Below are 72,089 nucleotides of genomic sequence, written 5' to 3' on the forward strand. Positions count from 1 at the left end.
GCGACCCACTTATCCTAAATCACACCAAGCGCAGCTCAAACATCACCCTCTCCCCCACCCCTTGCCTGTTTATCTACAATTCTGACATGTTTTGATATTAAAATTCTCCTCCTGCTGTTCAAATCCCTTCATGACTTCACCAACACTCCTAACTCTGTAGTCTGAGCCAGGCCCGACAAACCTGCCAACTCTGTAATCTCTAAAGTGCCTTACCAATCCCCCAAACCTCTCTAACATCCTCTTGTGGGTTCAATCCTCCATTTTGCTGAAACATTCTCCAGCTCCACACATCCCCTAACTCTGAAGCATCCTCCAGACCATACAAACCTCTCTTCCCTGCAATCTCCTACAGCCCCTACACCACTTCCTATCTACAAAACCTCTTCCATCACTATCAGGCATTATCACAATGTTGTTTATGAGAACTTGCTGTGCGAAAATGTACTATCCCATATCTACATTACAACAGTGACTGCACTTCCAAAAGCAGTTCATTGTTTGAAAAGTGCTTTAGGATATCGGGTGTACTGTGAAATGCATTATAAAAATGCAGATATTTCTATATTTTATCTCACAATTACTGACTCAAGCTGAACACACATTATCAAGGAAAATAAACAAATTACAACAAAACGATTTATTTAAAACTAATTATTTAATTTAGTAGAGGCGATGGGTAGATTAATGTAATTATTTACCTGTAACACGAACCAGTCAGGTGTTGCATTAGTTTGGGTTGTTTTAGTCGTATGAGGTGCTGTATTAATTTGAAGCAAAGCATTAGTTTGTAGACTGTGTTAGTTTCAGTGAGTATTATTTTAAGTTGTATTTTGCAACACTGTTTCTTGCAGAGCGGTTGCATTAGTTTGAACATCTATATCGGCTGGAGGGACTGTATCAGTTGGCAGGATTGCATCAGTTGGAGTGGTGGTATCGTTTAGAGGGTCCATCTTACTTTGAGGTGTTCAACTTCATGAAATCATTGTATTTCTACGAGGTGCTACATGAGATTGCGATGTTCTATCAATTTCTGGAGGTGAATTAGTTTCAGCTGCTGCATCAGTTGAATTCTGCAGTGCACAATAAACCACTTGAATCACTTATCTGAATGCCACAGTTAAAAAGAGCAGCTGCGTTCCTTGGTGCAATATTACAGGATCACTCCAACCTATGGAGTTTAATTGCTAAATGATCACAGTCGAGTGTAGAAAATAACTGAAACATTAGGAGCACTACATTTTGGACTGATTGTGTTTGGAAGAACAATCTAATTTCTGGACTGATACAGCTTCTAATTTTCATTACTTAATTAATGTGATCAAAACTGTTCAGTTTCAGCAGTCTACCAATTGAATCTCACAATAAATATGTTCTATCACAACAAATACTAAATGCGATGTCCTTATCTGTCTTCATTTTTTTTAAAAGAGCAATGTATCAACCTCAATATCCACGTGGGGATTCCACGGGGTATAAATTAAAGACACTGGGACTGTATTGCCTCAGTGTTTGATACAGAAACATTGCCTGCAGCACGAAGGGTCAGGTCACAACATACAGAAAATGCTTGAAGCGTTTGACAGTCTCCAGAAAATATATTACACGATCCTTGCCATTATTGGTGTTCCAGGTGAGCGATTATAACCTTTGAAGCTGTGTAAATATGTGCGTCAACTTGCTCTGTTTTTTCTCAGTGACTGGGAATGTTAACTGAGATCTAGTGTGGACTGATATACAGACACGAATCAGCGATACAATTTCTTTTTATGAAATGTCTTGAAGTATCTCTGCAATTTTATTCTATTTCGTCAACTGGTAAACTCACAAGCTCTTTGAGTTATCAAGTTATCGTATTTAGTGGAATATCATGTAATATTCACTTAGTTCAATATACATTTAAGACAGCAGTCTGCGTGAATATGTTAGTTGGAGTATCAGTCAATGGAAAATCATACTGAGTGTGTGCCACTATACAGAGTGGAACACCTGACCTCAGTGTTTGTATATTACTGGATCGATCTGCCACCGTAGAACTGCACTGAACGGAGGTCACTAACAGGAGTGGAACACTTGATCCCAGTGATCAGGCATTACTGGGAGTATCTGCCTTTGTAGAACTGTAGCGATTGTGTGTCACTTGCAGTGGCCATGTACTCCTTGGAGGTTCTGCCACTGTGGAACTGCATTGATTATGCATAATCTACTAGAATGAACCAAGCTGGTTCTGTGTTGAATCATTGTTTCAGATGACTGATCTCTCCATTACATAGAGCAGCCACTGTGTTTTACGGATGGAATCGGATGGAATCAGATGTTTGTTAATAAGTGTATAATTTCAAATGAGTTGATATCGCTTTGTTTATATTTAACTGCTCCAAGTGAATCAGATATTTTCTATTTACTGGAAGTTAAACGGCAGGATTGCACGCAATTCTGTGCAATGACGTTTCTTACCGTGAGTATGGTTACTGCATAGACTTTACTTATTTTAGCATTAATTAAGCTACTTCCTCAATCACGGTGCTGAGAATCTGCGGGTCAGGAACGCTGTACTTTACTATCTTGCTATTGCACTGTATTAATATTGGGCTATAGTTATGGGAACCTTAAGCTCTGTAACTCATTAAGGTTTCACGGATCATTACCTTTCTGTGATTAACGGTCTTTACCCATGTAACCTGTAACTGTCTCTGGTCTTATCTCAGTGACGTGAGTCCCTGTGAAAAGAGACACCTATAACTGAGGAACATGCATATTGGATTTCACAATACAGTGATAAGAATGGTGCTGCATATAATAGTCTCTGTTCTGGTATCATCCTAGGTAAAATAATTGAAGCTTCTCCAGTGCATCACTTTTCTTTCTCTAATTTGGAGACCCAATCTGTACACAGTACGCAGACTGGTGTCTAACCAAGGTTCCATTCAATTGGCTTTCAATTCCATTGGATTCTGGTGCTTTATTTGCATTTTATGGCCCAGTTAACCTGTGTTGTTACTTTATTTCGTTTGTGAATCTGTACCCCGAAATCCTTAGTCTCTCCACCCAATTCAGATGCTTATTTTCCAAGGAGTATTGGGAATCATATTCGGAAAAATACAGCCCTCCATGTGAGCTATGTTGAAATTAATTTGCTATTTGATTGCTCATTGTTGTGGGACAAAGCAATCACCACGCGAGGAGACTTAGCTACAGATATCGATCGTATATTCAAAATAAACAAGGAGAGGATATCCCAGGCAACCAGAGGTAGCACTCTAATCTTACACTCAAAGCTGCAAGTTTACATATATTATTTGTCACGCACTGCGGTTATACCATGTGCAGTTAGTCACATGCACATGATCAGTCACGGGAGATGTAATCTGCGACTTTGATTAGGGCGATTTTGCTGTCGTGACGAGGCAGAAATTCAAACATGGAGATTTGGAAGAGATGGGCATAAACTTTGGATTACAGTGTTCTATTCTTGTTGGTACTTCGCAGATGTCTTCGGCCCTAGTTCCCGACATTCTCATTCTTCATTAAACAAACATTGTTGTGCGCCCTTTTCCAAAGCTGCTAGTCACCACAGTTTAGTCAGCGTCCCGGTTTAACCTTTCCCATTTGCCCTAGCAGCTTGCTTGCTTTTCCCCATCCCAACTCAATCACATTTTACTGGGTTGCCGTATTTTCTACTTCACATCTTATCTCTTACTAACCCTCTTACTCATTATGTAACTTTATTAATTATTAATATTTTCATGTACTTTGTTGCATCCTTCATCTGTATTAAGTGTAATCAAATTTGGATTTGCCTGAAAGTTTTGAAATTTTGCTTCTGCTTTCTGATTGAATAACCTTTATATAACTGGCGCCTGCCAGGATTCGTAGTAGAGATTTTACAAGCAGCAGCGTTCAGTTGCAGTACCAACGATTATTGTCGAATAGATAGAAGAATGGCAGGACTGCTCCAACCTCTGGAATGCACATCCTGTGCTTTGGGGAATCCGTGGTGCAGCTCGTGTCCGGCATAATAACAAGTGCAAGAAGTGTCAACAGTTTCAGCAGCTTGAGCTCTGGGTTTTGGCACTTGTGCAGCAGCTTGCGCCACAGTGTTGCATCCGTGAGGTTGAGAGCTTCGTGGATAGCACATTTATAATAAAAACAGAAAGTACTGGAAATACACATGTGGTCTGGCAGCACCTGTGGAGAAAGAAGCATTGTTACCTTTTCATATCTGCGACTTTTCATAAGAACTGGGAAAGGTTAGAAATGTGATTAGCTTTGAGGACTTGGAAAGCAGAAGTGGGAAGAAGATAAACTGGAACATGCGTGATAGAACAGAGGTAAGGAGAGATTAAATGATAAAAATGTAATGCAACAAAGGCAAAGGGAATGCTAATAGTTGTAGCCAAATGTAAAGCATTAATCCAGAGAGGGTAAAATTGACATAGTAAAATAAGCAGATCCTTCCAAAAGCACACACATGAAAAACAATTTCAAGACTGGCAAATGGTTATAATCTAAAGTAACATAAGATAGAATCAGTCAAGGTCTGAAGATTTTGAACTCAATGTTGAGTCCAGAAGGCTGTAGAGTGTCTAATGGGAAGATGAGATACTGTTCCTCGAGCTTGCGTTGAAGTTCACTGGAGCACTGCAGCAGGCCAAGGACAGAAATATGGGCAGGTGAGCAGGGTGGTAAAGGGCTGCAAAGGAAAACCGACCGAGCACGAATGCCTGGCCTGGAAGTGCGACCTGACCCGACCCCAAAAGCAATGCATGTCGTCGGATCCCGTCGGGGTCGGGTCAGGTAGCAGGCCTTTGCATCAGTACAAGGGTATGGGCCTGCTTCTCGACCCGACCCCGACGGGACCTGACGATATTTGTCGGGTTCGGGTCTGGAATTTCCCATATAAGGGTATCCGACAGGCCATTGCAGAGCTTTACAGTGTGGTGATTTGAAATAGCAAGCAAGCAGAACCCATGAGTCATGTTTATGGTCTGAGCAAAGGTGTTCTGAAAAGATGTAATACAATCTGCGTTGGTGTCCCCAATACATAGATGACCACATTGTGATCAGCGAATACAGTAAACTTAATTGAATGAAGTACAAGTAGATTGCAGCTTCACCTGGAATGAGAGTTTGCGCCCTTCGATGGTGTGGAGAGCGGAGTTTAATAGGTAGAATAACGCTTCCTGCGATACCGTCGAAAGGTGCCTTAACAAAGGGTCGCCAATGTGTCTGGTGTGATGAAGGAGTGGACCAGGGTGTTGCGGTGGGAGCAATCCTTTGGGAATGCTGACAGGGGAGGGGAAGATGTGTTTTCTAGTGGCACCACGCTGGAGGTGGCTTAAATGGTGCAGGATAAAATTTTGGCTATGAAGGCTGGTGGGGTGGAAGCTGAGGACAAAGAGAACTCTGGCTGGAGGGGAAAGGGTAAAGACAAAAGGGAAATGGGTAGGACACGGTCGAGGGCCCTGTGCTCGACTGTGTGGGGATTCTTCTGTTCTGGAAAAAGGATGGCATATCAGAAAAGTTATTGTGGAAGGTTGTATTATCAGAATAGAGAAACTGGGAGCATAAATGGAGTCCTTACAGGAGAAAGGGTGTGAGGAAGTGTAGTCGAGGTAGCTTTGGGATTCGGTGGGCTTATAATGAATATTAGAGGACAACCTATTACCAGAAATGGAGATAGAGAAGTCGCAGAAGACAAAGGCATGTCACAGATGGTCCATGTGAAGGCGAGGGAAGGGAGACAATTGAAAGCAAAGTTGATGAAGTTTTCCAGTTTGAGGTGACAGTAGGAGCCAACACCAAGACAGTCATCAATGTACCGGCGAATGTTTGGGGGAGAGAGCCTGAGTAGGACTCGAACAAGGAATGTTAGACAACAGAACCCACAAAAAGACAGGTATAACTTGGACCCAAGCAGGTACCTCTGGCAACACATTTTCTTTGGAGAAAGTGAGTGGAGTTGAAGAAACAGTTATTCAATGTGAGAACAATTTCAGCCAGGCGGAGGAGGGAGGTGGTGGATAGATACTGGTTGGGCATCTGTTGAAGGAAGAAGTGGAGAAATGGTGGGAGATGGGGGTATGTATAGATTTGAATTTTATAGTCGGGCTCACTCTGCAGCAGAAGAGCATGCAGGCAGAAAGAGTATGTGTCACCACCGGACAGTTGATAGGAAATAGGCAGGGAGTGCAGAAGACTCCTGAGGGAACTTCACTCTCCAACTCTGAATTCAACTCTGAATGCCACAGAAAGAGATGGCTCATTAGAGGAGTGCAGCCAACGCCAAGGACATGACACTTTCCATGGCTCAGCTGTACACGGTAGTACAAGCAACACTGGAAGACCGATAGTCAGGAGAACAGACAAGCTTTTCTGTGGCCGTAGAAGTGAATCCACGATGGTGTTTTGCCTCTCTGGTGCCAGGCTCAAGGATGTCACTGAACGGCTGAAGAACACTGAGTGAACAGACAGCAGTCATGCTTCACATTGGTATCAAAAACATAGGTAGGAAGAGGGGTGCTGTCCTGCAGAAAGATTTTAGTGATCAAAGTATTAAATTAGCAAGCATGACATCAGAAATGGTAATCTCCAGATTAATTACAGTACCACGTGCAACTGAGTATAGAAATAGTAGAACACTTCAGATGAATGTTTGCCGGGAAATATGGTGCAGGAGGGGGAGGTTTAGATTGCTGGGGCACTACGACCATTTCCGGAGCAGATAGTATCTATGAAGTCCGCACCGGTTGCACCTGACAGAGAGGAGACAAATTTCATTGCGGGGCGATTTTCTAGTGCTATTGGGGAGGGTTTAAACTAACTTGGCAAGGGTGAAAGAACCAAGAGATAACAAAAGAGAGAAACACCAAGGTGTACAGAGAATTAGAATAGACAGATAGCAGTAGAGTAGGGAATAGCAAAGTGGTGCGCCCAGAGTAAGAGCGCTCGACATTACTAGAGAAGGGAATAGTTTCATATTAGATGTGACGCGACTGAGCAGGATTGCAATGCATGCGTGGTGAATAAGGTTGGTGATCAACAAGCACAAATAGCAGTATGAGAATATGATGCAGTGGCAATAAGAGAAAGCTGGCGAGGACTGGGCGCTTAATGTACAAGGGTATAAAGTGTTCAAAAAAGATAGAGAAGGCAAATAATGTAGGTAGGGTGGCAGTGCTGATTAAGGTAGACATTGCTTGCAAGGGACGATGTCTCAGAGTGGGCAAGGACAGATTCTATGTGGTTAAAGTTCAGAAGCAAACAAAGTATGATCCCATCCTAGAGGAATTATATAGGCCTCCAAATACTGAGAAATAGCGAGAGGAAAAACATCTGCATGGAAATCATAAAGATGTGCAGGAAATATAGAATTGTGATGTTGCAGGCTTCAATTACCCCAATATCGATTGCGATCATTTTAGAAGTAAGTGTACGGCAGTGAAGGAATTTTTAAAATGCTATCAGGAGAACTTCCCTGATCAGTATATTCTCAGTCAAAGTACAAAATAAACATTACTGGATCTGGTGCTCGGAAATTAATGGGCCAACTTGAACAAGTGCCTGTGAGGAAGCATTTGGGTACGAATGATCAAAATGCAGTCAAGAACGGAACAGCATAAGGTGGACTGTCTAGATTGGAAGAGGGCTAATTTCAACGCGGTGACAACGGATCAATCCACGGTACAATGTAACCAAAGACTGGCAGAAAGAACTGTATCTCAACAATGGATTATCTTTAAGGGAGAGATACATCAGGTACAGTTCAGGAACATTCCAAAAAATGGTGAATGTTAGGGAACCCAAGAACAGGGCTCCTTGGTTGACGTGAAAGATAGAGATCATGATGAAACCAGAAAGAGGGTGTCTGATGCATGTCTGGTGAACTCATGAAGCGATAGCCAAGCCATATACAATCAGTTGAGGCGGGGAGTGGGGGGTGGTGTGTGGGTGAGGGGTGTGTGGGGGGTGGAACTAAGATTGGCAAAGAAGCAGTTTGAAATTACAAGGGCTGTCAACATAAAATGGAACCCAAAGATCTTCAACTGATATATAACTGGTAAGCGAGCAGTAAGCGGAGGATTGGTGTCTATAATGAAAGATTATTGTTTGCTTAGAGGCACAGGGCAAGGTTAATACATTCAATGAATACTTTGTATCAGTGTTAACTAAGGGAATAGAGGCTCTCAAAATATCAGTAGGGGCAGAGACAGTAGAGATAATGGATAGGAGATAAATTCGCTTCGCATGCATTGCAATCCTGCATTTCCATTCCTCGTAGTCATGTTCAGTCCAGTCACATCTGATATGAAACTATTCCATTCTCTAGTTGTGTCGACCGCTCTTACTCTGGCCCCACATAATATTTTGCTATTCCCAACCCCAGTGCTATCTGTCACTTCCAATTCTCTGTATACCTTAGTGCTTCTCTCTTCGATTATTTCTTGCTTCCATCACTCTTGGCAAGTTAGAAGGGCTTGTAATAATCTTCTATTCCTCCCTGGTTACGGAAGTAGTACCAGAAAATTGGAGATTAACAAATGTGACAGCCTTATTCAAGAAAGCGTGTAAGGGCAGTCCTAGCAACTACAAGCCAGTTAGATTAACATCACTGGTGGGTAAAGTTTTAGAAACAGCAGTCGGGGAAAGTATCAACAGATGCTTAGGGATTTTGGAGTTAATTAAGGGTAGTCAGCACGGATCTGTAAAAGCAGATCATGCTTGACTAATATAAGAGAAGTGTTTGGATGAAGTAACAGGGAAGCTGATGAAGGCAATGTGGTGGAGGCCATTTATGTGGATTTTAAGAAAGCATTTAATAAGGTACAAACTAAAGAGGCTGGTTAACATAATTGAGGCTCATAGAATAGAAGGGTCAGTGGCCAATTGGACAGTTTAAGGACAGAAATAGCGAGTTACAGTAAACGGTTGCTTTTCAGACTGGAAGATGGTAGACAGTGGTGTTCCCCAAGGGTCAGTGCTGGAACAATTGATTATTTGCTATTTATAAATTACATGGAAATTGGAATACACAGTAGAATCGCAAAATGTGCTGACCACACCAAAGTAGGAGGTACGGTAAGCAGTGAGGATGAAATCAACCGCCTGAAGCAGGACATATAAAGGCTAGTGAAATGGGCAGAGAGACGGCATATGGAATTTATTATTGACAAATAAGAGGTGATACATTCTGGCAGATGGAATAAGCAGAGGCAATACATACTTAATGGCATGGTTATAGAGAGGATACAGGAACAGAGGGGCCTTGGGGTGCGTGATCTATGAACACGAAGATAGATCTCGAAGCTATAAGGACAAACCGAGGGAGTGGCTCGTAAAGCAAACGGGATCATAGGCTTCCGAAATAGATGCATTTAGCAATAAAACAGGGAAGTTATGCCGAACCTTTATCAAGCTCTGTTTAAGCCCCAATGGAGGATTGTGTCCAGTTCTAGTCTAGAGTGACACACAGCTAATGTGATTCTTGTATTCAGAACGGAAATTTGAACAATTCCAAAGAACTGTAGATGAATTAGCATAACGTCCGTGGTATGAAAACCAATGGAATCCTGATCAAATGTTTAACAGAAAAAAAATCAGGAAACACATAATTTAATAAAGTTTAATTAAAACATATTCCAGTAGGACAGTCATAAATGATCAACTTTATTGCATTCTTTGATCAAATATCATAAACAATAGACAAGACTAATGCAGTAATGCAGTATTATACATTGGGTTTTTGAAGGTCTTTGTTGAAGTGTTGTAGTTCAAGTACTAGAGAGCAGGCGGACGCTAATGTCAGAGCAAGAAGGTGGGAAATAGTGTTCCACAAGGATCAACAGTGGTAACCGAGAATCATACAGTTATTTGCGGAACAAAAGGAGGCCATACTCTTATCCAGTCTATGTCGGCTCTCCCCAGATCTATGCAGTCAGTCCCATGCACGGACTTAATCCCAAAAGCCCTGCAAGTCGATATCTCTCAGGTGGCCATCCATCTTCCTCTTGATGTCGCTGATCGCCTCCACTTCCATAAACCGTGTGCGCAGCGAATTCAAGGTAATTTCTAACTGCATTGTGAAAAAAAACTTCCTGATGTTCCCTCTGCATCTTTTACCAAAATCGTGCAATTTGTGTCCCCTCATCTCTGTACCATTTGTTCATGGGAACAGTTTTTACTTATCAAACTTAGCTAAGCCAGTCATAATATTCTGCTTTTCTATTACACCTCCCCTCAATTTTCTTAATTCCAAGGAGAGAAAGAAAACAGCTTTTCCAAAATAACTTTGTGAATAAAATCCTCTATCCCTGAAACTGTTCAGGTAATCTCCTCTGCACCCGCTCAATGACCTCACATTCTTCCTGAATTGTGGTGACTAGAACTGGTCTGGAAATAAAAATAAAAATATACACGAGAGTTCATAACTCAGATCTCTGTGCAAGGACATTGCTGTAAAATTCCAGCGTGTGGAACACGGGTGTAAAGACCGCGATATTTCACATTGAAATGGTGTCGCTTCGGGATCCTGTATGGGTCCCAGCTATGCTGCCTTTTATGTGGACAATTCTTCGTTCCAATCCTGCTCAAGTCAGCTCCTTCACATTCTTTCAGATACGTTGATGGCTGTGCTGTTGCCATTTCCATTTTTTGCTATCAACTGTAACACTTCATCAACTCTCCCTTGCATTTGCCCGTTTCCCTCGTCTTCACATGGCCCATCTTCGACAGTTCCTCTGCCTTGTTCGATTTCCCTACCTCTATTTCTGGGGATTTATTGCCCACCAATATGTACGATATGCCGAATGACTGTCACAGCTACCTTGAGTATACTTCCTCCCAATCCACTTCCTGGAAAAACACTGTTCCATTCTTCTACTTTGTCCGCCTCCATTGCATCCGTTTTGACGATGCCACCTTCTACACCTGTGCTTCGAAGATGATGGCTTCATTATTCCTCTGCCGAGGAATCCCTTCCATTGTGGATGACAGTGTCCTGGACCATGGTCGCGCCATTTCCTGCATTACTGCCTTCGCCCCTGCCCCTCCCTGCCAGAACCATGATACGGTTCACCTTGTCCTCACCATCCACCCCGTCAGCCTTCACATTCAATACATCATCTTCCAACATTTCTGCCAGATGCAGCTATGTCCACGGCTAGCTACATTTTTTGTTCACCCCACATCATGCATCCCTTGGGGCAATGCAATAATGTGGATTGGGTGGAAGTATACTCAAGGTAGCTGTGAGAGTCATTCGGCAAATTATGCATCATTTGGGCCAACCTAGACCATCGCTCAAGTACCCAAAATATTATTTCCTCTTCCCCCAGCACCTGCCGATGCAAAGGAGGCAATGTAACACTTGCTCTTTTACGTTGCTCCATCCCAATTTCCAAAGCCCCAAATACTCCTTCCAGTTGGAACAGCAATTTGTTTGTACTGCGTACAATTTTGTCACAGTATTGAGGTTCACAAGGAGGAGGTGTTAGGAATTTTGGAAAGTGTGAAAATAGATAAGTCCCCTGGGCCAGATGGGATTTACCCCAGGATTTTCTGGGAAGCCAGGGAGGAGATTGCAGAGCCTTTGTCCTTGATTTGTATGTCGTCATTGTTGACAGGAATAGTGCCGGAAGACTGGAGGATAGCAAATGTTGTCCCCTTATTCAAGAAGGGGAGTAGAGACAGCCCTGGTAATTATAGACCTGTGATCCTTACTTCGGCTGTGGGTAAAATGTTGGAAAAGTTTATAAGAGATAGGATTTATAATCATCTTGAAAAGAATAAGTTCATTAGAGATAGTCAGCACGGTTATGTGAAGGGTAGGTCGTGCCTCACAAACCGCATTGAGTTTTTTGACAAGGTGACCAAACAGGTGGATGAGGGTAAAGCCGTGGATGTGGTCTATATGGATTTCAGTAAGGCGTTTGATAAAGTTCCCCACGGTAGGCTATTGCAGAAAATACAGAAGTATGGGATTGAAGGTGAATTAGTGCTTTGGATCAGAAATTGGCTAGCTGAAAGAAGACAGAGGGTGGTGGTTGATGTCAAATGTTCATCCTGGAGTATAGTTTCTAGTGGTGGACCGCAAGGATCTGTTTTGGGGCCACTGCTGTATGTCATTTTTCTAAATGACCTGGATGAGGGTGTAGAAGGGTGGGTTAGTAAATTTGCGGATGACACGAAGGTAGGTGGAGTTGTGGATAGTGCCGAAGGATGTTGTCGGTTACAGTGGGACATAGATAGGCTGCGGAGCTGGGCTGAGAGATGGCAAATGGAGTTTAATGCGGAAAGGTGTGAGGTGATTCACTTCGGAAGGAGTAACAGGATTGCAGAATACTGGGCTAATGGGAAGATTCTTGGTAGTGTAGATGAGCAGAGAGATCTTGGTGTCCAGGTACACAAATGCCTGAAAGTTGCCAGCCAGGTTAATAGAGCTGTTAAGAAGGCATATGGTGTGTTAGCTTTTATTAGTGGGGGGATCGAGTTCAGGAGCCACGAGGTCATGCTGCAGCTGTACAGAACTCTGGTGTGGCTGCACCTGGAGTATTTCGTGCAGTTCTGGTCACCGCATTATAGGAAGGATGTGGAAGCTTTGGAAAAGGTGCAGAGGAGATTTACTCGGATGTTGCCTGGTATGGAGGGAAGGTCTTACGAGGAAAGGCTGAGGGACTTGAGGTTGTTTTCGTTGGAGAGAAGGAGGAGGAGAGGTGACTTAATAGAGACATATAAGATAATCAGAGGGTTCGACAGGGTGGATAGTGAGAGCCTTTTTCCTCGGATGGTGATGGCAAACACGAGGGGACATAGCTTTAAGTTGAGGGGTGATAGATATAGGACAGATGTCAGAGGTAGTTTCTTTACACAGAGAGTAGTAGGGGCGTGGAACGCCGTGCCTGCAGCAGTAGTAGACTCGCCAACTTTAAGTGCATTTAAGTGGTCATTGGATAGACATATGGATGAAAATGGAATAGTGTAGGTCAGATGGTTTCACAGGTCGGCGCAACATCGAGGGCCGAAGGGCCTGTACTGCGCTATAATCATCTGTGTAATGTTCTATGTTCTATTGATTGCTCAATAGGGAGTCTCCTGCATATTGGGAAAATACCAAATGCAGATTAGAGTCAGAGAGTCAGAGAGTTATACAGACAGAACCAGGCCCTTTGGCCCATCGTTTCCGTGCCAGCACCTAAATATTCTGATCCCATTTTCCAGATCTTGGCCCATCGCCTTGTATGCTATGGCGTATCGAGTACTCATCTGAATACTTCATAAATGTTGTGAGGGTTCCTGCCTCTAACACCTCTTCAGGTTGTGCTTTCCAGATTCCAACCACCCTCTGGGTTACTTTTTCCTCTAATTCCCTCTAAACCTCTGCCCCTTACCTTAAATCTATACCCCCTGGTTATTGACCCCTCTGCTAACGGAAAACGTTTCTTCCTACCAACCTATCAATGCCACTCATAATTTGTATGCTGTATTCATGTCCCCCCCCCCCCCCCCTCAGACGTTGCTACTCTAAGGGAAACAGTCCTAGTCTTTTCACTCTCTGTTCATGGCTGAAATGCTTGAGCCCTCTCTAGTGCAATAACATCCTTCCTGTAGTGTGGTGCCCAGAACTGTACACAGTATTCCTTTGGCCGAAAAGCGACTTATACAGCTCCATCATAATCTCCCTTTATTTATATTCTATGCCTCGGGTGATAAAGGCCATTTTCCCATATGCCTTCCTAACCACCTTGTCTACTATTGTTACTGTCTTCAGTGATCTGTGGACAAATGCACCAAGGGCCCCCTGACCCTCTGTACTTCCTAGGGACCTACAATCCATTGCATATTCCCTTGCCTTGTTAGTTCTCCCAAAATGCATCACCTCACAATTCTTAGGATTATATTCTATTTTCCACTGCTCCGCCCATCTTACCAGCCCATCTATATCGTCTTGTAATCAAAGGATTTCCTCCTCACGATTTATGGCAAAACCGATTTTCGTTGCATCTGCGAATTTAGTTATCATACTTCCTATATTCACGTCTTAATCACTAATGTGCACCACAAACTGCAAGGGTCCAAACACCGGTCTCTGTGGTACACCACTGGTCACAGGCTTCCAACTCACTATAAAACAGCCCTCGACCATCACCCTTTACCTCCTGCCACGAAGCCAATTTTGTATCCAATCTGCCAAATTACCCTGGAGCCCATGGGCTTCTTCAGCAATCTCCCATGCGGGACCTCACCAAAAGAATCACTGAAGTCCATGTAGACGACATCAACTGCTTTACCCTCATCTACAGAACTAGTCACCTCGTCGACAAGTTCTATCAAATTTGTTAGAAACGACCACCCCCTTCCAAAGCCATGCTGACTATGCCCGATTAATCCCTGCCTCTCCAGGTGGAGATTTATCCTGTCCCTCAGAATTTTTTCCAATAGTTTCACAACCACTGATGTCTCTGCTGATAAAGCAAGTATATCATATATCATATAGACTCGCTGGCCTGTAATTACCTGGTTTATCTCTGCTACACTTCTTGAATATTGGCACCACATTCGCTGGACTCCAGGCCTCTGGTACCTCTCCTGTGGCCAGAAAGGATTTGAAAATTTGTGTCAGACTCCCTGTTATCGCCTCCCTTGCCTCACATAACAGCCATTATCCACTTTTAAACCCGCTAAAACAGCTAATGGTTCCTCTCTTTCACAGCTAATATGTTCATGTATATCACAGTCCTCCTCCCTGATCTCTCCATCTAAATCGTCCTTCGCCATAGTGAACACAGATGAAAAGTAATCATTTAAAACCTCAGCTAACTCCTCTGACTCCACACAGACAGCCACTTTGGTCCCAAATGGGACCCATGCTTTCCCTGGTTATCCTCAATCCCTTTATAGACTGATAAATCCCTTAGAATTTTCCTTTATCTTGCCCGCCAGTTTTTTTTTCATGTCCCTTCTTCGCTCTCATACTTACTCTTTCTAGTACGCCCCTACACTTTCTATGCTCCTCTAGCGCCTCTGCTGTTTTCAGCGCTATGGATCTGCCATAAGCCTCTTTATTTCCTTCCTGATCCAATCGTCTATAGCCCTTGACATCCAGTGTTCCCTGGAATTGTTGGTCCTATCCTTCACCTTAACAGGTACATGTTGGTTCTGAACTCTCACTATATCCTCTTTGAATGACTCCCACTGGTCTGATTGAGACTTTCCTTCAAGTAGCTGCTCCCAGTCCACTTTGGCCAGATCTTGTTTTATCGTATTGAAATCGGTCTTCCCCCAATTCAGTACCTTTATTTCCGGAACGTCTTTTTCCTTTTCCATAACTGCCTTAAGTCTTGCAGAGTTATGGTCACTATCCCCCAAATGCTCCTCCACTGACAGTTCTACCGCTTGTCCAGCTTCATTCCTAGGATCTGGTCCAGTCCTGCCCCTTCTCTTGTAGGAATTTCTACGTACTGGCTCACAAAGCTCTCCTGTGTGCATTTTAAGAATCCCATCCCCTTTAAGCCTTTTTCACAGAGACAATCCAGCCTTGCATTTTTCACGTGTGCCTCTATTTGCTCTGCCTTCCAGACTGACACAGATTCTGTTCTATATTTGACTGTGCATCACACCCTACTATACCTCCAATCTGTATCCCATTCCGCTGCGATATTAGTTTAACCCCAACCGCGCCATGCAACTTCCCCACCCACGCCCCCCCTCCCCGCACACCCCCATCCCCCACCAGCACAACAGCATTAGCAAACCTCCCAAAAAGGATGTTGGTCGTGTTCTGGTTCGTCAAATTTGTAGATCTCCCAACTTTGTCAGAAACAGATCCAATGATCCAGGAAACTAAACCCCTCCCTCTTGCATCATCTCCTCAACCACACATTAATCTGCTCTATCCTTTTATTCCTATACTCACTGGCACATGGCACTGGGAGTAATCCAGAGATTACAACATTTGAAGTCCTGCTTTTCAATCTGCTATCTAGCTCCCTAGATTCTTGTTTCTGGAATACATCCTTCGTTTTACCTATGTCTTTGGTACCAATGTGCTCACTCTCCCCCTTCAGAATGTCCTGCAGCTGCTCCATGACATCCTTGACCCTAGCACCAGGCAGGCAACATGCCATCCTGGAGTCACGTTTGCGGCCACAGAAACCCCTATCTGTGCCCCGTATGATAGAATCCCCTATCACGAGAGCTAGTCCCCTCCTTTTCCTCTGCTGCTGTTCACCAGAGGCTTCCATTTTGCCACGAACTTGGCTTTTGCTGCTTTCCTCTTGGAGGCCACCCCACCCCCCCAACAGTATCCAAAGCTGCATATCTGTTTGAGAGGGGGGATGGCCACAGGGGACTCCTGCAGACCTGCCTGTGCCTTCTACTCCGCCTGGTGGTCACACATCCCTTTTCTGAATGTGCAGCCATTACCTGCGGTGTGACCACCTCAGTAAACGTGCTATCTATGACATTCACAGCATCGCGGATGCTCCACAGTGAATCCATCCGTTGCTCCATCTCCGTTACGCCGGTAGCCAGTAGCTGCAGTTGAATACACTTCCAGCACACATGGTCGTCAGGGACACTGGAAGTGTTCCTGATTCCCCACAAAGCGCAGGAGGAGCATATCACGGGTGCGAGCTCTCAAAGAACAAAGAACAAAGAACAAAGATAATTACAGCAAAGGAACAGGCCCTTCGGCCCTCCAAGCCTGCGCCGATCCAGATCCTCTCTCTAAACATGTCGCCTATTTTCTAAGGTTCTGTATCTCTTTTCTTCCTGCCCATTCATGTATCTGTCTAGATACATCTTAAAAGACTCCATCGTGCCCGCATCTACCACCTCCGCTGGCAATGCGTTCCAGGTGCCCACCACCCTCTGCGTAAAGAACTTTCCACGCATATCCCCCCTAAACTTTTCCCCTTTCACTTTGAACTCGTGTCCTCTAGTAATTGAAACCCCCACTCTGGGAAAAAGCCTCTTGCTATCCACCCTGTCTATACCTCTCATGATTTTGTACACCTCAATCAGGTCCCCCCTCAACCTCCGTCTTTCTAATGAAAATAATCCTAATCTGCTCAACCTCTCTTCATAGCTAGCGCCCTCCATACCAGGCAACATCCTGGTGAACCTCCTCTGCACCCTCTCCAAAGCATCCACATCCTTTTGATAATGTGGCGACCAGAACTGTACGCAGTATTCCAAATGTGGCCGAACCAAAGTCCTATACAACTGTAACATGACCTGCCAACTCTTGTACTCAATGCCCCGTCAGATGAAGGAAAGCATGCCGTATGCCTTCTTGACCACTCTATTTACCTGCGTTGCCACCTTCAGGGAACAGTGGACCTGAACACCCAAATCTCTCTGGACATCAATTTTCCCCAGGACTTTTCCATTTACTGTATAGTTCACTCTTGAATTGGATCTTCCAAAATGCATCACCTCGCATTTGCCCTGATTGAACTCCATCTGCCATTTCTCTGCCCAACTCTCCAATCTATCTATATTCTGCTGTATTCTCTGACAGTCCCCTTCACTATCTGCTACTCCACCAATCTTAGTGTCGTCTGCAAATTTGCTAATCAGTCCACCTATACTTTCCTCCAAATCATTAATGTATATCACAAACAACAGTGGTCCCAGCACGGATCTCCTGCCATGACTCACCTTTAGATCAATTTGTTACTCCCTTCACCTTAAAAAAAATATTAATTACACTCGGGGCCTTGTTCTACTCCAAGCAGGACCCACTACAATCCAAATTACACTAATTAATAAAAACACGCTTTAGTAGTACTCAATTTATCACTTGAGTGAAAAAAAAAATTCCCCATGTTTTCTGAAGCTATTTACATTGGCTAGCATTTACCCAACCAATTACGTTGCAGATTTTCCGTGATGTCATTGTAAGTCTTTTATTTCGTCTTTGGAGTCTCAGCGTGTGCGGCATCAAGAGAGACAGGAAGCCTGCCACAGCTCCGGATAGGCTTCCTTCCAGGTCCGCCAGTCGCTGTTCCACTCCCGGGTAAGTAAGGGCCTCAAGCCCCGCTCTTTATTTATCGCTGCCACTCCTGATCAACGTCACTCCAGGTTCGTCACTTGTCGCTCCACTCCCAGGTAAGTAAGGGCCTGTAGCCCAACTCTTTATTTATAGCCACCGCTCCAGAGTGGCTTTCTTCCAGGTCCACCCACCGCTGCTCTGCTCCGAGGTAAGTGGGTGATTACTTTGCAGAACTCCTCTGCTCCATCTGCAAGCATGACTCTGAACTTCCAGTATCTGTCCTGTCTCTTCAATTCTGCATCCCACTCCTTCTCTGACCATTTTGTCTTTGAAGTCCAAGTCTCTTCGACCAAAGTTCAATGAGAAACAACACAATTTTTTGATTCGTTATTATATAGCCTGTCGGACTCAACACGGTGATGAAAAACTGCAGATTAAATACAGTTTTCGCATTCTGTAGGACGTTCTGTGCTTGTAATAGACGATGTCTACATCAGAGTCACCGGGCATAGAGGGAGTGTGGGTTGGGGCTTGGGGTGTCATTCCCCGATTGATAAACAGCTGGCAGGCTGGTCCACACATCTCAGGTCCTCTCGCCATTCTGCATTACATGTTATGGTCACTGGAGCCTTTTCCTCTTTCCCATGCTCCCCCTCTCTCTCTTATTCTGCAGTCACCATTTACACATCCTCTGGACCCATCCTCTGTTTCATTGATTCTCCATTCCCCTTGCAGCATCAACGCCTTTCCTCACAGAATCACGCCAGCCCTCTGCTCGATCGGAGACCTTCCCTTTGTTCTTTCCTCCCTCGCATGTCTCTGGCTCATCTTTTCTTTAAAACTGTTATTGCCTAATAATGTCTGGTTCTGATGAAACGATATTGGCCTAACACGTTAAATCTGTTTCTCTCTCCGCAGATGCTGCCTGACCTGCTGATTTTTTTCAACATACTTTTGTTTTTCTTTTAATTAAATTTACATTACTCTTAGAGTTTTTCTATTCCTCCTATATTAGCACTGCATATTAACAGGGCTCGGGTGCGGCGGGGTGGCAGGGAGAGGGGATGCGTTATAATCGTTCGGGTGGCGTTGGGTTTTGGACGGCAACCCCAGAAATCCAGGTTTCCCTGCAGGCGGTGGAGTTGTAAATCCACAGACTGCATTTCATTTATTTGACACGTTCGCTCCCAACTGCCAGCCTGATTGACCGGCTCGGCCTCCAGTTGGGTGATGACGACGAGGCAGCAAGCGATCAGACCATGTATGGCTGAACCACGAAACCAAGATGAGAGGTGTCGTCTGCTTCCTAGAGTGTCCAATAAGCCTCAGCCGAGGCAAAGCACGTGGTGGTATCTCCATTCACTGGGGTCAATCTGCAATATGAGAGTGGGGCGATCTCCTATAATTGGGCTGTTCCAAGTCCAGGGCGGGATGTACTGATGTCTGATTCACGACACGGTTCAAGGAGTCCAATCCTGGGATGGTTCAGATGTCGGAGGTTTCTGATCCCGGATATGGTGGAGGGTGCACAAAGCCCAGGATGTAGGGGAAGTCAGATCCCAGGAGAATCCACTGCAGTTATGGAGGGGCTGTCGGTGTTTTTGATCGTGGGCCTTTCGATCCACAACTCTCATAGGAGGGTCAGTGCGTGATGTACGAGACGAAGGGTGGTCTGATACGAAGGCTCTGGCCCAGGGAAGTCCGATCGTTGGAGGGAAGGGGGTGTGGGGGCAAAGTGGTGTACAGAGGTTCTGATCTTGGAGGCCTGTTACCTGGTGGGGGTCTGATCCCAGAGGTGCGGTTCACCTATCCTGGTGTCTTTGTATGGACTGTGGGATCACGGCTGTCCAGAGCTAAAATGTAAAATATCTTAAATCAGAGACTTCAGTCACATTAAAATATTTAAAATGCAAACCCACCTCCTGCTAGCTGTTCTGTACCACCCCCCCCCCCCCACCCCCACCCCGCACCCACCGACCCAATTGGCTAAACCCAGAAGTTGGCGAGCCAGAGGCGTGTTAAGATCAGATTTGAGATTTTTAAAAATTGAACTTCTGACCCACTCGCAAACCATCCATTTTTTGGTCGTAAAACTCGGTGTCTTATGTCTGGCTCAGGCATGGAGAATATTTGGTCAGATGATTTCCATTCTCTTTTCCCTTCTCTTTCTTACAGTGAATTTACTGGCAGTTGTGATCCTATCACGTGGAAAGTGCGGCCTCTCCACCTGCACTACTCGCTACCTGGTGGCCATGGCAATGGCAGATCTACTGGTTATTATCACTGAGGTCATACTGCTCCGGATTGGTTATTACTTTTTACCAGGATCTTTCCTGAACATCACCCCTATTTGTAGTGTCATCGCTGTCTTGAGTTGTGCAGCTGGAGACTGTTCTGTCTGGTTCACCGTCACTTTCACCTTTGATCGATTTGTTGCCATTTGTTGCCAGAAACTGAAAACAAACTATTGCACCAAGAAAACTGCAGCTCTCGTTCTGACAGCAACCTGCATTCTGCTCTGTTTAAAAAGCATCCCATTCTACTTTGTATATAAACCTGGCAAGATAATTGACAGTGTGCCGTGGTTCTGTTACACCAACCCGAGCTATTTTACTGAGCCTGGATGGGTGGGATTTGATTGGTTTGATACAGTTTTAACCCCATTGCTCCCATTCGCTTCAATTCTGTTGCTCAACGCTCTGACAGTCAGATACATTTTAGTGACGAGTCGAGTCCGTAAGGGACTGAAGGGTCAGAGCAAGGGAGAGAATCACAGTGACCCAGAGATGGAGAGCAGAAGGAAATCTGTGATTTTACACTTTACGATATCTGGCAGCTTCATACTTCTGTGGTCAGTGTATGTTTTAAATTTCTTATATTATAACATTACCGGAGCAAATCCCAGGGGTCATGACGATTCTGTATATATATTTGAACAAGTAGGATGGATGCTTCTGAATTTAAGCTGCTGTACAAACACATTTATTTATGGGGTGACACAATCCAAGTTCAGGGAGCAGTTCAAGAATGCGGTAAAATATCCAGTTATATCAATTATTCAATTAGTTCATAAACAAAATCACTGAGAGCAGCCCAGAGGCAAGCCCCAATGTATTCACTCCATGAATGTAATATTTATCTCCAATTGACGAGAAGTGAGCAAGAGCTGGATGACTCAAAATACAATAGCAAGGGTGGTGGGTGCTGTGCAGGGTGGTCACACACACCAAACAGCATCAGGGCGGGGGGTATGAAGTGACCTTGGGATGACTGCATTAAAGACTGCCGCTGCCTGCAGAACAAAATAGGAAACAGCAATCACAATCTTTCCTCACTTCTACTTGTTCGACTATCGGATCCTCAGCTATGCTCTGAAAAACAAAGTGCTTAGAAACGTCAATGTGCAGCAACTGCTGGAATCTTCTCAGCTCAGTTGATTATTGTTAACTGTTTTTATTTTTGTGATAAATTTCATTGAGTCCATCGCACTTCCATCCTCACCGCCCTGTACTGCCATCTCACCTTCTCTCAGTCCCCTAATCAGATGGTGAGTGGCGGAGTTTGGGGGGCGTTGCATCTGGGCAAGTCCAGCCGTGGTCCTTGAGCAGGGAGATGGGACCCAGGGCGACGGAGCGGTGCTTGGTTTGGCATAGGAGTTGATTGCCTGAGCGCCTCTGATTGGGAGCTGCTCAGACAGACGGGATCGAGTCCCTTCCTGGCTCTCACGTTAGCTGATATTGCTCACAGTTCCTTATTCTCAGACTCTGGCCCTCTCTCCTGGAACTCTGGCCACATCACGCTTCTTCTGAAAAAAAAACTTGACCCCTGTGTCCTTGAAAAATACTGTCCAATCTCCCATCTCCTTTCCCCCTCCAGAATACTTAATAATATTGCCTCCTTTAAAATCGTGCGTGCTTTTGCTCCTTGGAACTTCATGTTTGAATCCGTACAATCAGGTTTTCATCCTTGCCAAAAGGCCCTTAACAGAAATTACATCCTGTGTGAGAATAAGAAATATAAACTATTTTCTCTCATCCATCTCGATTTGTCTGCAGCCTTTGACACGGTTGACCACGCCATCCTTCCTCAGCGCCTCTCCACTATTCTCCTGCGAGGTGGGACTGTTTTCACATTGTTCTATTCTTATTTATGTAATCATTGCCAGAGTTCCACCTGCAATGCTTTCTCTTACTGCTCATACATAGTTATCTCTGCTGTCCCCCAGAGGTCTATCCTTGGCTCCGGCCAGAGGCTGAGGCTGAACCAGATGTTTCACAACTTTGGTGTTATATTTAACCCCAAGCTGAACTTCTGACCACATATCCACACCATCCATGAAGTCGCCTGATCACATCCTCAAAATATTGCCTGGGGTCTCCACTGATGCAGCTCATTTGCCGGGGAAGCCGTCATCCATGCCTTTGTATTACCTAGACTGGACCATTCCACTATATATTCCTGGCCAGCCTCCCACATTCTAGCATCTGTAAACTTGAGGACATCCAAAATCCGTCTTCCCGTGTCCTTTAATTCACCAAGTCGCATGTACCCATAATTCCCTGTGTTCGGTGATTTATGTTGGCTCACAGGCAAGCAACGCCTTGATTTTACAATTTGCAGCCCAGTTTTGAAATCCCTCCATCGCCATAATCAGCTTAACCACTACAACACTGCCTTTCTCTATGGCCTCCTGCAATCCTGTAATCCAGACAACCCTCTATATCTCCGCAACCTGCTCCAATACAACAACCCTTCCTAACACTAACTTCCTCCAGCACATACAACAGTCTGATCTCTCGGATCTCCTCCAATTCCGGCCTCCAGAGCATCCCCATGTTAATCATTCCATCATTTGCACCAGTGCTGTCAGCTGTCTGGACCCTAAGCTCTGGAATTCCCTGCCTAACCACCCCACCCCTCATCGCCTCTTTCTATCTCACTCTCTCTCTTCTTCTCTCCTACTTTAAGACATTTCATTAAACATATCTTTTCAGGAAGCTTCTGTCAGCTGTGCAAGCATCTTTATTCATGGCTTGTTGTTACATTGTGCGATGGAATGCTCTTCTTAAGTGTCTTGGGATGTTTTATTAAAATATCGTGCAATACAAACAGCAGTTGTTGTTGTCGATATCTGTCTCTCCTTCTCGCTGTGTCGAGTGTCCCTCTTTCACAAGACTAAACCTAACTTTTACCCGAAAGCTAAAACTAAGAAAAGACCTAACCCTATCCATAACCTAAACATTATCAGCATCCTTAAACACGGGTGAGGTCACGGAGGACTGGAGAATTGCTAATGTTGTCCCCTTGTTTAAGAAGGGTAGCAGGGATGATCGAGGTAATTATAGACCGGTGAGCCTGACGTCAGTGGTAGGGAAGCTGCTGGAGAAGATACTGAGGGATAGGATCTATTCCCATTTCGAAGAAAATGGGATTATCAGTGATAGGCAACATGGTTTTGTGCAGGGAAGGTCATGTCTTACCAACGTAATAGAATTCTTTGAGGAAGTGACAAAGTTGATTGATGAGGGAAGGGCTGTAGATGTCTTATACATGGACCTCAGTAAGGCGTTTGATAAGATTCCCGTTGGCAGGCTGATGGAGAAAGTGAAGGCGCATGGGGTCCAAGGTGTACTAGCTAGATAGATAAAGAACTGGCTGGGCAACAGGAGACAGAGAGTAGCAGTGGAAGGGAGTTTCTCAAAATGGAGACGTGTGACCAGTGGTGTTCCACAGGGATCCGTGCTGGAACCACTGTTGTTTGTGATATACATTAATGATTTGGAGGAAAGTATAGGTGGACTGATTAGCAAGTTTGCAGACGACACTAAGATTGGTGGAGTAGCAGATAGTGAAGGGGACTGTCAGAGAATACAGCAGAATATAGATAGATTGGAGAGTTGGGCAGAGAAATGGCAGATGGAGTTCAATCAGGGCAAATGCGAGGTGATGCATTTTGGAAGATCCAATTCAAGAGTGAACTATACAGTAAATGGAAAAGTCCTGGGGAAAATTGATGTCCAGAGAGATTTGGGTGTTCAGGTCCACTGTTCCCTGAAGGTGGCAGCGCAGGTAAATAGAGTGGTCAAGAAGGCATACGGCATGCTTTCCTTCATCGGACGGGGTATTGAGTACAAGAGTTGGCAGGTCATGTTACAGTTGTATAAGACTTTGGTTCGGCCACATTTGGAATACTGCGTGCAGTTCTGGTCGCCACATTACCAAAAGGATGTGGATGCATTGGAGAGGGTGCAGAGGAGGTTCACCAGGATGTTGCCTGGTATGGAGGGCGCTAGCTATGAAGAGAGGTTGAGTAGATTAGGATTATTTTCATTAGAAAGACGGAGGTTGAGGGGGGACCTGATTGAGGTGTACAAAATCATGAGAGGTATCGACAGGTTGGATAGCAAGAGGCTTTTTCCCAGAGTGGGGGATTCAATTCCTAGAGGACACGAGTTCAAAGTGAAAGGGGAAAAGTTTAGGGGGGATATGCGTGGAAAGTTCTTCACGCAGAGGGTGGTGGGTGCCTGGAACGCGTTGCCAGCGGAGGTGGTAGATGCGGGCACGATGGCGTCTTTTATGATGCATCTAGACAGATACATGAATGGGCAGGAAGAAAAGAGATACAGACCCTTAGAAAATAGGCGACATGTTTGGATAGAGGATATGGATCGGCGCAGGCTTGGAGGGCCGAAGGGCCTGTTCCTGTGCTGTAATTTTCTTTGTTCTTTTCTTTGTATTATCCCTAAACTTAAGTCGAACGGTAAACCTAAATGTAACACTAGCACTGCACTTAACCCTAACTTAAGCCAAGCTGTAAACTTAAGCCTAACTTAAAGCAGTTTAACAAACACCCTATCCCTAAACATAAATCAAAACCTTGTACCCTCAAGCTAACTGGAACATCAAAATTAACTGTGACATTAAACCTAATAATAACCACAATCGTCACTCAGTTGCAAACATAACCCTGACTGTTACCCTCACCCTAGCCCTACAGCTAACGCTAGTTGGAAAAGAATATTAGAGCTAACCATAAAATCTAAACCAATTAACACTAATCCTCAATGTAAATGCAACTCTAATCCGAAACCTCACTTAAACCTGACGGTAACCCTAAATTAAACTCTAGCCCGAACTGAAATCCAGCCCTCATGCGAACCTTAAGACTAACCATAAGCCATACTAACACTAAATCTCAATGTTAATACTTATCCTAGCCATAATCATGATGCTAACTGAATCCCTAATCTTAGCGCTAACCCAAAATGTAACTCCAATACATACTGAACTGTAAATCCAATTCTAAACATAACCTTAACCGTAACTGTAACCCCAACCTTGTCCAAGATGTGACAGTGATCCGAACCAGAATAATACACATAAATATAAAGCTTGCCCTAAACGTAACCCAAACTGGAACCCAAACCATTACTGTCACCCTAATCTAAACTGTAACTCCAACCCTAAAACAAAATAAAATCCTAATCCTACCCATAACATTAACCATACTTTTAACCAGAAAGCTAGAATTAACCCTAAATGCAACAATATCTGTAACCCAAGCCCTTTCTGTATCCCTAACACTAACCGTAACCTTCTACCTATCTCTAATCATAAACCTAAAACTAACACTCACCATGGTTTAACACCTACACTGTGATCCCAATCCCGCACCAGTTGCTCTGAACAATAACACCTAAACCTACTCCCTGGCCCTAAACCAAAACAAATAAAGCTATCTGATACCTGGACCTGAGCAACAACCCGTAATACTAACCCCTATACCTAAACTCCTTCTCTTATCACGTAATCTTTCCTTCCCTCCAACCGATCAGGGATCTTCCCTTTTGTTCGTCTTCCCAACCTCTATCGTTCCATTTGTTCAAACTTACTAAATTTCTAAAGTTTGTCAGTTTTGATGAAAGATCACAGATGTGAACGTTAACTCTGTTTCTTTCCCACAACTCGCTGCCAAAGCCCATCGAATATTTCTGGCATGTTTTGCCATCATTTCAGGCAGTCGTCTGTTGTTTCATTTTACCATCTGGCTCCATGTTGACTTTTGAGGCTAAATAGATAGGGAGTGTTATGGCGGCTGGAGGAGGTTTGAGTGATAGCGGAGGCCTGTAGAGCTGTATACAGTTACAGTGATAAGGAGGGCTGTAGTGTGCAGGACATTACGGACATAGGGAGGCCTGTAGGGGCTAGAGGATGTATCACAGATAGGGGATGTTACAGAGATAGGGAGGATTATCGCGCTGGGAGGGGGTACAGATAGGGCAGATTTGGCGACTGGAGCAGAATATTGGGACTAGGAGGGTTGCAGGAGCTGGAGGCGTTTATAGAGATCGGCCGAAGTGATGGTTCTCGGGGTTGGAGTAGGTTACAACTTTAAGGAGGGTAGAGGTCAGAGAGGTATTTCAACACGGGGATGAGATTTCTTTGAGTTTAAATATTGATGGACCAATGTAGCATAGCCAGCGCGGGAGCGATTGGATGAATGAGTCCTGCTGCAAGTCAGGGCATGAACAGCCGAAAGTTGGATGGGTTGAAGTTCATGGACGGTGGAAAATGGAAGGCCATTCCTGAGAGCATTGGAACAGCCGAGTTTGTAGGTAATAAATACATGGATGAGCGATTCAGCAGCGGGTTAGCTGCGGCAGGGGAGCAGACAGGAATTATTTTCCCACCCGCTCACATTGCAATCAAAGCCACACATTAACCTATTCCTAACCCACAACTGCATGGAAACCACGAATACATACTGCAGGATATTCCCAAAAGATCCAGAATAAATATTTGTTGTCTGCTTCCAACATTTTTTCACTGTATAGTTTGGTTTATAGGATATGGTTGCAGCTGGCAAGGCCAACATTGATTGTCCAAGAGGGCAATGTCCCTGAGATGTGCTGTTGAGCCTTCCCTCGTCAACCAGCTGTTGCCACTTCTGGTAAAGGAGCTCCCACCGTTATTGGTATATTGGGAGCTCCAGGATCTGAATCAGTTGTGCAGTCAATCCATGGACGAATAGCCTATCGACACTCCATTTCTCTTTTCACTGATGACGACTGGGGCTGGAAGCTAAGGAGGAAACTGCCAAAAAGGTTATCTAGTGTCGTTCTCCTTACAGTAGAGAATGTTTACGAAGCGATTTAATAGAGGTGTTCAAAATAATTAGGTGTCGAGATAGAGCAGATAGTGGGACACTGTTCGGATTTGTGGAAAGAGAGAGAGATAGAGGATGTAGATTTGAAGTGACTAAAAAAGATAACCAACAGCGATAATGGAGCATCTTCCACCTTGCAGTCCTTCTCTTCATCCACACAGGTAACGTGACCTCGTACCTGTTGTACAAGATCAGATGATGAGCCTCCTCCATCACTACATGCTGATGTCCCATACTTGCCTTATTCACAGTCACACCCTCTTGCCCCTGACCATTTAGCAAATTGGTCACACCGCAGGTTAGGATTGCTGAGGGCCAAAGGGAATGGGTGAGCAAAAGGCAGAGAAAGAGCAGGAAGGCAGCACAGGAGTCCCCTGCGGTCATCTCCCTCCAAAACAAGTACACCGTTTTGGATACTGTTGAGGGAGATGGCTCACCAGGGGAAGGCAGCAGTAGCCAGGTTCATGGCACCGTGGCTGGCTCTGCTGTTCGGAAGGGCGGGAAAAAGAGTGGAAGGACTATAGTCATCGGGGATTCGATCGTAAGGGGAGTAGATGTGCGGTTCTGTGGTCGAAAACGAGACGCCCGAATGGTATGTTGCCTCCCAGGTGCACGGGTCAGGGATGTCTCAGATCGGCTGCAGAACATTCTGAAGGGGGAGGGTAAACAGCCATTTGTCATTGTGCACACAGGCACCAATGATATAGGTAACAAACGGGATGATGTCCTGCAAGCAGAATTTAGGGAGTTAGGAGCCAAGTTAAAAAGTAGGACCTCAGAGGTAGTAATCTCAGGATTGCTACCAGTGCCACGTGATAGTCAGAGGAGAAATGAAAGAATAGTCAGGATGAATGCGTGGCTTGAGAGATGGTGCAGGAATGAGGGGTTCAGATGTTTGGGACATTGGGACCGGTTCTGGGGTCGGTGGGACTATTACAAATTGGACGGTCCACACCTGGGCTGGACTGGAACCAATGTCCTTGGGGGTGCTTTTGCTAACGCTGTTGGGGAGGGTTTAAACTAATGTGGCAGGGGGATGGGAACCAAATGCGGTCAGTGGACAGTAAGGAGGTAGTAACGAAAGCCAGTAAGGAACTATATGATGAAGTCAGCGTGACTAAAGGGAAGAGAAGGCAGGGAGCAGATGATGAACGCAAAGGGACTGGTGGTCTGAGGTACATTTGTTTTAATACAAGAAGTTTAGTAGGGAAGGCAGATGAACTTTGGGCTTGGATTAGTACCTGGGAGTATGATGTTATTGCTATTACTGAGACTTGGTTGAGGGAAATGAATGATTGGCAACTAAATATCCCAGGATATCGATGCTTCAGGCGGGATAGAGAGGGAGGTAAAAGGGGTGGAGGAGTTGCATTACTGGTCAAAGATGATATCACAGTTGTACTGAAGGAGGGCACTATGGAGGACTCGAGCAGTGAGGCAATTTGGGCAGAACTCAGAAATAGGAAGGGTGCGGTAACAATGTTGGGGCTGAACTACAGGCCTCCCAACAGCGAGCGTGAGATAGAGGTACAGATATGTCAACAGATTATGGAAAGATGTAGGAGCAACATGGTGGTGACGATAGTAGATTTTAATTTTCCCAACACTCACTGGGATTCACTTAGTGTTAGTGGTCGAGATGGAGCAGAATTTGTAAGGATCATTGAGGACGTTTTTCTGCAGCAGTATGTAAATAGTCCAACTCGGGAAGGGGCCATACTGGACCTGATGTTGGGGAATGAGCCCGGCCAGGTGGTTGAAGTTTCAGTAGGGGACTACTTTTGGAATAGTGATCACAATTCCGTAAGCTTTAAAATACTCATGGACAAAGACGAGAGTGGTCCTAAAGGAAGAGTGCTAAAATGGGGGAAGGCCAACTGTACCAAAATTCGGCAGGAGCTGGGGAATGTAGATTGGGAGCAGCTGTTTGAAGGTAAATCCACATGTGATATGTGGGAGGCTTTTTAAGAGAGGTTGATTAGCGTGCAGGAGAGACATGTTCCTGTGAAAATGAGGGATAGAAATGGCAAGATTCGGGAACCATGGATGACAGGTGAAATTGTGAGACTAGCTAAGAGGAAAAAGGAAGCATACAGACGGTCTCGGTGGCTGATGAAAGACGAAGCTTTGAAAGAATATCGGGAATGTAGGACCAATCTGTAACGAGGAATTAAGAAGGCGACAAGGGGTCATGAAATATCTTTAGCAAACAGGGTTAAGGAAAATCCCAAAGACTTTTATTCATATATAAGGAGCAAGAGGTTAACTAGCGAAAGGATTGGCCCACTCAAGGACAAAGGAGGAAAGTTATGCGTGGAGTCAGAGAAAATGGGTGAGATTCTAAACGAGTACTTTGCATCGGTATTCACCGAGGAGAGGGACATGAAGGATGTTGAGGTTCGGAACAGATGTTTGATTACTCTAGGTCAAGTCGGCATAAGGAGCGAGGAAGTGTTGGGTATTCTAAAAGTCATTAAGGTGGACAACTCCCCAGGTCCAGATGGGATCTATCCCAGGTTCCTGTGGGAAGCGAGAGAGGAAATAGCTGGGACCTAAAAAATATATCTTTGCAGCATCCTTAAACACGGGTGAGGTCCCGGAGGACTGGAGAATTGCTAATGTTGTCCCCTTGTTTAGGAAGGGTAGCAGGGATAATCGAGGTAATTATGGACCGGTGAGCCTGACATCAGTGGTAGGGAAGCTGCTGGAGCTGTTACTGAGGGATAGGTTCGATTCCCATTTCGAAGAAAATGGGCTTATCAGTGATAGGCAACATGGTTCTGTGCAGGGAAGGTCATGTCTTACCAACTTAATAGGATTCTTTGAGGAAGTGACAAAGTTGATTGATGAGTGAAGGGCTGTAGATGTCATACACATGGACTTCAGTAAGGCGTTTAATAAGGGTCCCCATGGTAGGCTGATGGAGAAAGTGAAGGCGCATGGGTTCCAAGGTGTACTAGCTAGATGGATAAAGAACTGGCTGGGCAACAGGAGACAGAGAGTAGCAGTGGAAGGGAGTTTCTCAAAAATGGAGATGTGTGACCAGTGGTGTTCCACAGGGATCCGTGCTGGGACCACTGTTGTTTGTGATATACATAAATGATTTGGAGGAAAGTATAGGTGGTCTGATTAGCAAGTTTGTAGACGACACTAAGATTGGTTGAGTAGCAGATAGTGAAGGGGACTGTCAGAGAATACAGCAGAATATAGATAGATTGGAGAGTTGGGCAGAGAAATGGCAGATGGAGTTCAATAAGGGCAAATGCGAGATGATGCATTTTGGAAGATCCAATTCAAGAGTGAACTATACAGTCAATGGAAAAGTCCTGGGGAAAATTGATGTACAGAGAGATTTGGGTGTTCAGGTCCATTGTTCCCTGAAGGTGGCAACGCAGGTCAATAGAGTGGTCAAGAAGGCATGCGGCATGCTTTCCTTCATCGGACGGGGTATTGAGTACAAGAGTTGGCAGGTCATGTTATAGTTGTATAAGACTTTGGTTCGGCCACATTTGGAATACTGCGTGCAGTTCTGGTCGCCACATTACCAAAAGGATTTGGATGCTTTTGAGAGGGTGCAGAGGAGGTTCACCAGGATGTTGCCTGGTATGGAGGTCGCTAGCTATGAAGAGAGGTTGAGTAGATTCGGATTTTTTCATTAGAAAGACGGAGGTTGAGGGGGGACCTGATTGAGGTGTACAGAATCATGAGAAGTATAGACAGTTTGGATAGCAAGAAGCTTTTTCCCAGAGTGGGGGATTCAATTACTAGGGGTCACGAGTTCAAAGTGAGAGGGGAAACGTTTAGGGGGGATATGCGTGGAAAGTTATTTACGCAGAGGGAGGTGGGTGCCTGGAACGCGTTGCCAGCGGGCACGATAGCGTCTTTTAAGTTGTATCTAGACAGATACATGAATGGGCAGGAAGTAAAGCGATACAGACCCTTAGAAAATAGGCGTCATGTTTAGATAGAGGATCTGGATCGGCGCAGGCTTGGAGGTCCGAAGGGCCTGTTCCTGTGCTGTAATTTTCTTTGTTCATTGTTCTTTATTGGGCATTTGTAATTGCCTTCTTCGCCAACTCTCCCCCTCCCTGATGCCCGTTAACGTCTGCAACTCAGCCTGCAGCTCAGCAATTCTGAACTGAAGTCTTGGAAGCTGTAAACATTCACAGCAGACCTGGTTATCCGGGATTGTTCTGCATTCCACAGATTCACACATGCTGCAGTAGCAGCAAACCACCGGTGCTGCCATCTCTGTACAAACTTAATTGTTTTTAATTGGTCAATTAATTGGATAATAACTCAGTCTGAAGTAATAGAAAGTTATACCCACATAACTTGGAGTCAAAGGAATAAGACTCTCCGACTGCTGGATGTTGCAAAAGATAGTAAAATGAGCCCCTCTTTCCCCCTCTGCACCGAATTCCCACGTGCACCAAATTTCTAACTTCACTCTGGCAAATGTCTCACTCAGGCAACTGTTTCTTCTCGACGTCGTCCCCTGAATCCCACCTTCATCATCATTCCCCATCAACTTATCCTTGTGTGCCTTTATCCATCATGTGTTTATCCAGCTTCTTCTTCAATAGATCTACTCTATTCACTTCAACCTCTCCCTGTGGTGGAATGTTGCACATTCTGACCACTCTGAGTTAAAAAAATAGTTTCTCCTGAATTACATTATTGGATTATTAGTGACTATATTGCATTTATGACCTCTCAAGGACTGTTCACACCAGAAAATTAAAACATCCTCCCTGAGTCCACCCTATAGAATCATTTCATAATCTTAAAGGCACGTATCAGGTCACCCCTCAGACGTATCTTTTTTTTAAAGAAAAGACCACCAGCCTTTCCAACCTTACCTGATAGTCGTATGCTGTCAGTCTGTTCTTTCCAAATAGGTGAAACCTCATGATCACAGAGGCGGCTTATTCCACCTTCCTCTTCTTTATTTGTGTTCATATGTCTTGCTGTGGGCAACACTGGCAAGGTTGGAATTTTTTTACCATTGATATTTGCTGCTTGTGAATGTAGGGCTCATCCTCTTTCACAGTACTTCATCTAAGTTCTAACAAGTGTCCATAGCTTCATAAAAAGTTTATGGCACATAAAGAAGCCACTTGTCCCATCCTGTCCATCCCAGCCGAGAAATTATCCAACTATTCCAATCCCACCTTCCAGCATTTGGTCCGTTGCCTTGCAGACTATGGCTCTTGACATACATATCCAGACTCCATTTAAATTATTTGAGGGTCTCTGTCTTAACAACCTTTCAGGCAGTGAGGTCCAGACCCCCACCACCATCAGGGTAAAAAAAAAAGTTTTCCCTCATCTCCCCTCTATTTTTCCTACCAATCACCTTAAATCTATGCCCTTTCATCACTGACCTTTGCTAAGGTGAATAAATCCTTCACCTCCACTTTATTCAGCCCCATCACAATTTTGAACAGCTCAGTCTAATCTCTTTTCAGCCTTATGTGTTACAAGGAGAACAACCCCAGCCCAACCAATCTTTACTCATAGCTGCATTTTTCCAGTTCTGACAACATCCTCGAAAATCTCCTCGCTAGTGCAATTACATCTTTTCTGAAATGAGGTGACAGAACTGCACACATTACTCAAGTGGCGGTCTTAGCAATTAGTTATACAGTTCCAACATCCCCTTCCTGCTCTTATATTCTATACCTTGGCTGTTAAAGGAAAGGATTCAATATGCCTTCTTAACCAACATATCGTCCCGTCCTGCATTTTCAGGGATCTGGGGACTTTTAATTCAAGTTCACTCACTTGCTCTAGACTTCCCAGCACTAGCCCATTTGTGTGTGTTCTGTAAAGGTTCAGCATAACCTCCTTGCTTTTATATGCTATTGCTCTGGTAATAAAGTCAAGTCTCCCATATGCTTTGCTTAACCATTGTCTAACTTGTCCTTCCATCTCCAACGAGTTATGTATGTAACCCACTCGTCTCTCAGTTACTTTCACTCCCTTTGAAATTGGACGACTTAGTTGATATTGCCTCTCCTCGTTCTTCTTATGGAGATGCATCACTTCACTGCATTAAATTTCATCTGCCCAGTGTATGCTGATTTCACCAGTCTGTCTTTGTTCTCCTGAAATCTGTATGTATCCTTGTCGCTATTTACTGCATTCTTGAGTTTTACAATCTATTCGAGAAAAAAACTGGATCCTGATCATCCTGTAGCCATGTCTCCGTAACGGCCACCACATGTAAGGCACGTTTCAGCAGAAATAGCCTGACATTATATCGCACCTTTAGCATACTAGAATGTCCCTAGTCGCTTCTCAGGAGCATTATCAAACTAAATTTGACTCATAGCCACATAGGGAACTATTGGAACAGGTGACCAAAAACCTGGTGAGAAAGGTAGGTTTTAATGAGTGTCTTAAAGAAGAAGAATGAGTGGGGGTAGGTTTTTTTTTTGGGGGTGGTGGATTTCTAAAAGCAGGGGACAGGCAGCTGAAGGCAAATGCACCTAAATGCAGCGATGGGAATCATATATGCTCAAGACACCAGAATTGCAGGAGGGCAGAGATATAAGATGGTTGTTAAGGCTGGAGGAGGTTACCGAGATAGGGAGAGTTGTAGAAGCTGGAGACAGCTTTTGGAAGGCTGGTAGGCGCTGGCGGAGGTTACATAGATAAGGAGGCTCCCAGGGAGGGTTGAAGTGATGGAGGCGATTAGAGATGGGAAAGTTGAAAGGGTAGAGGAAATTACAGAGGAATGGTTTGGCAGGCCATGGAGAGATCTGAAAACAAAATTTGAAATTTCAAAACTGTGACATTATTTATTAAGTCAATGTACATCAGTGAGTAAAGGGGATGGTGGGTGAATCAAACTTGATCCGCATAACTGTATGAACAGCAGGATTTTGGATGAGCTCATGTTTGTGGATGGTGAAATCTGGCAGGTCAGCTCGGAGTGCATTGAAATAGTCACGTGTCGTGGTATCAATGGCACAGATGAATAGTTCAGCAGCAGATCAGCCAAAGCATGAGTGAGTCAGCTATGGCTATGGTGGTGGAAATAGGAAGTCTAAGTGATGTCATTAATTTGTGGTCGGAAGCTCATCTTCGGATCAAATATTACAAGAGGTTTGCAAACAGTCTGTTGCAGCCTTCGAGTGACCAGTAAGAGCGTTGGAATAGAGTTTGTGGTGCGGATGAAAGGCAGTGGCTTCAGTACTCCCAAGTATTGGAGGACATTTGTGCTTTCAAGTACTGGAAATCGGATAAGCTGTCTGATAATTCAGAGTCAATTGAGCATCTAATTCCTTCAATTAATATCTCAGACTCTGTATTCGCACATCAAACATTTGTTTGCGCATGAGACCAAGAAATTAAAAGGCTGAGCGGTTACCTGTTAAAGACGTTTAAGCTCATGAAGAGACTTGTTAGGTAAGAGAGACAGAGTAAACCAGTACTTGTGCTTAGAGAGTCTCCCATTTCTGAAACGTCGTTCATTCCTCATACCATCCCAAAGTGCATTACAGCCAATGTGATATTACAGAAGTGCTCTCCAAATGTCGGATAATCAGCAGCCAATATGCGCACAGCAATCTCACACAAACAGTAATATGATCGTGGCCAGATAAACATTTTTTCGCAGTGTTTATTGAGGAATAAATATTGTGCCTTGAACAGTGATGATAATCCCTTGCACTTCTCCCTGTAGTGGTCACGGGACCTTTTAGGTCCAGCTGAGATGGCAGATGGGGACATGGTTTAATGACTCATCTGAAAGTCAGCATGTTAAACAGTGTATGGCTTTCTCGACACTGCACAATTCCAGCCTAGATTTCTGTATTCAAGTATCTGGGTCTTGAACCCACAACCTTCTGCGTCAGAGGATGAGTGCTACTCACTGCAGCACAGCTGTCACTGAGCTGGAAAATGCAGAGAAGACGTTTTCACTGTTAGGCGAGACCAGAACTGGGCGTGAGACACAGATGTCAGACAACGAATAATAAACCCAATCGGTAATCAGCAGCAACTTCTTCATCCAGAGCGTGGAAAGAATATGGAACACGCTACCACATGGAGTGGTTAGGGTGACAAGTGTAGATGCAATGAAGGGGAAGCTGGGTAACCACTTGTGGGAGAAACGCCCAAAAAGATATGTTCTGAAGGAGGGTCACTGACCTGAATCGTTAACTCTGCTTCTCTCTCCACAGGTGCTGCCAGACCTTCTGAGAACTTTCAGCATTTCTTGTTTTCATTTCAGAGTTCCAGCATCTGCAGTATTTTGGTTTTACAAAAATACATGTTGATGGATGAAATGAGGAGGAGAGTTGGGATGGATCTTGGCGTTTTCCTGCTTTACCTTGCTCAGCGCTGGTGTCAGTACGTGTGGCCCTGCAATGCTAGCCATTGTCCTTCCGCGCCAACTTCAGATGTTTCAGGTACCGTTGCTGTGGTTGAGCAAGCACACTCTGGCAATGCAGCCGACACTCAGTACGTCCCTATTAGCAGTGCAGCGCTCCCTCAGGATTGACCGTCAGGCAATTCTCAGCCCTGTCCCGCCGTCAATGCAGCACTACATCAGTACCTACCATATGACACTGCAGTGCTCCTTCTGTGTTGATCCTTCCACTGTGCAGCGCTCCCTCAGTATTGACGCTCCGACAGTGCATCTCATTCAGTACTGCCCCTCCCACACAGTAATGCTTCTTCATTACGATATCTCTTACAGTGGATAACGCCCCCCACCCCCAGTACTTCTCATCTGTCCATGCAGCGCTTCCTTCGTACCTGACCCTCCAACAGTGCAGCATTCCATCAGTAATGGCCATACGATAATGTAGCAATACCTCAGTACTTCCCATCTGAACATGAAATGAACTCCCTATGATGACCATCCTATTGTTCAGCGCTCCCTCAGAACTGATGCTCCGACAGTACAGCTCCTTCAGTACTGACCCTGCAAGAATGCAGCGTTTCCTTGTTTCTGTCGTTGCGAGAGTGCAGCATTTCCTCAGTATGGCCGCTCTGACAGTGCATCAATCCCTCTGTAAGGACAGCCAAACTCGTAGCCATGTGGGATTTTGTGGCTTGCAGCCAAAAGATGCTGATTCAGAGGCGAGAGACCCTCCTCCCTCCCCACCTCCCTGGACATCTGACGTGGAGTCCCAGTTCCACGCATCCGAGCAGACACCAAGCTGATGCGATGGGATATGCCACCTCCTGTGCTGAGCCAAACACTGCTCTCTTGCCCTGGGTCCCGTCTTCCCACCACCCAAAACCATTCGGCTTTGCTTCTCTGGAGGCAACCCCCCCCCCCACCCCCCACCCCACCATACCATTTTATGGCTCTGACAGATTAGTAGATCGGTAGGTACCGAGAAAGAGAGAGAGAGAGATATCTCGTGATTGGATGGGAGGAATTGAATAGAAATTCACTCAATAAACTGCCTTCAAAAATGCGTGAGTGCTACTGACTGTGCCATGTCAGACACTGAGAGGGTAAAAGTACAGAAGATGCTTCCGCTTGCAGGATGAAACCAGAATTCAGTGGCGTATGTGTGATGTGGTGGTGGTGAGGGGTGGTGTCGGGGGTGGGGGGAGGCGGTTGTTGGGTATTATTGCTGTCTATTCATAGATATAAAATAGTGATTAATAAACCCATTGTGCCATTCGACAAACTTCTTCACCCAGACCGTGCTAAGAAAAAAGAATTCATTACCACAAGAAGTGGTTGCGGTGAATAGTGTAGATTTATTTAAGGTGAAGCTGGATAAACAAATGAAAAATAAAGGAATGGAAGGATATGTTGTTGAGCTGACTTGAGCAGTGTCTGGGAAGAGGGTTGAGTGGAGCATAAATACCAACATGGACTTGTAAGGCCAAATGTCCTGCGCCCGCTCGGTAGACTTCAATTCTATTCATAAAACCAAGATGATTTGATTTCTGCGCCAGCTTCCAGTGATAACAACTAATATCCCTGTCCTGTCGGGGCATCCCCATCATGAGGAATACAAGGAGATGGCGGGCGCAGGCAGCAACGTCTTATGGCAGTGTCTCCATGCATGGGACATCCCTAAAAGTTGACAAATTGGAGGACCATGCCTGTTTGTTCCAGAAACACCATGGATGTCATCAGTCAGGGTAGGGAAAACTACCTTCTCCCCCCACCCCCCACCCCGCGCTCACGGCATGATGCGTGCTCTTGTGTGTGTCGTGGACATTTAACAGCACAGGAAGAAGCTATTGCACTCATCTTGAAAAACCCGGTCTGAGTGACCAGAGGCATCCCATCATGGAAGCTGCAATAATTTAAATTCAAATTTATTAATAAATATGGAGTAACAAGCTCTTCTCAGTAATCGTAATCATGAAACTACTGGATGATCATTTCGGAACATACTTGGTTCATTGCAAGCCTTGAATGAAGAACACCTGCTGCATTTATATGGTCCAGCTGACATGTTAGTCCAGTTCCACAGAAATGTGCGTGACTCTTAATTACCCCCGCAATAGGCCGAGCCACTCAGTTGTGTTCAAAAACGGACCTCAGCGCCACCTTCCCAGGTCCAATAATTGTCTGCCTTGGCAGCGATGCCCACATCCCGTGAATCAATAAAAAACTTTTCAAACTCCTGCTTTTTGTCTCTCTTTTCAATCTTTTGTCAATTACTGTGAATCTTTCACGTCTGGTTATCAACCTATTCTCAAGATAGAAAGCAAGTTCTACTGTATCAACACCTTCCATAATCTGGAAACACTTTATGGGGCCACAACGTAAAATTCTCGATTGCAAGGAAAACAGTCTTAACTTGAATAATGCCACTCCAGGACTGACGTCCATTAACCATGGGAACAACCCTATGTTGAATCGGGATTTGGTAAGTGAACACCTGAAGTACTGTGTACAGCTTTTCTTTGGGGTCTCCTCACGTAAGGAACGATATACTTGCCTTAGAGAGGGTGCAGCGAAGGCAAGTATATCGTTCCTTAGGTGAGGAGACCCCAGGCTGTCTCCTGGGATAAGAGGTCTGTCCTTTGAGGAGGGATTCAGCAGAATGGGAATATAGTCTCTGGAATTTCGCAGATCGGGAAGTGATCTGATTAAAATATATAACTCTTAGAAGTATTGACAGGTTAGTTTTTGAGAAGGTGCTTTCCCTTGGCCGGAGAGTCTGGAACTAAGAGGCATAGGCTCAGGAAACGATTTCAGACTGAAATGAGGGTAATTTTCTTTTCCCAGAGGATTGTGTACCTTTGTAACTTTCTGCTCCCGAGATCTGCAGATACCCAATGCTTGAGGATATTTAAGACTTAGATCGGTAGATTTTGCACACTGTGGGATTGGAAGATAGGACAGGAAAGTTGATTTGGTAGAAGATCAGTCAGAATCTTACTGAATGGCGAAGCATGCTAGAGGGACCGAATGGCTCACCCCAGCTCGTAATTCTAATGGTCTGAAACCTCCTCTATTCCCTTTCTGAAAGCCTGACATCGTTCCTGAAATGTGGTGCCAAGAACTGGCTGCACGACTCCAACTGAGGAGTGATGTACCTCTGACGGCTGCCTGTGTTGGAGCCCAACGCTCAAGGCACAGCAGCATGAGCCTAAAATGAAGATATTCTGGTGGTCATTGGGGGATGCAACACAGAAGCACCGTGCCAGCGCTTGAAAGAACAATTTTATTATTCACATACTGTTCCTGCTTTTTTCCCCTTCAGGTATTTATCCAATCCGTTTTTAGAGTTGCTGTTGAATCTGTGTGAAGCAGCCGTTGTGGCAGTGCATTTCAGATTACAGCAACTTGTTGCATAAAATAATATGTAGAAAAAAACTCCTCATCTTCCTCTCTGGTTCTTCAATCTGGGTCATCTGCATACCGATCTTTCTGCCACTGGAAATAGCTTCTCCTTATTTACTCCATAAAACAAAGGATAGATTCTGGAAAACAGCAGAACTGAACATTGAACTGAGTCCCAGAACCGCGTATGAGATCAGGTTAACACAGCTTAACTCAGATGCCCAAAGGAAAGATCTTGTTTGACCAACTAGATTGAATTTCTTGAAAAAGTAGCAAGGAATATCGACGAGGGCAGCACAGTTAATGTTGTCGACTTGGATTTTAGCACGGCATTTGGCAAGGTCCCACTTTTCTGACTGGTTAAAAAAAAATCCCATGCGAAACAGGGAAATGAAGCAACATGGATACAAAATTGACTCATTGGCAGGAAACAAAGGGTAATTGTTGACGGATGTTTTAGCGATTGGAGGGCTGTTTCCAGTCGCGTTCCGGAGGGCTCAGTACTGGGTCCCCAGCTTTTTGTGCTATATATTAAAGATTTGGATGAAAATGTAGGGGGTGGGGGTGGGGAAGGAATAAGTATTTTGCAGACGACACAAAGATTGACCATGTGGGAGATAGCAAGGAGGATAGTTATGGGCTGCAGAATGGTCTGGTGAGATCGGTAGAAAAGTGGCAAATGGAATTCAACCAGGGGAAGTATGAGGTGATGCATTTGGGGAGGGCAAACAAGGGTAAGGAATACATGATTATTGTAAAAAAAATGAGAAGTGCACCAGAAATAAGGGACCGTGGAGTGAATGCTCACAGATCCCAGAAGGTAGCAGGACATGTACACAAGGTGGTTAAGAAGGCATATGGAATCCTTTCCTTTATTGGCCGAGGTATAGAATATAAGAGCAAGGAGGTCATGCTGGAACTGTGTAACTCATGTGTTAGACCACAACCGGTGTACTGTGTGCAGTTAAGGTCGCCTCATTCCATAAAGCATGTATTTGCACTAGAGATGGTACTGAAGAAATTTATTAGGATATTGCCAGGGCTATAAAATTGCAGCGATGAGGACAGATTTTATCAGTTGGGGCTGTATCCTTGGAACAGAGACGGCTGAGGGGAGATATGATAGAAATGTACGAAATTTTAAGGGGCTTGGATAGGGTTCAGGTATTTATTCACCTTCGCTGAGAGGCCAGTGGCGTGAGGGGCACAGAAAAACTAGAGGGGAGATGAGGTGGTGTGTTTTCACCCAGGGGCTGATGATCCACTGGAACTCACTGCTTGAAAGGGTAATTGAAGCAGAGACCCTCAACTCATTCAAAAGGAGTCTGGTTATGCACCTCAAGTTAGCTGCAGAGCTACGGACCAACTGCTGGAAGGTTGGATTAAAACAGTTGGATCGTCTTTGGGGTGGCACAGATAATTTGGGCCAAGTGGCTTCTTTCTGTGCCTTACACTTTCTATGATGGTACGTGTGCTGAGTGGGGAGCCTCAATGTCCCTCCTATTCACCTTGGTATGTCCCCACGCTAACCTCTTGGGTCTCACCTGATTCATACATTACCTATTTCAATCTCTGTCAGGAGGATCTTACTCTCTCCCTCTCCTCGCTCTTCCTCTCCCTTTCTCTCTCTTCCTCTCTCTCTTTCTCTCTGTCTTTCTCTTTGTTTTTCTCTCTCTCCCTCTCTGTCCCTCTACGTCAATGCCCAGTGGTGAGGAAGTTGGAGGAGAAGGAACAATTACCACCTACCTACTACACGGCCAAGGGCAAGGAGCTGTCCCTTCACACCCACACTCTGGACAGTTACAAACGCAAGGTAGGAGGAGTGGGTAGCGAGAGGCTAGGAAACAGACCATGCTCTGACCCAAGGGTGATAAGGTGTGAAAGACATTGATCCCGCAGTGTCAGAGTCGAACGCTCGCAGAGCAGACAGAGCATTTCGCCAATGTGCTGTATAAAGTTTCCTCTGCACTGTTCCAGAGAACACGGCCAGTGCTGGTGCAGCACGGGTTAGATAGAGACCAAAGTTCCCCCTACACTGTTCCATAAAACACGTCCAGTGCAGTACCAGCTCGTGTGAAATTCAGAGTAAATGTTTTAACTGCCCTCATAGGGAAAGGAGCGGGTGTCTCTTTTGAAAGGAAATAGCAGTCTTGTAAATCTAGCTTTTTGCTTGACAGTCTCTCCCTTCGTATCACAGGACAGGCCACATGGAACTATCCCGACTGTAGCATGCATACGAAGGAAAACGTGCTGCTGAGGTGTTTCCACATCTTTTTTGAGTGTGTCAAGACCAACTATGACACACGGCAACTCAAGTGCCCGAAGGGTAACGCCACCTTCGGGGCAAATGACATCCACTGTATCGGCTGCCTAGGTCCAGGTGAAAGAGGGGTTAGTTGAGAGAGTGGGTGGGATAAAAACTGCTAGAGAGGAGGTATTAGATAGGCTGGCTTCGCTTAAAGTTTCTAATTTACCAGGTCTTGATGGCATGCATCCAAGGGCACTTAGGAAAGTAAGGGTACACATTGAAGAGGCACTGGCCAGAATCTTCCAATTCTTCTTAGATGCATGTTTGATGCATAGACACATAGAAACATAGAAAATAGGAGCAGGAGTAGGCCATTCGGCCCTTCAAGCCTGATCCGCCATTCATTGCCATCATGGCTGATCATCCAACTTAGCAACCTGTTCCCATTGTCACACCATATCCTTTGACTCCTTTAGACCCAAGGGCTATATCTAACTCCTCCTTGAAAACATGCAATGTTTGGCTTCAACTGCTTTCTGTGGTGGCGAATTCCACAGGCTCACCACTCTCTAGGTGAAGAAAATTCTCCTCAACCCAGTCCTGAATGGTTTACCCGGTAACCTTGCACTATGACCCTGGTTCTGGACTCTCCCACCATTGAGAACATCCTTCCTGCATCTACCCTGTCAAGTCCTGTTAGAATCTTATAAGTTTCGACAAGATCCCCCCTCACTGTTCTGAACTCCAGCGAATATAATCCTAACCGAATCAATTTCTCCTCATATGTTAGTCCCGCCATCCCAGTAATCAGTCTGGTAAACCTTCACTGCACTCTCTCGACAGCAAGAACATACATCATCAGATAAGGAAACCAAAATTGCACACAATATTCCAGGTGTGACCTCACCAAGGCCCTATATAATTGCAGCAAGTCATTCCTGGTCCTGTAAGACATCCCTGCACCTTGTTCATTTCTAACCTGCTTGAGTTTTTTCTTTGATGAGGTAACAGAAAGGTTTAATCAGAGTCATGTGGTGTACATGGACTTCCAATATTCATAAAATACCACAGAACAGACTTGTCATCAAAGTTGAAGCCATTGGAATAAGCGAGAAAACACCGGCATGGATACACAATTGGCTCAGTGAGAAGAAACAGAGGAGATCTGAGCAATTGTTTTCCAAACTGCAGGAACGTATATAGTAGGGTTCCCCAGGGATCAGATTTGAGACCACTGCATTTATTGACATATATTAATGTCGTATACTTGGATGCACATGGCAGAATTTCAAAACTTTGGTTGCCGCAAAACTTGGAAGTAGTGTGAACTGTGAGGATGTGAGATTTAAACTGCAAGAGCACACAGATAGGCTGGTGCAATAGTCATATATGTGACCGATGAAATTTATTGCAGAAAAGTGTAAAGTGATTCATATTTGTAAGAAGAACGGTGAGAGACAATAACCATTCAAATGTAAAATTCTAAAGGGTGTGCAGAAGCACAGGGACATGGGTATATGTGCACAAATCATTAAATGCTATAGACCGGGTTCCGAAAGCAGGTGAATATGGTAAACTGGACTTTATAACTCAGGACCGAGATTACAAAATGTTTATGATAAACTTGTATAAGGCATTGCTTCGGGCTCAACTGTAACATTGTGTCCAGTTCTTGCCACTTCAGGAAGGACTTTAAGGCATTATAGAGCGTGCAGGAAAGATTTACAATAATAGTTTATGGGTGAGTAACTTCAATTACTTGAATAAGTTGTTGAAGCTAGTTCTGTTCTCCTTGGCGAAGAGAAGGTTGAGAGGAGATTTTATAGAGGTGTTCAAAATCATGAGGGGTGAGACAGAGTTAATTGGGAAAAACTGTTCCCAATTCTCAAAGTTTCAAGAAACAGCGGGCAATGATTTATCTGAACAAAGAACAAAGAACACAGAACAGTCCAGCACCGGAACAGGCCGTTCGGCCCTCCAAGACTGCGCCGATCTTGATGCCCGCCGAAATTAAACCTTCTGCACTTCAGAGGCCCATATCCCTCTATTCCCTTCCTATTCATGTATTTGTCAAGATGTCTCTTAAACGTCGCTATCGTATTTGCTTCCACCACCTCCCCTGGCAGAAAGTTCCAGGCACTCACCACCCTCTGTGTAAAAACCTTGCCTCGCACATCCCCTCTAAACATTGCCCCTCGCACCTTAAACCTATGTCCCCTGGTAACTGACTCTTCCACCCTGGGAAAAATATTCTGACTATCCACTATGTCCATGGCGCTCATAACTTTGTAAATCTCTATCATGTCGCCCCTCCATCTCCGTCGTTCCAGTGAAAACAATCGGAGTTTATCCAACTTCTCCTCATAGCTAATGCCCTCCAGCCCAGGCAACATCCTGGTAAACCTCCTCTGTACCCTCTCCAAAGCCTCCACGTCCTTCTGGTAGTGTGGCGACAAGAATTGCACGCAATATTCCAAGTGTGGCCTAACTAAGGTTCTGTACAGCTGCAACATGACGTGCCACTTTTTATACTCCATGCCCCGGCCGATGAAGGCAAGCATGCTGTATGCCTTCTTGACTACCTTATCCACCTGCGTTGCCACTTTCAGTGACATGTGGACCTGTACGCCCAGATCTCTCTGCCTGTCAATACTCCTAAGGGTTCTGCCATTTACTGTATACTTCCCACCTGCATTAGACCTTCCAAAATGCATTACCTCACAATTGTCCAGATTAAACTCCATCTGCCATTTCTCCGCCCAAGTCTCCAACCGATCGATATCCTGCTGTATCCTCTGACAATCCTCATCATTATCCATAACTCCACAAACCTTTGTGTCGTCCGCAAACTTACTAATCAGACAAACTACATTTTCCTCCAAATCATTTATATATACTACAAACAGCAAAGGTTTCAGCACTGATCCCTGTGGAACATCACTAGTCACATCCCCCCATTCAGAAAAACACCCATCCACTGATACCCTCTGTCTTCTTTGACCGAGCCAGTTTTGTATCCATCTTGCCAGCTCACCTCTGATCCCGTGTGACTTCACCTTTTGTACCAGTTTGCCATGCGGGAACTTGTCAAAGGCTTTACTAAAGTCCATATAGATGACATCCACCGCCCTTCCTTCAACAATCATCTTCATCACTGCCTCAAAAAACTCAATCAAATTAGTAAGACACGACCTCCCCTTCACAAAACCATGCTGTCTCTCTAATAAGTTCGTTTGTTTCCAAATGGGAGTCAATCCTGTCCCGAATAATCCTCTCTAATAGTTTTCCTACCACTGACGTAAGGCTCACCGGCCTATAATTTCCTGGATTATCCTTGCCACCCTTCTTAAACAAAGGAACAACATTGGCTATTCTCCAGTCCTCTGGGACCTCACCTGTAGCCAATGAGGATGCAAAGATTTCTGTCAACGCCCCAGCAATTTCTTCCCTTGCCTCCCTCATAATAATAGGGTAGATCCCATCAGGCACTGGGGACCTATCTACCATAATGCTTGGCAAGACACCCAACACCTCCTCCTTTTTGATAATGAGATGACTGAGACTATCTACACTCCCTTCTCTAGGCTCATCATCCAGCAAGTTATTCTCTTTGGTGAATACTGATGCAAAGTACTCATTTAGTACCGCGCCCATTTCCTCTGGCTCCACACATAGATTCCCATCTCTGTCCTTTAGTGGGCCAACCCTTTCCCTGGTTACCCTCTTTCTCTTTATATATATATAAAAAGCCTTGGAATTTTCCTTAATCCTGTTTGCCAATGACTTTTCATGATCCCTTTTTGCCCTTCGAACTCCTTGCTTAAGTTCCTTCCTACTGTCTTTATATTCTTGAAGTGCCTCCTCTGTTCCTAGCCTTCCAGCCCTTACAAATGCTTCATTTTTCTTTTTGACTAGGCTCACACTATCCCGTGTTATCCAAGCTTCCTGAAACTTGCCAAACCTGTCTTTCTTCCTCACAGGAACATGCTGGTCCTGGATTCTAATCAGCTGACGTTTGAAAGACTTCCACATGTCAGATGTTGATTTACCCTCAAACAGCCGCCCCCCAATCTGATTTCTTCAGTTCCTGCCTAATATTGTTAGAATTAGCCTTCCCCCAATTTTGCACCTTCACCCAAGGACTACTCTTATCCTTATCCACAAGTACCTTAAAACTTATGGAATTATGGTCACTGCTCCCGAAACGCTCCCGCACTGAAACTTCGACCACCTGGCCCGGTTCGTTCCCCAATACCAGGTCCAGAATGGCCCCATCCCTAGTTTGACTATCTACATACTGTTTCAAGAAGCCCTCCTGGATGCTCCTCACAAATTCTGCCTCAATCCAAGCCCCTAGCACTAAGCGAGTCCCAGTCAATATCGGGGAAGTTAAAATCACGCACCACTACAATCCTGTTACCTTTACATCTTTCCAAAATCTGTCTGCATATCTTCTCCTTTACCTCCCTCTGGCTGTTGGGAGGCCTGTAGTAAGCCTCCAACATCGAGACTGCACCCTTCCTATTCCTGAGCTCCACCCATATTGCCTTGCTGCATGACCCCTCTGAGTTGTCCTCCCGCAGTACAGCTGTGATATTCTTCTTAACCAGTAATGCAACCCCCCACGCCTTTTACATCCCCCTCTATCCCGCCTGAAGCTTCTAAAGCCTGGAACATTTAGCTGCCAATCCGGCCCTTCCCTCAACCACGTCTCTGTAATAGCAACAACCTCATATTTCCAAGTACTAATATAAGCTCTAAGTTTATATGCCTTACCTGTTCTACCTCTCGCATTGAAACAAATGCACTTCAGACCACCAGTCCCGCTGTGCTCAGCAACATCTCCCTGCCTGCTCTTCCTCTTCGTCCTACTGGCCTTATTTACTATGTCCTCCACATTTATTTCACTAGCTGTCCTACTGCTCTGGTTCCCAACCCCCTGCCACACTAGTTTAAACCCTCCCGAGTAACGCTAGCAAACCTTGCAGCCAGGATATTAGTGTCCCTCCAGTTTAGATGCATCCCGTCCTTCTTGTACAGGTCCCACCTGTCCCTGAAGAGTGCCCAATGGTCCAGATATCTGAAACCCTCCCTCTACACCAGCTGCTCAGCCACGTGTTTAGCTTCACTATCTTCCTATTTCTTGCCTCACTGGCACGTGGCGCAGGGAGTAATCCAGAGATTACAACCCTAGAGTCTTGTTTTTTAACTTACTACCTAACACCCTAAACCTGATCCAAACCAAAAAATAAAACAACGACATATTCAAAAACGTTGCTATACAGCGAGTGTTTAGGTCGGAACATTGTGATGGTGGTGCGGAGGAGAGTGGGGGCCTGGGTGTGTGGGGGGAGTGCTGTGTGGAATCCGTCGCAGTTTGTCAATTTTCTGTTTGAAGCATGGCATTTGGAATACAGCTGTGGATTTAGAAACGAAGACTGCACCTGCTTATATCAGTCAGGTTGCTTATTTCGAGAGATCCGTCCCCCCAACTCCCCCACCGGCCTCTGCTTCGACTGTAACCTGTTTCAGTTTTCGTAACTAAGGAAGGATAAAGTTCCCTTACAGGGAGTGCTAATAGGTTTCACTAGGTTGATTACGGGGATGAAAGGTTTGTTCTCTGAGAGGAGAGTGAGCAGAATGGACCAACACTGTCTTGAGTTTAGAAGAATGAGAGGTAAATTAATTGAAATGCATACAGTTGTAAGAGAACATTATAGGGCCGATTCTAAGAGGATGTTCACCCAAGGATGGATAGTCCATAACGAGGAGCTATAGCTTCAGGATAAAGGATAGGCCATTTAAGATTGAGTTGAGGAGATATTTCATCATTCAGAGTTGTGAATGTTTGAAATGTTCTGCCCCAAAGAGCTGTAGATTCTCCGTTGTTTACTATATACACAACCGAGATGGAATCTGGTTTTGGGCTAGAACAAACATGATGATAAGGCAGGAAAGTGGAAATGAGGTAGAAAAACAACCACCATATTACTGAATCGTGGAGCATGCTCGATGGGCTGAATGGCTTACTCATCATCCTAACTTCTATCTTATTGCAAAAGCGGCAACGGAGGAAGGAGTGAAACTCACCTTCAGGAATGAACCTTCCAGCATTGATGGGGGACCTTGACTTTTATCATCTCTGGAGATCAGTGGATATTGAATAGCAAAGTTTTGTGTTTGACCTCTTACCCCATTGGATAATGCAGAATGGTTTTCAAAAGGCTGAGAAGAACAGAAATACACGGCCTGCATGCATATAAAACCATTTTCTTCCTAACAAGACGTCGTTCAATGCTCCGCTTTGCACCTCCACCACCTGTTCTGTTCCCGAGCCACTGACTCCACACCTCGCCATGGCAACTGTCTGAGGTTGCACCGGATGGTTCACAACCTTGGTGTCATATTTCACCCAGGGATGAGCATCCAACTTTTATATCCATGCCATTAGTAAGACCTGTCTAATCATCTAGATAATGTAGAGGTGTTGAGGGATGTGGTGGAGAGGGAGAGATGGGTTTCGATAACATCGCTCAACTCATTCCCTGCCTCAGCCCATCTGCTACTTAAACCCTCATTCATGCCATTATCTCTTTCAGATGTAACTGTTCCACAGCACTCTTAGCTGTACTTCCTCACAGCAGCCTCCACTCACGTGAGGTCATCCAAAATTCTGATACCCGTCTACTTACTCGCACCAAATTCACTTCAAGTATCAGCCTTGTTCTTACAGATCTGCATTAGCTCCCAGTCAAGAAACGCCTCTGTATTAACTTTTTTCATCTTTGTTTTCAATGCCTTCTTGGCCTCGCACCCCCTATATTTGCCATCTGTTTGAGCACTAAATCCATCTTTATCTCTGCAAAGTCTTGCTGCTGCAACAATTTTCCCTCTATGGACAACTTCATGCAGCTCCTACAAAATACTACGATCTCTGCACTCAACTAATTCTCTCAAATTGCACATCCTTGAATTAATTTTCTCCACTGGTGGCGTTGATGCCTGATACCTAAACTCTGGAATACCTTTGCTAAACTTCTCCAACTCTCTTTGCTCCTTTACGAGAACACTCAAAGTCAAACCTTTCATCTAATATTTTGGTTTCCTTTGCTAATATTTCCTTCGGTGGCTTGCTGATAAATGTTGCAAAACAATGCTATTGTGGTGGCTTGAGATGTCTTCCTTCACAGTAAAGCACGATATAAATATAAGTTACTACTTCGTCTAACTCTCACTCTCACTCCCTCTCTGACTCTGTGACTGCGTCGCTCTCACAGGTCCCTTTCTCATTTACAAAACTGGTTGTAGCTCTAAAATGATATCACTGCATTGGAGGCGGTTCAGAGGAAGATTACGATATTGATACCTGGAATGAGCGGATTGTGTTATGAGGAAAGGTTGGGCAGACTGGGTTTGTTTACACTGCAGTTTGGAAAAGTAAGAGAAGACTTGATAGAAGTATGTAAGATCCTGAACGGTCTTGACAAGGTGGTTGTGGAAGGAATGTTTCCTCTTGTGGATGAGTCCATCACTTGAGGCACTGTTTTAAAATTAGGTGTCGCCTTTTTAGAACAGAAATGAGGAGAACTTGTTGTGAGACTTTGGAAATCTCTGCTTCAGAAGGTGCTGGAGGCGAGGTCAATGAATATATTTAAGGTGGGTGCAGATAGATTCTGGTTTGGCAAGGGAATCGAAGGTTATCAGGGGTAGATGGGAGTTCGAGACACAAGCAGATCGGCCATGATCTTTTGAAAGGCAGAGCAGGCAAGAGGGTCTTATGCTCCTAATTTGCATGTTGGAATTTTCGCAAACTAAAGTCAGCAATATCCCTAAACCTATTCCTAACACTGCCCCTAATAGCAAGCCTATCCGTAACAGCAATCCTAAACGTAATACCAGTCCTAATTGCATCCCTCACAGTTGCACTAACCATAACTTTAACGCAAGGTGGCAGGTTGGGTGGGGAGTGTGGAAAGTTGCCTTTTGGGAATGCGACTGGACTAATAATCCAGAGGCCTCAACTAATGCTCTGGGGGCATGTGTTTGAATACCACGATAGCAGAAGGTGAAATGCGAATTCGCCTTATGAATAGGGAGTTAAAAGCTAGTCTAATGGTGAGCATGATCACGAGAAAAACGTTGACTAATGTCCTTTAGTGAAGGAAATCCACCATCCTTGACTACTGGCCTACATGTAACTGCAGACTCAGAGCAATGTGGTCGACTGCTAAATGCCCTCAGAAATGGCCTCGAACAAAGAAAATTACAGCACAGGAACAGGCCCTTCGGCCCTCCAAGCCTGCGCCGATCCAGATCCTCTTTCTAAACATGTCGCCTATTTTCTAAGGGTCTGCTTCTCTTTACTTCCTGCCCATTCATGTATCTGTCTAGATACATCTGAAAAGACGCTATCGTGCCCGCGTCTACCACCTCCGCTGGCAACACGTTCCAGGCACCCACCACCCTCAACATCAAAGACGTTTCCACGCATATCCCCCTAAACTTTTCCCCTCTCACTTTGAACTCGTGACCCCTAGCAATTGAATCCCCCACTCTGGGAAAAAGCTTCTTGCTATCCAACCTGCCTATACCTCTCATGATATTGTACACCTCAATCAGGTCCCCCCTCAACCTCCGTCTTTCTAATGAAAATAATCCCAATCTGCTCAACCTGTCTTCATAGCTAGCGCCCTCCATACCAGGCAACATCCTGGTGAACCTCCTCTGCACCCTCTCCAAAGCATCTACATCCTTTTGGTAATGTGGCGAACAGAACTGCACGCAGTATTCCAAATGTGGCCGGACCAAAGTCTTATACAACTGTAACATGACCTGCCAACCCTTGTACTCAATACCCCGTCCGATGAAGGAAAGCATGCCGTATGCCTTCTTGACCACTCTATTGATCTGCGTTGCCACCTTCAGGGAACAATGGACCTGAACACCCAAATCTCTCTGTACATCAATTTTCCCCAGGACTTTTCCATTTACTGTATAGTTCACTCTTGAATTGGATCTTCCAAAATGCATCACCTCGCATTTGCCCTGATTGAACTCCATCTGCCATTTCTCTGCCCAACTCTCCAATCTATTTATATTCTGCTGTATTCTCTGACAGTCCCCTTCACTATCTGCTACTCCACCAATCTTAGTGTCGTCTGCAAACTTGCTAATCAGACCACCTATACTTTCCTCCAAATCATTTATGTATATCACAAACAACAGTGGTCCCAGCACGGATCCCTGTGGAACACCACTGGTCACACGTCTCCATTTTGAGAAACTCATTTTCACTGCTACTCTCTGTCTCCTGTTGCCCAGCCGGTTCTTTATCCATCCAGCTAGTACACCCTGGAGCCCATGCGACTTCACTTTCTCCATCAGCCTACCATGGGGAACATTATCAAACACCTTGCTGAAGTCAATGTATATGACATCTGCAGCCCTTCCCTCATCAATCAACTTTGTCCAGTAAGCCATTCCGTTGTATTAAAGCGCTGCAAAGATTAAGCAAAGGAAGAAAACTGGACGGACCACCCAGCATTCATCCAGGCACTGGAAAAGACAACCCCAGCCCTGTCGACACATCAAAGTCATCTTAACTAACATGTGGTGGCTTATGCCAAAACTGGGGGAACTATGCCACGGTCGAGCCTGTCACTGCCATACTCACGGAATCATGCCTGACAGGCAATGTCCCAGACTCCAGCATCCCTGGTTATGTCCTATCCCACTGGCAGGGCAGTGCTATACACTCGGCAGCAGGTTTGCATCAGAGTTCTCAATGTTGACCCCGGAGAAATTGAAGTCTCATGGCATCAGGTCAAACATAGGTAAGGAAACCTCCTGCTGATTACCACCTCCGGTCCCCCGACAGCCCCCCACCATCCCCGACGCGCTTGGTTGAACCATGTTGAACACCAAAAGGAAAAGGCAAAGACGCTGAAAGCATTATTCCTGGCATAAAACCACTACTGACTAAGCTGGCCATGTTTGAAAGGAGACAGCTGGCAGACTGCTTCTGCAGCAGGTGGTGAGGGAGAAACCTACTTGCCCTCGTCCTTACTTGTCTGATATACTAAAAGCAAAATACAGAAGATGCTGGAACTACGAAATTTAAAAATAAAAACAGGAAATGCTGGAAATACTCAGCAGGTCTAGCAGCATCTGTGGAGATGCAAGCAAGAGTTTACGTTTCAGTTCAATGACCCTGCTCCAGTTCAGAATAATATTAGAAATGTAAAAAGTTTTAAGCAAGTAAAGTGGGGGGCGTGGAGGGGGGCGGGGGTGCATTGCGGGGGAGTGGTAACGTAAGAGATAACAAAGGAGAAGGCGTTGATAGGACAGCGTCACAGAAAATAATTGACGAGGAGGTCATGGAGCAAAGGAGAACGATATGTTGATGGTGTACTTAAAGAAAGAGCGTTAGCACAGAAAGGGTGTGAATTGACTGTAAAGCACAACGCACTCCAAGCATAAACATTAGCCAGAAAAATTTAAAATGTGGGTCCTCACCATTCTACCTGTCGCAGATGCATCTGTTAACTGAGTATTGGTAGGAGTGACAACCGTTGTGGAGTCGAAGTCCCAACTTTCCGTGGATAATAGCTACTATCATATGTGTGCACTGCCACCGTGCTTAAATGGAATAGATTTTGAACAGATCCAGCAAGTCAAATCTAGGCATACATGTGGGGCTGTGGACCATAAGCAGCTGCAAAATTGTGTTCAATCACAATAGGTAATCTCATGGTCTTGTATATACCCTTGGTATTACTATTACCAACAAGTCGGGGTATCAAACCTGGTTGAATGAAGTGTGCAGAAGGGCATGCAAGAAACTGCACACACTTGGCATACTTAAAAGTGAGGTGTCAGCCTTGAGAAGCTACAACACAGGACTACCTGCATGCCAAGCAGTAGAAGCAGCAGGCAGGGCTACTTAATACCACGCCCAAAGCATCAGATCTATGCTCTACAGTCCTGCCACATCCAGTAGCGGAAGGAAGTGTACCATTAAACAACTAAGAGGAGGAGGAGGCTCCACAAATATCCCCATCCTCAAAAATGGGGCTTCCCAGCATATCAATGCAGGAGACAAGGCTGACGTATTTGCATTAATCTTCAGCCAGAAGGGCACAGTGGATGATGTATCTCGGCCTTCTCCTGAGTTCGTCAGCATCACAGCTGCCAGTCTTCAGCCAATCTAATTCACTCCACGTGATATCAAGAAACGACTGAAACTACTGGATACTGCAAAGGCTATGGACCCTGGCAACATTCCGAAGATGTACGCTTGAGAACTAGCCATGCCATTAGCCACGCTGCTCCAGTGCAGCTAAAACGCTGGCATCTATGCGGCATTGGGTAAAATTGCCCAAGTATGGTCTAGACACGAAAAGCAGCACAAATCCATCCTGGCCAATCACAGACCTATCAGACCACTTCGATTAGCAGCAAAGTGATGGATGTTGCCGTCGGCAGTGCCATCAATAAGCACTTGCTCAACAGTAATATGCTCAATTACGCTCAGTTTGTGTTCCGCCAGAGCCACTCAGCACCTGACATCATAGCAACATTTTTCCAAGCATGGGAAAAGGAGCTGAACTCCAGAGGTCAGGTGATACTGAACTTCCCTTGACATCAGGACAACATTTAACCGAGTATGACATCAACAAGCCTGAGGAAAACTGACGCCAATGCGAATCAGAAGGAAAACGCTCCACTGGTTGGAGTCATGCCTGGCACAAAGAAAGGTGGTTGTGGTTGAATGCGGTCAATCATCTCAGCCGCAGGACACCATTTCAGAGGTTCCTCAGTATAGTGTCCTCGGGTTAACCATTTTCAGCTGCTTGACCAATGACCTTCCCTCCACCGTGAGGTCAGAAGTGGGGATGTTTCTGATGATTGCTCGATGTTCAGCCCCATTCACGTCTCCTCAGACACTGAAGCAACCTGTGGCCAAATGTAGCACAAACTGAACAACATCCAGGCTTGGGCTGATATATGATAAGTAACATTTGTGCCAGACAAGTGTCTGCCAATACCCGTCTCAGACAAGAGAAAATCTAACCAGCTCCTCTTGATGTTCAGTGCATTACCATCGCTCAAACCCCCCACTATCAATATCCTTGATGTTACTATTGTCCAGATACTTAACGGGACCAGCTACATAAACACTGTGGTTACAGGCGCAGGTTAGTGACTGTGAATTCTGCGGCGAGTGACTCACGTCCTGATTCCTTAATGTGTGTCTACCATCTACAAGGCACACGTCAGGAGTGTGATCGAATAATCTTCAATAGCCTGGATGGTTGCTGCAAGAGTACTCAAGAAGCTCATCGCCATCCAGGACAACGTCAGCAGCTTGATTGTCACCCCATCCACCACCTTTAACATTCACTCCCTTCAGCAGTGATGCACAGTGGCAGCAGGAACTATCATCTCCAAGACGCACTGCAGCAACCCAACATGGCTCCTTCGACAGCACCTTTCAAATCCACGGCCTTTCTCAACTATAAGGACAACGGTAGCAGATGCATGGGAACACCACCGGCTGCAAGCTCCCCTCCAAGCCACACACCGTCCTGACCTGCAACTATATCGACGTTCCTTCACTGTCGCTGGTCCAAAATCCTGGACCTCTCTGTCTTACAGAAATGTGGGTGTATCTACATCAAAAATACATCAGCAGTTCAAGACGGCAGCTCACTACCATCTTCTCAAGAGCAGTTTGGAATGGGCAATAATTGTTGGCCTAAGCAGCGACGCTCACCTCCCATGAATTTGAAGCAATGTAACATTAACCCTAGCCAGCGCCTAAATGTGACACAAACCCCAACCGTAAACATAAACCTAAAATAACTCTATACTCTTACTCTGTTCCTAATCCTAATGTTATCCTGTATGTGACGTCAACCCGACTGCTAATTCTGAACCTAACTGCAAATCTAACCTTAATCCAAACCCTACCGTAACTCTAAGCCCATCCTTCAATCGATCTCTAACTAACCATAACACTCAACTAATTTTAACATTAACTCAAACACTAAGTGTAACCCTAACAGTATCACCCCAAAAACTAAAATTAACGATCACCTTGAATCTAAGTGTCACCCTTAGCCATACTCTACCACTAAACCCAACACTACATCCAACCCTAACACTAAAAGTAACCTTAAAACTAACCTCATTTCTAAAGATAGATGCAAACCTAATGCTATCCCGAACTGCAACAACAGCTCTGACTCGAGCCCCAAACCTAACATGTTTCCCTGAACATAAGTTTCGGTCTGACACTAAATATAGTTCTAAATCTAAACCAAACTGGAACCCTTAACCTATCCCTGGCACTATCCCAAAACTTTTCTGTGAACCTAATCCAAGCTGCAACCCCAAACTTGAACCTAAGCCTGACCTTAACCCTAACTGTAACCATATCGCAAACAATAACCCGAAACTGAAAGAAAATCATTTCTGTAAGCCTAGCCCTAACTCTAGCTGTAAGCCTGGCCCTAACCCTAACGCTAACTCGAACCCCAACACAAACTGCAAAATCTCCACATGATCTTAAAGTTATGACAAACACAAAATGTAAGCATAACCATAACACAAGCCATAAGCCGAAACGGAACTGTAAAAACCATGCTCAACCTAACTGTAACCAAACCCTAAATGTCATGCTAAACCCAACCCTAACATTAAGCCTAACTGTAAACATAACTTAACCTTTAGCCAAGTTGTTCCGGTACAGCTACAACACTGGTATCTGTCCAACAACGTACAAAATTACCATCGTAAGCAGTGCCCACAAAAAGCAGGGCAAATCCAATCAGCCAATCACAGATCTGCCAGTTTACTCTCAATCAACAGCAAAGTGATAAAAGGTGCCGTCGACAGTGCAATCAAGAGCCACTTAAAAAGGGATAACCTGCTCACGGATTCCCAAATTGCATTCTGCCAAGGCCATTCAGCTCCTTACCTCATTATAGCCTTGGTCCAAACATCGGCAAAAAAGTTGAACTCAAGAGGCGAGGTGAGAGTGATTGCCCTGGCGATCAATCAACCACCTCCTCTTGTCATTAAGTGGCATTACCGTCGCAGAATCGCCCAGAATAAACCTCCTGGGATTTAGCTTCGACCAGAAATTTAATGAAGCCGCAATATAAATGCAGAGGCTATAAAGTGAAGGTGGGTGTTTTGCAGTGAGTACCCCACCTCCTCACTCTGCAAATTATGTCCACTACCTACAAGGCACAAGTCAGGAGTGTGATGGATTACTCTGCACTTGCCTGGATGAGTGAAGCTCTCGCAACACTCGGAAAGATCGACACCATCTAGGACAACACCTGCTTAATCCACACCTCATCCAACACCTTTCTCTCTCTCCATCCCCGGCACAAGTGGTAGCTGAGTTTACCATCTACAAGCAGCACTGCAGCAACTCGGGAATCACCATTGGGCAGCACGTTCCAAAGGCGCAACCGATACTACCTAAAAGGATAATGGCAGCAAACGAGAGGAAACAGCAACATCAGCAAGTTCCACTCCAAGCCACACACCATCCTGCATTGTTATTCCCTCCCTAAGAGTACTGTGGCATAACAACACCAAGTAGGCATCAGAGATTCATGAAGGACACCATCTTCTCAAGGGTAATTAGGGATAGTTACAATATGTTGAAGCTCCTGACGCCATGGCAATCCATGACGAACACGTCTGTGGTATCTTCAGCTGGAGGCGATTAGCCTCAGAATCATTGAGCTGAATTCTGAGCTCCAGACAAGGCAAATCATCAGGGATCCTGTAAGTAACCTGGTTACTTTGTTGCAGAAGTCAGTCACACACCTTATGATAGAGTCATCTGCTTTCGCCAGTGGACATGGACAGAAGTGTGCGACTGTGTGTCAGTCAGGAAAGGGCAACGAGAATGTCGGCACAGAGGAACGTCAGCTTTTGCAATTGAGCAACAAATTCGAGCTGTTTTCAGCTTGCATGAACAAGAGTGAGGGCTGTAGAGTGGATGAGCAGTCTGGCAATGTCATCATGACACAGGAAGACATTCAAGCAGGGAGAGCAAAAAGGAATGCATTGGTCGTAGGGGACAGCATAGTGGGGGAATTGACAATGCTCTCTGCCACAAAGAGCGAGGGTCCAGAAGGCTGTGAAGCCTGCCCGATGATAGGGTTTTGGACATCTGCTCAGTGCTGGAGTCGAAATTACAGTGGGATGGGGAGAATCCAGTACTCGTTTTCAATTTACGTACCAACGACATAGGCAGGAAAATATATGACTTTTTCCATAGTCAGTACGAGAAGCTGGGCACTAAATTAAGAAGCAGATCCTCAAACATAATCTCTCTTCTCTCATTGGCTTCCTTATCTCCAGAGACAATGGGTAAGCGCCTGGAGGTGGTCGGTGCTGTGTGGAGCAGCGCCCGGAGTGGCTATAAAGGCCAATTCTAGAGTGACAGGCTCTTCCACAGGTGCTGCAGAAAAATTTGTTTGTCGGGGCGGTTACATAGTTGGCTCTCCCCTTGCGCCTCAGTCTTTTTTCCTGCCAACTGCTAAGTCTCTTCGACTCGCCACACATTAGCCCCGCCTTTATGGCTGGCCGCCAGCCTTGGCGAACGGTGGCAACTGACTCCCACGAATTGTGATCAATGTCACAGGACTTCATGTCGCGTTTGCAGACGTCTTTAAAGCGGAGACATGGACGGCCCATGGGCCTGATACCAGTGGCGAGCTCGCTGTACAATGTGTCTTTGGTGATCCTGCCATCTTCCATGCGGCTCACATGGCCAAGCCATCTCAAGCGCCGCTGACTCAGTAGTGTGTATAAGCTGGGGATGTTGGCCGCCTCGAGGACTTCTGCGTTGGAGATACGGTCCTGCCACCTGATGCCAAGTATTCTCCGGAGGCAGCGAAGATGGAATGAATTGTGACGTTGCTCTTGGCTGACATACGTTGTCCAGGCCTCACTACCATAGAGCAAGGAACTGAGGACATAGGCTTGATACACTCGGATTTTTGTGTTCCGTGTCAGTGCGCCATTTTCCCATACTCTCTTGGCCAGTCTGGACATAGCAGAGGAAGCCTTTCCCATTCGCTTGTTGATATCTGCATCTGGAGACAGGTTACTGGTGATAGTTGAGCCTAGGTAGGTGAACTCTTGAACCACTTCCAGAGCATGGTCGCTAATATTGATGGATGGAGCATTTCTGACGTCCTGCCCCATGATGTTCGTTTTATTGAGGCTGATGGTTAGGCCAAATTCATTGCAGGCAGCCGCAAATCTGTCGATGAGACTCTGCAGGCACTCTTCAGTGTGTGATGCTAAAGCAGCATCGTCAACAGAGAGGAGTTCCCTGATGAGGACTTTTCGTACTTTGGACTTCGCTCTTCGAAGGGCAAGGTTGAACAGCCTGCCCCCTGATCTTGTGTGGAGGAAAATTCCTTCTTCAGACGACTTGAGCGCATGTGAAAGCAGCAGGGAGAAGAGAATCCCAAAAAGTGTGGGTGTGAAAACACAGCCCTGTTTCACGCCACTCAGGATAGGATAGGGCTCTGATGAGGAGCCACCATGTTGAATTATGCATTTCATAGTGTCATGGAATGAGGTGATGATACTTAGTAGCTTTGGTGGACATCCAATCTTTTCTCGTGGTCTGAAGAGACCACGTCTGCTGACGAGGTCAAAGGCTTTGGTGAGATCAATGAAAGCAATGTAGAGAGGCATCCGTCGTTCGTGGCATTTCTCGTGTATCTGACGAAGGGAGAACAGCATGTCAACGGTCGATCTCTCTGCACGAAAGCCACACTGTGCCTCAGGGGAGACGCGCTTGGCGAGCTTCTGGAGCCTGTTCAGAGCGACTCGAGCAAAGACTTTCCCCACTATGCTGAGCAGGAAGATTCCACGGTAGTTGCAGTCACCGCGGTCACCTTTGTTTTTATAGAGGGTGATGATATTGGCATCGCGCATCTCCTGAGGTACTGCTTCCTTGTCCCAGCACAGGCATAGCAGTTAATGTAGTGCTGAGAGTATAGCAGGCTTGGCACTCTTGATTATTTCAGGGGTAATGCTGTCCTTCCCAGGGGCTTCTGCACTGGCTAGAGAATCAATGGCATTAGCGAGTTCCGATTTTGTTGGTTGTATCTCCAGCTCATCCATGACTGGTAGAGGCTGGGCTGCATTGAGGCCAGTCTCAATGACAACATTCTCCCTGGAGTACAGTTCTATGTAGTGCTCAACCCAGCGGTCCATTTGTTTGCGTTGGTCAGTGATTATGTCCCCTGATATAGATTTGAGGGGGGCGATCTTCTTGATGGTTGGCCCAAGAGCTCTCTTTATGCCATCATACATTCCTCTGATGTTTCCGGTGTCTGAGGCCTGCTGAATATGACTGCATAGGTGTTGCCAGTAGTCGTTTGCGCGGCATCTGGCTGCTCTTTGTGCAGTGCATCTGGTTGCTTTAAGTGCTACGGATGTTAACTCGCTGGGGGCTTTCTTGTCGTTGAACACTGCAATGTGCTTAGGGGCTATGACAGGTTCCAGCTCTTCATTATGAAATTGAAATCAGTCTGCATTTCTCTTCGCACTTTTGCCATAGGTGCTCAAAGCTGACTCATAGATGGCGTCTCTGATGTGGGCCCACTTGGTGTCAGCATCCCCAGTGTGAGTGTTTTGAAGGGCTGTTACAAGTGAATTTAGAAATTTTTTTAACAGCTGTGGGTGAGAGTTTTTGCTCATGTTGATGCGCGGGTGGCTCTTCTGCTTGGAATAATGCAACTTCTTTGGTCTGAGTCTCACCTTGCTGCACACCAGGGAGTGGTCAGTGTCGTAGTCTGCACTGTGGAAGCTGCGTGTGATCTGAACACTGTTTACGGCGGCTCGGCTTGTGACAATGAGATCTAGTTGGTGCCAACGACGCGATCTTGGGTGCCTCCATGAAACCTGGTGACAGGGTTTAGTGTGAAGGAACGAGTTGGTGATGCAGAGGTTATGATAGGTACACAACTCAAGCAGTCTCTGCCCGTTCTCAATCATCCTTCCAACACCATAGCGCCCAAGGCAGGAGGGCCATGAGTCATGGTCGGCTCGAACCCTGGCATTAAAGTCCCCCAGCAGGAACAGGTGTTCGGTGTTGGGGATGCTGCTAATGATGTTATGGAGTTCCTCGTAGAACTGATCTTTAGCTTCAGGTGTGGAGTAGGGTGTTGGAGCATAGATGCTGAGTAGGTGTACTGGTCCAGAGGTGGTGAGCAGTCGGATGGACAGTATGCGTTTCGAGCCATTTGAGGGAGGCTCTATCATGCTGAGCAAGAAGTTTCTGATGGCGACGCCCTCTCCATGCTGTCTTGGTTCTTCAGGATCCCTGCCCTGACAGAAGAAGGTGCAGTCTTGCTCTGCTAGAGATCCACTCGCGGGGAGGCGTGTCTCCTGAAGTGCTGCACTGTCTACATTGAGTCTACTGAACTCGTTGTTAATGATGGCGGTCTTCTGAGAATCGTTGATTTGTGTAAGGTCTTCCGACAGACCAGGACACATAGTTCCGACGTTCCAGCAGCTTGGAAAGCGAAGGGCTGGTACATTCTTTCCTTTTTTCGTGCTGTTTGGTGCGTTTTTTCAGTCCACCTTTCAGGCAATGACCCTGAGCTCCAAGCACCCATTGAAGCAGGTAGACTGTGGTGGCACAGAACCTTATTGACCGGGGGCTGCCCAGTTTGAGGCGGGCGGTAGCTGTCCAGTGAGGTGCGATGACCTCTCCCACCGACAAAGGCAACCCGTGGCGCCCAGTTTCTCCGCCAATTTATCTGGACTTTTAACCCGTAACTGCTGCCTTCCGTGTTGTTTCAGTCGCTGTGAGGCAACTATGGAGTGACCTCTCCATGGCGCATGCCTGGGCGAATTTATGGAGGTTGAGAGTTGCCCAGTCGTCAAAACCACCCTCTCGGCCTTTCTGGTGGGTCCAAAGGAGTGCAGAGCACGACGTTTGGCACCGGTATGGCTGCAGGAACTGCCAGAAACATGCCAAAGGTGACACATGACCGCCTACGGGGTTCTGCTCCGGATTTTCTGTTCGGGTTTACTCCCTTAGCCTTGGACCCTCCCGAGACACCCACAAGGCAGTGGCGTTGTTAAGACCCCTACACAGGTGTAGGATGATGCCGGTGGGAGGAGGGGGTACGAGGAGGAGGGGTGGAGGGAAGGGGATGCGAGGAGGAGCTGGGAAGGGGGCTGTAAGGGGGTGGGGGTGCAGGGGCAGGGTGTCCAGGGGGAAGAGAGGGGGCATTGGGACGGGGTTGTGAGGGGGTGAGATGAGAGAGTAGAGCAGGGAAGGGGAAGGGGGGGTGGAAGGCGGGAGGAGGGGAGGGGGGGAAATCGGGTGCCGGTATTAATCCATTTCCTCAGTTCCCACCATCGACGTCTGGAAACATAATAATATTTAATATTAATTATATAAATAATTAAACATAATAATCTCTGGGTTATTACCTATGGGCCACGTGCAAATTGAAGTAGGGCAAATAAGATTAAATAAATGAAATGCATGGCTCAACAATTGGTGTGGTAGAAGTGTGTCCCAGTTCGTAGAGCACGGGAATGGGGAAACGGTGGCTGCACCTGAGCCATGCTGGCTCCAGTATTCTCGTAAGCCGCAGAACTCGGGACGTAGACAGTGTTTTAAAGCTAAGGAGTGGGGGCAAAGGATCAAATTTAGGGAGATGTGGTACATAAAAGAATGGAAACAAGGCAAGAGAGAAATGTATCAATATGGGGAAAAAAGATGAACAGACCGTGATAAGAAGGTACAGTGCGTATAAATGTAAATCAGCATTTAAGGCTACAGGTTACAAAAATTAAACACAAAACTAAAGGTTCTGGATCTATATGTACGTAGCATTCAAAATAAAACAGATGAACTGATAGGCTTGAAGAGTAATTTGCAGGTACTGCACTTGTCGAGGGTTTTGAAAGTGCTGTCGAAGGAGCTCTGGTTAATTTCCGCAGTGCATCTTGTCGATCGTGCACACTGCTGCAACTGCGTGGTGGTAGAGGGAGTGAATGCTTTTGGATGGGGTGCCAATCAATCGGGCTTCTTTTTCCTGGATGGTGCCTAGCTTCATGAGTAGTGTTGGAGCTGCACCCATCCGGGCAATTGAAGGGTATTGCATCATACTTCTAACTTGTGCCTTGTAGATGATGGACAGTCATTTTGGAGACAGGAGGTGAGTTACTCACCCAAGAATCTTAGTCTCTGACCTGCTATTGTAGCCACCATGTTTATATGGCTACGCCAGTTCAGTTTCTGGCCAATGGTAACCCCCAGGATTTTCATGGTGGGGGATTAAGCCACTTTAATGCCATTGAATGGCAAGGGGGCATGGTTATATTCTCTCTTGTTGGAAATGGTCATTGCCTGGCTCTTGTGTGGTGCGAATATTACTTGTCACTTATTAGCATAAGCCCAGATATTCTCCAGGTCTTGTTGCATTTCTACCTGGACTGCTTCAGTATCTGAAGAGCTGCAATTGCTGCTGAACATTGTTCCATCATCAGCGGACATCTGCACTTCTGACCTTATGACTGACGGAAGGTCATTGATGAAGCAGCTGAACATGGTTGGGCCTCGGGCACAACATTACAGTGAGGAAATCCTGCACTGATGCCCTGGAGCTGAGATGATTAACCTCCAACAATCATAACCATGTTTATTTGCACTATGTACCACTCCAAGAAGCGGACAGTTTACCCATTACCGCCCCCACCCCCACCCCACCCGCCCGCCCACATCCCCAGCCCCATATTGCCATTGACTCCAGTTTTGCTAAGGTTCCTCGATGCCATACTCGGTCAAATGCTGCCCTGATATCAAGAGCCGCCACTGTCAAATCACCTTCGTGATGGTATTAGCACAATAGAGATGGATGCGCTAAGTTCAGGGAACAGTTATGCAGAAACGGATCGGGTAGAGGTGTGCAAAGGAAACCCGACCCAAGTCCGCATGCTGGATCCGGAAACCCGACACTATCCGACCCGAAAACGACACATACCGACGGATCCCGTCGGGGTCTGGTCGGGTAGCAGGCCTTTACCCACGGACTGATGTAAAGGCCTGCCACTCGACCCGACCCCAATGGATCCCGATGACATATGTCAAGTTCGGGTGAGGTTGTGTCGGACTTCTGCGTCCAGATTTCGGGCTCGTGTCGGGTTTCATTTGCACACCTCTAGATTTGGGTCGAGATGAGAAATTATAAATGCAAGAAGTCACTTGGCATAATGGTGTGCAGACACCTTAAGTCCAACCAAACTGGAGGACGGGATATAAAGGAAGACGTAATGGGTGCTTGTCAGAAATGTATGGCGAAAATCATGGGGGACCTTAATATACCTACAGGCCGGAAAAATAAGGTGGAGAATGGTAGCCCACATGAAGACTTCGTGGAATGCTTTCTGGAAAGTTCCTGATCACAGTATGTTTGGAGCCAACCAGAGAGCGGGCTATACTAGACCTGCTAACATGCAACCTGATAGGTCTGATTAATGACTTCATAGTGAAGGCGCACCCAGGCAGCAGCGATCATAATATGATGGAATTGTACATTTGGTTCGAAAGACGGAATAATGGGTCTAAGAGTAGTATATTAAACCTAAATAATGGCAATAATGAGGGAATGAAAGCAGCGCTAGTAAAAGTGAACTGGCAAAGTAGGTTAATGTATAGGTCAATAGAAATGCCATGGCAGACATTTAAGGGAATATTTCAGAATACACAGAATATATACATTACACCAAGAAATAAAAATTCCAACTGGAGGGTCCATCATCCGTGGTTAACTGAAAAAGTTAAAGATAGTATCAAACTTTTAAAAACGCATATACCTGTGCAAATGCATATTGCATGTCAGAAAACTGGACAGCAAATATATGTGTGTGAGATAGGAATCGTTTCTTTAGGTATTTGAAAAAAAAAAGAAAGTAGTTGACAAAGTGAGTGTTAGTCCGATAGAAATTGCCTCTTCGGAATTAAGAATGGAAAATAACGAGATGGCAGATGAATTGAACAGGTTATTTTGCATCAATCTTCAACATAGAGGATACGAGTAACATTCCAGAAATAGCCATAAATTAGGAAGTGGAAGGGAGGGAGGAACACAAGAAAATTCCCATCATCAGAGAAGTGGTATTGAGCAAATTGTTGGAGCTGCGGGCTGTTAAGCACCCAGTTCCTGAGGGACTTCATCCTAGGGTATTACAAGAAGTGGCATGTCAGATAATTGATGCATTGGTTTTACTTTTCCAAAATTCCCTAGATTCGAGGAAGGTTCCATTGGATTCGAAAATAACTCTGTTATTCAAAAAGGAGGGAGGCAGAAATCAGGAAAGTACATGCCAGTTAGCGTAACATCAAGAATGGGGAAAAAGTATAGATGGTTAGAAGCTGTTATGAAAGCAATGAACTTAGAAAAATTCAAGGTAATCAGACAGAGTCGGCATGGTTCTGTGAAAGGGGAGACACGTTTAACCAATTTATTAGAGGTCCTTGAAGAAATTACAATAAAAAGAGGAACCAGTGAATGTACTGTACCTTCCAGAATATATTTGATAAGGTGCCACTTCAAAGGTTATTTCGGAAAATAAACGATCATGGCGTAGGTGGTAATATACACGCAGGGACAGAAGATTAACTAGTGAACAGAAAACAGAGAGTAGGTATAAAAGCATCATGTTGTGATTGGCAAGATGTAACGAGTGGTGTGCCACAGGGGCTGAACTTTTTTAAATGTATTTCAATGACTTGGATGAAGGGACAAACGTTTGGTTGCTAAATTTGTTGATGACACAACGATAGGTCGGATGGCAAGTTGTGAAAAGAACACAATGAAGCTACAAAGGGATACAGATAGGTTAAGTTAGTGGGCAACGATCTGGCAAACAGTGTACAATGGGGAAAAGGTGAAATCGTTCATTTGTGACACTTGGAATAAAAGATAAGCATATTATCGAAATGGTGAGAGATTGCAGAGCACTGAGATCGGAGTGTCCGACTGCATGAATAACAAGAGGTTAGTCTGCAGGTACAGCAAGTAAATAGGAAAGCTAATCGAATGCCATCATTCATTGTGAGGAGAATTGGAAGTGGAAAGGTTATGCTTCACTTATACAGGGCTTACTGAGACAACATCTGGAGTATTGCTGAAAATAGAGTCATGTTGCCGAAGACATGTTGCAAAACTCAAACCAAGTGTACAACATTAGATGTTATTCCACGACTGGACTACATTTGCTAAATAATCCACAGTGTGCTAAGAATTACACTGGCAAACAATTTAAGTCGGGCTCGCAGTGTGGCGCACTGGAAGCTACATATATGAATACACAGGGCCCTGTGCTTTGCAGACAGAAAGAATATGAACAGACGTTGTGCCTGTTACAGCTGAACAAAATAAGTCACAGTCATTCACTAGTTCATTCCTCAGGGCACTGCCTTGATGAATCAAAGTCAAGCTGTCTGGCTTATTGTTTAAACAAAGCTTGTCAGTTAACTGTCAGTCGCAGTAAAGTGGTGCATTCGCCATGGTAATGCCTCTACCAGCTTACGATCCAACTAACGTGCACTCTCTTCTCATGCAACATAAGTTGTTGTTATCCCTTGCATTGGTTAATATTGCGATTTTCCTGATGAATGCAAGACAAAAGCCTTCGACAACATCTTCTATTTTCAGCACTGGTCATATTCTTTACTACTAAAGACGATCTGAAGTGTTGTGTGCACTATTAGTCTCCTTATTTAAGCAATGATGGAAGCAGTTCAGAGAAGCTTTACTCGACTAATACCAGTTAAGGGCGGGTTGTCATGTTAGGAACGTTTGGACTGTCTCAGCTTGTATGCACTGGAATTTAGAAGAGTAAGAGGCGACTTTATTGAGACATATAAGATTCTGAGCTGTCCTGACCGGGTGGTTGTGGAATGGATGTTTCCTCTTGTGGGAGAACGTAGAACTAGGGGATACTGCTTAAAATTAAGGGGTCTCCCTTTCAGGAGAAAGATGAAGATTTTTTTTTCTCTCAGATTTTCGTGAGTTTTTGGAACTCTCTTTCCCACAATGGTGGAAGCATAGTCTTTGTACACATTTAAGGCAGAGGTGGACAGCTGGTTCCATTCCCAGCAAATAGTGGGCTCTGGATCAGGCTGCTGTCCCTTGCAGTGGTTGATGATTAACAGAATTCCTTCAAGCAAGAGCTTTGCCTGTCAATGATTGGAACAGACATTGGCTCTTTCAAAAGTATAGGAACTGCTGGAAATTCAGGGCCAGAGTCATATCCTGGACTAGGCAAGGGGTAAAAGCTTATAGGGGGAAGTGGAAATTTGGAGCTGAGGTTACAATTAGATCAGCCATGTCGAATGGTGGAGCAGGGTCCAGGGGACGAGGGGGGTACTCCTGCTCCTAATTCTTCTGTCGGTATGTGTGTATATTTACAAATATCCAGGTAGATCCCAGCAAGAGTTTTAGTCGTCCAGCAACAACAAAGCAAAAAGATGTTGCCATTCTGTCTATGAACTTACAAACAGTAACAGACAAGTAAGACACTCCAGTCCATCCACTCTGCATCAGACAATTGAGACACCTTGTGCATCGTGATATGCATCATTTTCACCACAGCGGAAACCATGTCGTCTCCCGGGAGAAGCGGAATACTAGATAAAATACCCAGGCAACTTGGGGAGTACAAATGCCTGGGAAATCCCTCCTGGACACATACAGGTAGCTGAAACTAGTCCAGGATATGACTCTGGCCCTGAATTTCCAGCAGTCCCTATACTTTTGAAAGAGCCAATGTTTGTTCCAATCATTGACAGGCAAAGCTCTTACTTGAAGGAATTCAGTTAATCATCAACCACTGCAAGGGACAGCAGCCTGATCCAGAGCCCACTATTCGCTGGGAATGGAACCAGCTCCTGAAATGGACCCAAGGCCTTGAACAAATTAAAATACTGGCCCAAGGTCCTCCGTAATATAATCAATTGGAACATTCAACTTGAATATGATTTATGCTTTCCTTCCTCACCTTATAAACGAGTATCAGGTCACACCTTTATCTTCCCATCTCTGAAGAGTACAGTTCCAAATCTCTCAGCAATATCCTGCTAAGAAAAATGTTTAAAAATGAAAATCAGTCTCTTGAGCCTATTTAATGGACAAGCGTCTGATCTTATATATCAATCACTCTTGACACATTGTAATCATTCCACCACTGGCAGGCATCCTTTATACCTCTCCATCTCCCACCACCCGCCCCGCCCCCCTCTCTCTCTCTCTCTGTCTCTCTCTGTCTGTCTGTCTCTCTCTCTCTCAGTAGCTCACAGCTGTCTGGTAAGTAACCTTGCAAAGGAGAAGCATAGGAAAGAGGAGGTCCCTGATGAGGACCTTCTGTACCTGGTCTTCGCTCTAAGACAGGCAAGGTTGAACAACATGCCATCTGATCTTGTGTGCAGAACAAAATCCTTCTTCTGAAGACTTGAAGGCAAGTGAGAGCAGCAGGGAGAAGAAGATCATAAACAGTGTAGGTGGGAGCACACAGCCCTGTTTCAGATCACTGAGGATAGGAAATGGGTCTGATGAGGCACGGCTATGCTGTTTTGCGCCTTTCATATTGTCATGGGATGAGGTGATGACACTTAGTAGCTTTGGTGGACATTCGATCTTTGCTTGTAGTGTGAAGAGACCACGTCTGCTGTCGAGGTCAAAGGCTTTGGTGAGATCTATGAAAGCATCGTAGAGGGGCATCTGTTGTTCACAGCATTTGTCCTGTAGCTGGCGAAGGGAGAGCAGCATGTCAATGGTGGATCTCTCTGCTCGAAAGCCATACTGTGTCTCAGGGTAGACACGCTCAGCCAGCTTCTGGAGTCTGTTTAAAACGAGTTGTGCATAGACTTTCCGCACTATGCTGAGCAGGGAATTCCACGGCAGTTGTTGAAGTCACCCCGGTCACTTTTGTTCTTTTAGAGGGTGATGATATTGGCATCGCGCATGTCCTGTGGTACTGCTCCCTCATCCCAGCACTGGCAAAGCAGTTCATGGAGTGCTGAGAGTATAGCAGGCTTAGCACCCTTGATTATTTCAAGGGTAATTCCGTCCTTTCCAGGGGCTTTTTCCCCTGGGTAGATAATCGATGGCATCACTGAGTTCCAATTTTGTTGGCTGTCCATCCAGCTCATCTATGACTGGCAGAGACTGGGCTGCATTGAAGTCTCAGTGACAACATTTTCCCTGGAGGCAGTACTAGGTACTGCTCCAACCAGTGGTCCATTTGCTTGCGTTGGTCAGTGATTGTGTCCACAGATTTACACTTGAGGTGGGTGATCTTCTTGATGGTTGTCTCAAAAGCTCTTTTAATACCATCATGCATTCCTCTGATGTGTCCGGTGTCGGAGGAGAACTGAATACGAATGCATAGGTGTTGTCAGTAGTCATTTGCACAGCGCCTGGCATCTCTCTGCGCAGTGCCTCTGGCTACTTTAAGTTCTATGGATGTTAACTCACTGGGGGCTTTCTTGTAGTTCGACAGTGCAATGCGCCTCTCGGCTATGACAGGTTCCAAGTCCTCAAACTGAGATTGAAACCAGTCTGCTGTCTGCTTCTCACGTTTGCCACAGGTGGTCATTGCTGAGCCATAGATGGTGACTCTGATGTGGGTCCACTTGGTCTCTGCATCCTCATCAAAAGTGTTTTGACGGGCTTTTTCAAGTGAATTTAGAAACTTATGTAACCGCTGTGGGTAAGAAATTATGTTAGTGTTAATGTGCGGGCGGCCCTTCTACTGGGATTGATTTACTTCTTTGGTTTGAGTCTAACTTTGCTGCACACCAGGGAGTGGTCAGTGTCGCATTCTGCACTGTGGAAGTTGCATGTGATTTGGACACTGTTTACAGAGGCTCGCCTTGAGTGGACGAGGTCCAGCTGGTGCCAACGACGTGATCTTGGGTGCCTCCATGCAACCTGGTGACAGGGTTTACAATGAAGGAAGGTGATGCAGAGGTTGTGAAAGGTACACAACACCGGCAGCGTCTGTCCATTCTCATTCATCCTTCCAATGCCGTAGTGCCCAATGCCGAAGGGCCATGAATCATGGTCGGCCACAACCCTGGCGTTAAATTCCCCCAGCAGGAACAAATGTTTGGTATTGGGAATGCGACTAATGATATCATGGAGTTCCTCGTAGAACTGGTGTTTAACTTCAGGTGGGGAGCAGAGTGTTGTAGCTTTGATGCTGAGTAGGTACACTGGACCAGAGGCGATGTGCATTCGGATAGACAGTATGCGTTCTGAGCCATTGAAGGTGGCTCTATCATGCTGAGCAAAGAGTTTCTGATAGCGAAGCCCACTCCATGCTGTCTTGCTTCTTCAGCATCCCTACCCTGCCAGTAGAAGGTGTAGTTTTGCTTTCTTAGAGATCTGCTAGCAGTGAGGCGCGTCTCCTGAAGTGCTGCAATGTCCACATTGAGTCTACTGAGCTCGTTGTTAATGATGGCGGTCTTCCGAGAATCGTTGACTTGCGTAAGGTTTTCCAAAAGGCCAGAACGCATAGTTGTGACGTTCCAGCTTGCAAAACGAAATCTGGTACCTTCTTTCCTTTTTTTTCATGCTCTTTGGTGCGGTGTCATTGTCCCCTTGTCGGGCAATGGCCCTGTGCACCAGGCACCCATTGAATCAGATGGACTGTGGCGGGACAGAGCCTTACTGACCGGGGGCCGCCCGGCTTGCGGCGTGCAGTAGCTGTCCAGTGAGATGCAATGACCTCTCCCACTTGCAAAGGAAACCCGTGACGCCCAATCTCTATGCCAATTGAGATAGACTGATAACCCTTAACTGCTGCCTTCCATGTGGTTTTGGTCGCTGTGAGGCGACTATGGAGTGACCTCTCCATGGTGCATGCCTGGGCGGATGTATGGAGGTTGCGAGTTGCCCAAGCATCTAAACCCCCCTCTTGGCCTAACAAGTGGGGTCCAAAGGAGTTCAGAGCACGACGTTTGGCACCAGTATGGCTACAGCAACTGCTGGAAACATGCTAAAGGTGACACACGACTGCCTTAGGTGTTCCGCTCTGGATGTTCTGTTAGGATTACTCCCTTAGCCTTGGTCTCTTCTGAGGCACCTACAAGGCCGTGGGTTTCTTAGCTCCTATCCCTAAGCAGGGGCCCTAATGAACATCATGGGATAGCACGTCAGAAATGCTCCATCCATCAGTATCGGCGACCACGCTCTGGAAGTGGTTCAAGAGTTCACCTACATAAGTTCAACTACCACCAGTAACCTGTCTCTCGATGCAGAAATCAACAAGCACATGGGAAATACGTCTGCTGATATGTCCAGACTGGCCAAGAGAGTGTAGGAAAATGGCGCACTGACACGGAACACAAATGTCTGAGTGTATCAAGCCTGTGTCCTCAGTACCTTGCTCTATGGCAGCGAGGCCTGGAAAACGTATGTCAGTCAAGAGCGACGTCTCAATTCATTTCACCTTTGCTGCCTCCTCAGAATCCTTGGCATCAGGTGGCAGCACCGTATCTCCAATGCAGTAGTGCTCGAGGCGGCCAACATCCCGAGCATATATACCCTACTGAGCCAGTGGCGCTTGAGATGACTTGGCCACGTGAGCCGATAGAAGATGGCAGGATCCCCAACGACACATTGTACAGCGAGCTCATCAAAGGTATCAGACCCACCAGCCGTCCATGTCGCCGCTTTAAAGACATCTGCAAACACGACATGAAGTCCTGTGACACTGACCACAAGTCGTGGAAGTCAGTTGCCAGTGATCGCCATAGCTGGCAGACAGCCACAAAGGCGGGGTTGAATAGTGGCGTGTCGAAGAGACTTAGCTGTTGCTAGAAAAAAAGGCAGAAGCGCAAGGAGAGAGCCAACTGTGTAACAGCCACGACAACCAATTTTATCAGCAGCGCCTGTGGAAGAGTCTGTCACTCTAGAATTGGCCTTTATAGCCACTCCAGGCGCTGCTTCACAAACCATGGAGCACCTCTAGGCGCTTGCCCATTGTCACTCGAGACAAGGAGGCCAAAGAAGAAGAATAATAAGAAAATAACGTAGCTCATTTAATGAGTACCTGAGACCGGAAAAGGTACAGGTTCAATTTCCAGGAGCTGTGCTGAGATAGCAGATTGCACAGAGACCAGGGAGACAACAGCCATGCACACAATTGCACACCCACCCACACACAAACAGTTACACATGCACACCCACACAAAAAACTTACACACAAGTGCATACTCGCAGATGCACTCACACACGATCTCATATAATATAACTGACGCATTCACAAACTCAGAAACGTGCATGTGCACTCGCACACTTACACAGTAATAGATATAAACACAAGCAACACCTGGAGAGAGTCTTCCAACTGAGTTTGTACTTTCACTAACAGGCAATTTCCTACTTACACATGCACAATTTCATATATGCGCAGTCAACACACGCACACACAGACATACACACAGAGGCACACACACATGACGGGATACAGAAACACACGCACACTTAAACTGGTCTAACCGCAGCAATTATCCCTATCTTTCTAACTTCCCCGAACCGCAACAAACCTTCATAATTGCTCTTTTCTTGTTAATCCCTACAAACCTCCCCTTTTCTTTAACTCCTTTCTCGAGCTCCTGCAACCCTCACTGTGCATTTAACCTCCTCCAGTCCCTACACCTCTTCCAACCACCAGAATGTTCACCCGCCCGTACAATCCTCCCTATCTTGTCCAATCCTCCCTATGCCTGTGACCTCTTCCAGCACCGACAACACTCTGTATCTCGGTAACTTCCTCAAACCGAATGCCCCTTCCTATGTCTGGAAACTTCTCCATACCTATATCCCTCCCTCACTCTGTAAGATCCTACATCCCTCAAGCATCCCCGACAGCCCTAGCTATCCCTGTAATCTCCTTCAGCCGCTACAACTCTCGCTATACCTATAATGTCCTCCAGTGCTATCAGTCAGTATCACATTGCTGCTTGGGAGATATTGACGTGCACACATTTACTACTGAAGTTCCTACATTCACACATTGACTGTACTTCAAAAAGTAATTAATTGGTTGTAAAGCACTTTCTGACATTTGGTATGTTGTGAAACGTGCTGTGGAAAGGCAAGACTGCTATTTTTATTTCAGAATTATTGCCTCAATGGCAACACATAATATCGAGAACAAATAGAAAATATCATAAAACAATGTATTTGAAGTTATTATTTGATCTGATTTAAGTTAGATGTGGATTAATTTAAATATTTAACTGTAACACCAAACGCTAAAATATTCGAGGCAAAGAAAAAACAGCGCTCCCCTCTGCTCAAAATTTCCACAAACCAAATTACCTAATTTTACACACTGTTTGTGATGCGCTCGATTTGTAGTCATTCTGTGCTGAACTCGAAAGATCAACTTTGAGAATTGCACATGGTTTCACACTCGAGAAGTTGCAGAGGTGATTTACAGATCATGCTGCCAGAAATGGAGAATTTTAACGATGAGGAAAGATTGGATAGATTGGGAATGTTCTCTTTGGAACAGAGGAGGATGGGGGCAGATTTAATTGAGGTGCATACACTTATGGGGATCAAAATAGAGTAGTTAGGAGGGAGCGATTACCCTTAACACAGAGGTAAGTAAACGGGGTATCGAATTTTAGTTTCAAAGGAGGAGGGGAAAAAAACTTTTACAGTGACATCATGGGAAATCTTTAAGTTCGATAAGTGACTGCTGTTAGGGCCTGTAAATAGTTTAAAAAGTCATGGAAGAGAAGATTATTTTTTAAACTCAATACCTACATTATAATGGATAAGGTTAGTACAACTAAACTGTGTTTATTTTGTTTTTA

The sequence above is a fragment of the Heterodontus francisci genome, unplaced genomic scaffold, assembly GCF_036365525.1.
Source record: "Heterodontus francisci isolate sHetFra1 unplaced genomic scaffold, sHetFra1.hap1 HAP1_SCAFFOLD_99, whole genome shotgun sequence".
Taxonomy (NCBI): Eukaryota; Metazoa; Chordata; class Chondrichthyes; order Heterodontiformes; family Heterodontidae; genus Heterodontus; species Heterodontus francisci.